This window comes from Lycium barbarum, chromosome 6 (genome assembly GCF_019175385.1).
Source record: "Lycium barbarum isolate Lr01 chromosome 6, ASM1917538v2, whole genome shotgun sequence".
Lineage (NCBI taxonomy): Eukaryota > Viridiplantae > Streptophyta > Magnoliopsida > Solanales > Solanaceae > Lycium > Lycium barbarum.
Genome location: NC_083342.1, coordinates 116,240,657 through 116,312,745, shown reverse-complemented (window position 1 = coordinate 116,312,745; position 72,089 = coordinate 116,240,657). Strand labels below are relative to the sequence as shown.

General features: G+C 34.7%; 2 protein-coding genes, 1 non-coding gene and 1 pseudogene across 3 annotated transcripts; all 4 read right to left on the bottom strand.

The window, feature by feature from the left end:
• Positions 1 to 22,161: 22,161 nt before the first annotated feature.
• On the bottom strand, positions 22,162 to 27,474 carry LOC132645736 (axial regulator YABBY 1). Its single transcript, XM_060362897.1, has 7 exons — positions 27,184 to 27,474; positions 26,579 to 26,725; positions 26,243 to 26,357; positions 24,682 to 24,730; positions 24,474 to 24,549; positions 22,941 to 23,015; positions 22,162 to 22,515 (listed from the first exon to the last, which is right to left on the bottom strand). The coding sequence occupies exons 1-7, from the start codon at positions 27,409 to 27,411 to the stop codon at positions 22,447 to 22,449; spliced, it is 759 nt and encodes a 252-aa protein (XP_060218880.1). The 5' UTR covers positions 27,412 to 27,474; the 3' UTR covers positions 22,162 to 22,446.
• A 5,313-nt stretch (positions 27,475 to 32,787) lies between these two features.
• LOC132644458 (maturase K-like) lies at positions 32,788 to 33,662 on the bottom strand (annotated as a pseudogene).
• Positions 33,663 to 47,458: 13,796 nt separating this feature from the next.
• Positions 47,459 to 56,540, bottom strand: LOC132645735 (Golgi SNAP receptor complex member 1-2). Its single transcript, XM_060362896.1, has 6 exons — positions 56,198 to 56,540; positions 51,199 to 51,395; positions 49,714 to 49,803; positions 49,559 to 49,627; positions 47,774 to 47,903; positions 47,459 to 47,689 (listed from the first exon to the last, which is right to left on the bottom strand). The coding sequence occupies exons 1-6, from the start codon at positions 56,316 to 56,318 to the stop codon at positions 47,592 to 47,594; spliced, it is 705 nt and encodes a 234-aa protein (XP_060218879.1). The 5' UTR covers positions 56,319 to 56,540; the 3' UTR covers positions 47,459 to 47,591.
• On the bottom strand, positions 50,281 to 50,398 carry LOC132601055 (5S ribosomal RNA). Its single transcript, XR_009567501.1, has one exon. It is a non-coding gene; the product is annotated as a 5S ribosomal RNA (ribosomal RNA).
• Positions 56,541 to 72,089: the final 15,549 nt, after the last annotated feature.

Sequence of the window (72,089 nt, the reverse complement as noted above, 5' to 3'; positions counted from 1 at the left end):
TGTAGGGGTTATAGACCTGATACGAGTAATGTTGGGCAGTCATCTCAATTTAGTGGAGCAAGTCATTATTATCAGAACTCTCAGTCCAGTGGAGCGGATTATTACAATCATTCTCAGTTCAGTGGAGCTGATTATTATAATAATTTCCAGTTCGGTGCAGCTGATTATTATCAAAACTCGCCAGTATTACTAACTGTGGATGAAAGGCAGTCCTCTCAGTTTGGTGGAATTGATCATTCTCCACATCATGCTCATAATCAATATGTGTAGGTTCATCTCCCAGATGCTAAATAATTTATATATATATATATATATATATATATATATATATATATATATATATATATATATATATATATATATATATATATATATATATATATATATATATATATATATTTGTAAATTTGGAATTTAACATATGTTTTTTATCGTGTAGGAGGAGGCCTTTCTTAGATGACGTTGATTGTCCAAGTTATATTGATACATCAGAGAGTGATGGCGATGAACCAGCTAATAATGCAGAGGTAACCGATGATGAAGATAGTGAAGGGGATGAAGATACGCATTGTAGTCCCCAAAACCAACTAGAACCAACTCAACAACACGTACCACCTCCGATGGCCGAAAACCCAATTCCTGACAGCTCAATGCAATGGCATTCTGACTATATTCCATATCTTGACAGTCTCCAAGGTCGTGAGGATGCATTTGTCTTCACAAGAGATAATTATCAAAGTCACCAAAAAATGTGGATTGAACCGAAAAATCCCATGACTGATGAATGCGTCATTGCAAAAGGAATGCAGTTCACATAAAACAAGATGTTGCAACGGGCTGTCAGAATGTATTGTGTAAAGGGTATGAGGGAGTTTAAGGTTGATGACTCAAACAGATCGATATGGAGGCTGATTTGTAGGCGACATACTCAAGGCTGTCGGTGGTTGCTTCGGGAAATTGCTAAGCCGGATGGTCTGTGGGAAATCACAAAATTCCACCCGAAGCACACTTGTGATATGGGACAAAGTCGAGCAAATCATTGTAATCTAGATATAAACATGATTACTCATGTGTTACTTAAACACAGTGAGGAAACTCCAAGGTAATTTATTTGACCATTTACATTATATATTTTATAGCAATTAAAATATCATTGTTAAATGTTGTTTGTTTAAACTTATGCAGGATGCCTATCAAAACTTGTATTGGCATGGACCACTCAAAATATGGTAAAACCACAAGCAAGAGAAAGAGATTTCTCGGGCGTCGACGTGCTTTTGAAACGATCTTTGGAACTTGGGAATCCTCTTTTCAGGCGTTGCCGGGGTATATGGCAGTTCTACAACATGCTAATCCTGGAACTGTTGTACAGTGGCGGCTTTTAGAGGGCAGAATTTTCGACTTCGTCTTTTGGGCATTCAAACCAAGTATTGATGATTTTGCTCACTGCAAGAATGTGATATCGATAGATGGGACCCATGTGTATGGCCAATATGACATTAAGCTCCTAATTGCAGTAGGTATAGATGCCAATGGGTCAATATTCCCTCTTGCTTTCGTAATTGCCGCCAACGAGAGCAACGAGACATGGGGGATGTTCTTGACTCATCTACAAACTCATGTTATTAAGGTTCGTCAGGACATATGTGTCCTATCGAATCGTCATAAAGGCATATTGCACAATATGCGTACTCTGGAAGGGTGGCAGCCTCCACATGCTTACCATCGATATTGCTTAAGACACTTAAAGGCTAATTTGCAAACAAAGTTTGGAAATGGCACTATAAATAAATTGATGTGGGGGCTGCGATGCAGCATCAACAAAGAAAATGGGCTGCAAGAATGGAGCTGCTAAGGGAAGTGAGTGAAGAGGCATATGTTTGGTTGATGAAATTAGAAGTTGAAAAATGGACTCTTTATGCTGATGGAGGAAGGAGATGGGGCATGCTCACAAAGAACAGCTCGGAGTCTTTCAATGGACTCCTCAAATCTGCTCGAGGACTACCTGTCACAACAATGGTAAGACTAACTTTCAGGCAGGTCGTGGAGCGATTTGCGGATAGGACAAGGCAGGCCATAGCTATATTAGCCGACGAGGAAACATGGATGCCAAAGCCCTACAAAAAATGGAGCACTGTAGAAGAAAGGCATAGGGTCACCAAATGACCGAGGATGACGTCGTTCAACGAGTGTATGAAGTTAGAACGGGTTATTGCGACGGCAAAGGAGGAAACAAACATATCGGTATTAAGCGTACACAATCATGCACTTATGGTAAGTGGCAAATGTACCACATGCCATGTTCTCATGCAGTTAAGTGCTTTGAGAGAATGGCCAGAAATGTAACTGATTATGTGGCGGAGGAATATAAGGTCGTAAAATAACTTAAAGCATATTCCAGCCAATTCCGTCCCCTTGGTGATCAAGCTTATTGGCTAGTGGCGCCGTTTTCTATGATTGCGAACAAGAACCATATCCGTAAATTGGAAAAAAACAAGCTAACCCGCTATCACAATCAAATGGATATTAGCGAAAAGACTTACTCTCGCAAGTACTCGACATGTAAGCAATTTGGGCATGATAAGCGTTCATGTGGGCAAAACTCTCATGGTGGCAGCACATCTGGAAGTAGAAGAGTGTCTAGAACTTTTTTTTTAGTCTATTGTAATTTAATGATGTATTTCATTGCTAATGGAATGAAATATTTTTCAATTATTATGAACCTCTCGTATTGGATGAATTATTTTTAAATATTATATTTATTTTTGCACATTCAAAAAGTGCGGATTACACAATACAATAACAAAATAAAAAAGACATAAAAGAATCCGCACCCTATAAAATATGGCACTTAAACCTAAATATAACAAGTTTTCAAACGTACTTCGGAGCACTTTACAACCCCTAAAACGACAATTCAAATGTATATTTATGCTTGATGTAATGAGCCGATATTATTGTACACTAAAAAAAAATATTAAGTTCTATATAAAATATTTATATTCCGGTGTTTTGAACGTGACTAATCTTCGGTCAAAGTACGCAAAAAACCTTAATTTTTGAGTTTGAGAAAAGAAAGAATAAAGGTTGGGTCGGGGGTTTTAGGTAAGGGTTTCACGCACAAAATCTGTGCGTGAAAGGGAAAAAATGTAAATGTACACTTTGGCCCTTTCACGCACAGAATCTGTGTGTGAAGCCTAGTTTGGTTTTTTTTTTTTTTTTTATTGGGTTAGTTTGGTTCCAATTTTTTTTTTTGGGTTACAAAAGTGTCGGACTCGTTAATGGAAATTAGGAAGTGACCCTATTTAAATTTTCAAGAAAAGGTCCATATATGCCCGCAGACTATGCGAAATTGCACACATTTGCCCGTCGTTTAAAGGTCAGTCCGCCCATGCCCCTAACGTTACGTTTTGCGTCACCCATGCCCCTGAGTTAACGAAACCTGACAAAAATATTGGAGGGGAAATTTGTGCAGTTCCGCATAGTATAGGGTCATATTTGTCCACTGAAATTCCTAAATATTATGGCACAAAAGAAACAATACGGCACAATATATCACTGCACTCCAAAACATAAAAAACATTTGCAATTACAATCCATGCATTCATCATTACATTCCATTTAAATTATACAACTAAAAGATCAAATGCAATTACAACCATCTTTTAAAGATTGTTTTCACAAACAAGAGCACCATTTTACCTTTTCAAAAGATTTGTTTTACTAATGATAATATCTTCTTCTTTTTTCAATTAGTTGATGACCTGGATAGTTTTTTCTAGATATTTTTTGTCTTCCCAGTCCCAATATCTATACGATAATGCATGCAACAACTGCCGCACAAAACATAAACATAAAAAAAAATTCATTACAGATCTGCCACAAAAAAATCACAAGGAAAAAGAGATAACTTACATTAGACTTATGACACCTGAAAAAACGTCTCCTGCAGTGCTGAAATTTTGATAGCAATAATTGAGAGAATATTACATTTTAGGGATTTATATGGTCTTACATAAAATTTAATGTGGTCTGGCCCTTTCGCGAATTCCACGCAAAACATAAATTTAGTAAAATTATTTGGAGTCCATGATGTGAGATGGAGTGACGAACCCTTCCACAATTATTTGAAGAACTCGAAGCTTCCGACATTTCATAAACAAGTGAAAGAATAAGAGTGCAAAGTGTGGGTTGCACGATAAGTGTGGAGTTTCAAAATGCAGTACCAGAAAATCATTGGCTAGCATAAAGTGCACTACAAAAAAAATCTAAGAACTATTGGTACAAGAAGAAGTTGTTGCATGCATTATCGTGTAGATATTGGGACTGGGAAGACGAAAAATATCTAGAAAGAATTATCCAGGTCATCAATTGACCAAAAAAAAAAAAGATATTATCATTAGTAAAATAAATCTTTTGAAAAGGTAAAATGGTGCTCTTGTTTGTGCAAAATAATCTTTAAAAGATGGTTGTAATTGCATTTGATCTTTTAGTTGTATAATTTAGATGTAATGTAATAGTGGATGCATTAATTGTAATTGCAAATGTTTTATATATTTTGGAATACAGTGATATTTTGTGCCATATTTTTGCTTTTGTGCCATAATTTAGGAATTTCAATGGATCAAATATGACCCTATACTATGCGGAACTGCACAAATTTGCCCTTCAATATTTTTGTCAGGTTTCTGTTAACTCAACAGCATGGGTGACGCAAAACGTAACGTTAGGGGCATGGGCGAACTGACTTTTAAACGACGGGTAAATGCTTGTAATTTCGTATAGTACGCGGGCATACATGAACCTTTGCCGTTAAATTTTTAACTTTGGTGATAAAGCATAATCGTTTTGGGATATGCTCAATTTTGAGCTATGTTTATCAGATAGCCAGACCACTGTTAGGTAGCCTATTATGATCCTATAAAAAATCTACATTACTATTTTGTGACAAATTTTTGAAGAAAATATGGAAAAGAACGAGTGATGGTAGAAATTGGAAGGCATTTGCTAAGCGGAAATTCCCAAGGGAGTCAAGAGAATACTTGAAGTCACACTAGACTTGCACTGTTTTTCAAGATTTAGAAGTAGATATTTCAAAAAGATTTTGTGAATCACTAATAGATATTCTAATGTACATTCTTTTTTATCATTTTACTAATTCTGTTGTTAAAAGGAAAAAAGAAAACCAATAATTGATGATAAAGAAGTCAAAGTAGCTTTCACATTGAGCTTGTGCAATATATATGATGAAGGCAGGGACAGAAAGAAAAAGCCAGCTAACTTTTCCCAATTTTAGCATACTGTAATGGTCGCATGAACTCCAAAGCCAGCCTTGGAACCATGCCCTATTTACTATACTAGTCATTTTTACACACAGCTCATACCTGTGCTGTTGTATCTTACATATACAGACGAATTTAATAAATATGTTGATTGTATTTTTTGACTCAATTGTCATTCGTTGTGTTTGAAGACCTGTAGAGTTGTATATTTCTCCGTTAAAGGAAACAAAAAAGGAGTAGCCTATTGGTTTTTTACCTTTTTATGATCATGGTGTCGAGGTCAGTATAAGCGCATCTCAACCAATTTTATGGGATGTCGATGACTTTTCAATAGTATATGCATCGGGTAACTCTATTTATCAATACTTAGATAGAAGTAGAAATTATCTAGTAGGCGTTTGACCATAGATTCCAAATATATTTATTTGAATTTTATGAAATTTTATGAAATTAGAGTCGAAGATAGAGTTTTGTTTGGTTATACTTTTCTAAAGGAGAGAAGAGTCCATCTTAATTGAAATTTATGAAGATGGAGTCGCAAAACAAGTTAGAATTGAAGTTGTTTTTTAAACTTGGAATCCAACCTCAAGTTGGATTTGGAATTTTCGTGGCTAAACACAATTTTGAAATAAAGTGAAAAATTATCCTTTTCTCCGAAAAAAAGTGAATAATTCTCACACCAAATGGTTTCCAAATATTTTTACCTCCACTGAAATTTGAACTTAATACCTAGTGAAATTCGATTTACTTCACCTACTAAACATCCTCAATCTTAAGTAAAGGATTAGCCTTGTTACTCTCTCACATTTGATGATTCATTCCTAATATTTTCATTGTTACTATATTATTTTTTACACGGGAGATTTATAAAATTTAACGTTGCTAGTCCTCTTAAGGGAGATCTTTACAGAATTATTTTCTTCAGTCAAAATTATAACTGACCATAAAAATTATTTCGTCAAAGCAACAAGTTTCTATCATTTGTCTTCACATTAACGTATTATTTAACCATAGTTAGTTAACATATATTCCAACGCGTGTTTAACACTTGTCGTGATAAATTAACATGAATTAGTATTAAATTCAAATATAAGTAGATATCTTCATTGTCAAAGCCAATAGTCGTGTTTGAATTAGGACTAGTGAGGACGAGCGGATTTCTCTGTAAAAGAAAAAGAAACAGAAGAGGGACTAGCTGATTGTTACTGGATAAAGGTTGGACTAATGGTGTTGGAATAATGTGGGGTGAGATGAATAAATTTGTAGTTTTTACCGTATAGTTAGTTGATCTAAGAATTTAAAAGTTTTATAACTCTTATTCAAAGAGAATTATTGGTTGAGTGACCATACCAGAGATTAACCAAGTCAACCATATATACACATTAATTAAGTTTAATTATATATGATGAGCAAAAAATGCATATAAATTTATTGTTCACTTATGGAAATTATAAGAAGTAAGTAAAATTTTGATAAAATTGACCCTGTCGTTTGAACATTGAAGTTACATACCGTTAATGGACAATGATTGATTTTTACCTTATTCTATTGCCTTATTTGGCAATAAATAGTACTATTTCCGTATTGCAAATACCGAACGTCAATATTTGAAATATTAATAGAATATTTAAAATGATGTTGGATGATTATTTCAAGTGAAGCAAAGGTTTTTCAACCACAAAATAATTTTCTTCTGTAGTAAAATTTTATATCCAAACCCTCAATTACTCTTTTTTTCAACTTCAACCCCAAATATTATTTTCTTTTCTTTTTCTAAAAATAAACTAAACCAGATATTGCTCCAAATGCCTTTTTGGACAGAGAACTATACTGGGCTGGATGTCTACAGTACAAATTGGTCAACGAGTATTGCTTGCTCTGAAGAGGGAAGGCATGGATGGGCTAGGCTTCATATTTGTCTTTATATAACGGTCCATTTGCATCTCATTCCGTGGGCTATATAACGTGTAATTTGCCTTCAGGACGCCATTTAAATTTATTTTGAATTTAAGAAAATTTGTGCAAAAATTACTTCAATGCCACACAACCATAATAAAAATAAAAATAATGTTTTCACGAGTTATGTTGGGGAAGATATAACTTTGGTACAATTCTCATTTTATTTATTTTGTTAAATTTTTCACATGTCTTACCCCATGTTTGGATGGTGGTTTCCCATAGTTCATTAATGTATGGTTTTGTATGAAACCATGTTTGTTTCATTGTTCTTAAAATTATGTGGTATAGTGTTGTAAACCCGTGGTTTATTCCATGGTTATATAACCATGAAAAGTCTCAATTTTTATAACCACGGATTTGGTGGTTTTTCCGTAGTTATGTATTTCATTTTCCCATTATACCCCACCTTCCACCATTCACCCCACCCCATCCCCACCCTACCACTCACCCTCACCCCCACCTTCCACCATCCACCCCACCCCCACCTTACCACTCACCCCTCACCCTACCACTCACCCCCACCCCCACCCTTATCACACAACCACCCACCCCTCCACCACCCACTACCCCTCACCACCACCCAACCCCACCCCCACAACCACTCACCCCAACCCCACCACCCACTACCCCTATCCTTATCTCATAACCACCTACTTCACACTACCCACCCCTCCACCACCCACTACCCCTCACCACCACCCACCCCCACCCTACCAACCACTACGTCTACCCCCATCCCACAACCACCAACCTCACACCACCCACCCCTCCACCACCCCCACTCACTACCTACTTATTTTTTAAAGTTCCTATTTTATTCTTTATTTGAGTTTTATTAATATATATAAACTAATTTTTAATTAAGAGTCAAGGGTATTTTAGTAAACTTACAAGTTATTATACAGTACCATACAATCAAACCAAACAATACAAATGTTATTAAACAACAACAAACGATACAGTCTATCCAAACATTGTTTTCATTAATACAGTACAATACAATACAACACCATATTGTACCATACCATACTGTACATTAATGAACCTCGAGAAACAACCATCCAAACAGAGGGTTAGCGAATTAATAAACGGAAAAGGGCCAAATATACCCCTGTACTGTTGGAAAAGGATTACATGTACCCCTCGTTATACTTTGGGTTCAAATATATTCCTGCAGTTATACTTTCGGCTCAAATATGCCCCTGTCGTTATGCAGTGGCACAAATATACCTCTCATTTTAACGGAAAGACATGTGTCATCATCTTATTAGTCTATTTTAAATTATTCCCCAATTAATTAAAATTTAATCCATAATCCGATATCCAATTAATAAAACCCATACCCGTACCCAGAAAAGTAGAGGCAAGCATGGAACATCTTCTTCAATGGCTACTTCTTCAATCCAGCCACTTCTTTTAGGTGCAGAGGAGAAGAAACAAGACGAAGATGAAGACCAAGATTGCAACAATAGTGAAGAATCTACAGAGGAGATCCAAAAAATCTGTTACTATTGAGATATATACTATTAACCATGTGTTTGGATATAGTGTTTATTAAAGAACAATTGTTTATTCAATTTTTAATAAAGAGTTAAATAGATCATGTACTAATATGCGTGTCCTTTACTTATATAGTAGATGATTTAGTGTATAGAGTTTAGCTTATACACGGAAGATTAAATCATCGGTTCTTATAAGTATAAAGTTTATTTCACAATCTAAGATGAAAATTGGACAAAGCCATCGGTATGATTGTAGCACAAGATTAAATATAAGGCATCTTCATTATGGGACGGTATACTTCCGTCTTCTTGTGCTAATACATTTTGTATGTATTGAGCGGACCAAATAGAAATAAGTGTTTTTGTACTGAATATATAAAACAAATTCTCTAGTTCATTAAATATACTTATACTCTAAATCTTGATATAATTATTACGATCAATGTGATTTGTTCATTATTTTGATTTATTAAAGGTACGACTCAATTGCGGGTCTATGTATTCCTGGTAAATTAGATAATGGCAAAATACATTTGTGAAATAATAATTAGTTGATAGAATACACGTCTCGACTTTGAGATTGACGATACCCCTTTATGAATGCTTATAAGTCTCGTGTGAAAACCTTGTCGATGGATTTTGTATCCGTCACACGATATAAGTTAAGCGGAAATATAAAGGATCTAATTAGTCAATGAATTAAATTGTCAGTACTTTAATTTAATTGATTGGTATTTGCAATCTTAACATCAGGAGTTAAATAAGTGAAAGATTTCGAAATTAAACTACAGAGTGCAATTACAGTTTTTTAATGGAATAAATTGTAATTTAGGATTAATTCATTCATATTCCGAATTAATACCACAATTGGAGCCTCGTTATTAAATTTGTGATCCCTGCTATGCCTAATTATTCTTGGACCTGAAAAATAATATTCTTTGGGGAAAAACAAGTCCACACGTTTTGGACTAAGGTTTGCACCCTAAAATGTGGTCATATATAATACGCAAGGTTTGCACCCTAAAATGTGGTCATATATAATGCGCTTTTTCAGCCCTAAGAGGTAGGCTTTTTCATGAGCCTTAATACTTGCCACACAAGTATTCACAGTCCAAAGACTATTTAGGTTACATAGCAGAAGACTACAGATCGTGGAACTGGAGGATGATCTGCTCGTGATTGAAGGTTCGATTCGCGGTCGTGGTTGCGATCACGCTTCAAGAGATAAATATCGATCTTATGTTTGATTAAAATCTTTGATTATGTGTTATCTATATTACATGTAAGTTCGATCCTGGCTATTTGCTTCCACTGTTTATGCCTGTATTCCATCGGTTACATCGTCTCTAGTTATAAGCTGCTTACCCCATCAGCTTAAGCTTGATATTTCAGTTGATTTCATCAAGTATAACAGCTTATGCTAAAGAGTAAAGGGCTAATCAAGTCTCCAAAAAAACAAAATACTAATAAATGATGACAGTTTCTGGTGTGATAATGAACCATTTTATCCCAGATTTAAATATCTTATGGTTTTGTAGATTTTAACCATTGATTTCTTGGTACATGGAATCGTTAGATTCGGGTGAATTTAAAACACAAAAGCAATAATACGAGGAATTATTTAAATGGGTTAAAAAGTCAATGTAAATTGGTTGTATCCATTAGATTCTCTAGACTCAACTGCACACAAATTGGTAGCCTTAAGAACACAATAGTGTCTCTCCGTCTTTCTGAGGTTGTGCAGACTGAAATTTTATGTGCAGAAGCAGCCGTTGAAGAAGTTTTTTCAAGCTTGCTCCAAATTTTCAAGGTATGATATTTTAATTAAATTTAGGAGTTAAATTTTAATTAATTAGGGATAAGTTTAAAATAGACTAATAAGATAATGACACGTGTCCCTCTGTTAAAATGAGTATATTTGTGTCACTGTATAACGACAGGGGTATATTTGAGCCCAAAGTATAAAGAGGGTATATGTAGCCCTTTTCCAATAGTACAAGGGTGTATTTGGCCCTTTTCCGATTAACAAATCTTTCATTAGTCAAAAATTATGTCGGGTTTAGCCTTCATATAATCTGCATTCCCCTATCTTGTTAAATTTGATCACAAATTTTACCGGATCAGAAAGTCTGCCTTGTTCACAAGTTATGCCGGGCCGGCATAACTTTGATATAATCTTCATTTTACCTATCTTGTTAAATTGTTCACAAGTTTTTCTGGATTGACAAATATTGCTTGTGTTATTAAATTGTTCACAGGTTTTTTTTTTTTTCCTGATGAGCAAGACTTGATACTATCTCCATTCTACCTATCTTTATTGTTCACAAGTTTTTCTCCCTACAAGCATTACTTGATACTATTTACATTATACCTATTTTGTTAAATTGTTCATAAATTTATGTGAATTGACAAAACTTGTATGTGTTAGTCAATTATTCACAAACTTTTTGCCTGACGGGTACAAATAATATTATTTTCATTCTACCTAAGGAGCCGTTTGGACATGAATTGAAATCATGAGATGAAATCATGTTTGGACATGCAATTTGAATTTCTTAAGTTGTATTTTTTCTTATAGAAATAAAACCCCACAAGTTGTGAAAACCGTCAAAACTTTCCCAATTTTTATACAATCTTACCAAATGAGCAAGTCATATTTCATAACAAGATTAATACACTACTAGAAGACCTTTCTAAAAAATACAACATCATTTGATCAAACTTTAGTTCAATAAAATGGAAAATTGAACATGAGTTATAGGGTAACTAATCTTTAATATAATCCTCCCACATGGTTGGTAAGAGTAAATTTGTTATAAATATAGTACCAACTTGTAGATGTTTAATATTTGATATAAATGGTTGGTAAAAATGATTGGTAAATATATCTATCAACTTATGGACTATTTTTACAAAATTATAAACTTATGAGTCAACTTTTACATTTAAAAAATTTGAAATCATGATTTGGAATCCCAAATCATGTCTTTTTGGATGATTTTTTCATCTCATCTCATGAGATGAAAGATGAAATCACATGTCCAAATGCTTATTTCATCTCATGAGATGAAATCGCATGTCCAAACGCTTATGGACCTAGACTTTACCCGTAGGTCACCTGCAGAAAAGGTTTGAGTAACCACTGAACCCACTTTATAGATGCTGTATGTTCCCAATGGTTTTATCACTCTCTATCCAATTCATTCTTTCGCTTTTCTTCAATAAACTAGATGTTTGACGCCTGTGCACATGTGACTTGGAGTATTTTTTACATGTTTGAATCAAAATTACAGAGCTGCACAACAAGAAATCACGAACTTACTGATCTTGAATGGACAAAAAGAAAATTATGAATTTATTGTCTTGAGTGATGTTACAAATAGACATGATCAAGCTAAAAATCTAAATTTGCTGTAGGAGCATTGAAGAGGAACCTAATTAAACAATTATACTCTTAAACGTTTTTGACAACTGCATTAGAAGAAACCAAAATCTGGTAGATATCCCTGTCCACTCAACACGGGGTTTTACTCCAATAGACAATTCCTCCGTTCATACGTCTCTGCATCATTTAGCTTTTACCAATCTGCAACATAAATTTTATACCATTGGGTACATATAGTCATGTAAATGTTTGACGAATATCTTTGGACCAATTTCTAGTGAAAATAAATTGTGAAAATGGCAATGACAATTGCAGGTATACTTCCCCAAGAGCTTCAAAGATCACAGCAACTTACTTATTTAATGTGCAACTTTAATACTCCTACCTGCTAAATGATACAAAAAAAAAAAAAAAAAAAAAAAAACGAAAAGGATTTTTTTTTTTAACTTTCCATGCACTCTAAAATACATGTAGTACATATAGTACATTGATATTAACATGAGACATGGATATATACTTATACATCAATGTAAAATAAGTTTCTGTAATATCAGGTGATGTGAAGGAATTGCATAAGCTCTCTTATAAACCTTAAAAGTGGGGGGAAGAGATTGACTTACACCTATATTATGCTCTTAAAAACTGGGGTATCTTTAGCAGCCTTAGAATTAAGTACACATTTTTAGTCTTGCAATCTCTTACTGAATCTTTCACATGTAAATTCTTACTGCCATCTATTCTGAAATTCTTCAGCAGCATGTCCTGAATATTGAGGTCCAAAAACTATTAATTTCTTTTGTCATTGAGAGCATATACTTGTGACATCAATATTCAGTTATCAAATGTGTATTACCTTCCAAGGAATCAACAAGTTTTTCCAGGTTTATACTAATGAGGTGATGTAGCTCAATACCAACCCATACTGGACAGAGAATCGGGGAATAAACAGATCAGATTCTACAAAAACAAACACTTGCCAACATCCAATCACAAGTATGTGTCCTGTCTTGAAAAATTAGATTTTTTGTCACGTATTTTATGAACACAAATTCATGTTTCTCAAGTAGAAGAAATCTGCCAATGGTAGTAACAAAAACAAAAATCAAGCGTTTATGCAATCATAAAGCATAGTAATTCGATCTTTTTGAAAACCATTTTTGTTAGCATCTAAAGATACATCTATATATTGTCATGAAAAGATTTCTCTTGTACAAACTCTATGGACCAAATTCACTTAATCCAAAAAAGCACTAAATCTACCAATGTTAGTAACTAAAAACCAGTGAAGTGTTTATGCAATCCACCACATTAGACATGCTCGCACTTTGAGGATTAGTAAAGTTGTTGTGACAATATGCTCATTGATTGTTGACGTTTCTCAGTCTTGATCCATATCAACATGCATTTAATTTCTTAGTTGATAAACTTCTAGTATTTCTACTGCAAACCCTATGGGAGAGATGATTTTTGATGTTGAGTTATATAGGTTGTGCTTATGCAAGCCTTTGCGGCATTGTGCATCATTTTTAATTTGTTGATATTGATTTCTAAAGATTCTAAATTTTTTTAACATGTCACTATGCTTATAGATCAACTTATAAATTCAGAGCAGTTAACTCTAAGTAGTACTTAGTTTTTGTTCTAATAAAGTTTGTTGGTTTCTACCTATATATAAAGCAGACAAGAGTCTCTTTAATGAAACCAGAAAGCAGCTACTTGATTTCAATTTACAAAAGAAAATAAAGCAGACAATTGTGCAAATTTGTAGTAAAGCTAATAGTAGATCAATCTTGCATCTACCATACTTGGTACTGGGAGAACCTTACAGCAGAAAATTAAATATAGCTCTAGTGAGCACAAAAGGATAAGGGATAAACAGATAGCAGCAGCCCATTAAGCAGCTTAACAATTTTTTTTTTTTTTTTGAGTATCAAATGGCTGAAGCAAGTAATGCAAAATCGAATAATAGATGTAAGTATCCGATGAGCATCAAGAAGAATATGGTGAGTTGCTAGTTTTCCCCAACAAAATAGGCCTATTCTAGTTTTTCGACGTTTTATTTCTACTAAAACTAAAACTGATCCCAGATACAATCGTTTCGTACTATGATATGTATTGATTCCCGCATAACTAATACTGATATTACTAATACCTGTATAACTCTAACCGGTTACCATACAACCCCTAAGAGAGGAAAAAGAACAAAGTCATAGAAGAAGAGGAAAAAGGAGAAGACGTAGGTAAATTTCAAAGGGACTATACCTCAAATTTTCGATCAGCATTACGTCCTCCTACATTGTCCCCTAGTACAGCATACTTAAGAAAGTGATTTCCAGGGTCAACCTGTTTAACTGCATGCCAGACCACTAAGTGATGAGACCGTGCAAACAAAGGCAACGAGGAGTGCTAGCCGGAACTGGACAATGAGTGGGTGTCCAACAAACATTCCTTTTCACACTTGTCATACCTACCTCAAAAACAAAATAAAAAATTTCAAAGAGGTTATATCTCTAAATTAGAAGAGAATCGGCCTTCGACTTAACAATAAATTAAAATGGGGGAACCAAAAAGACCCGTGCTAAGCTTGGGCCCAAACCTAATATATAAAAGTAGATATTTTAATTAAAGAAATATAATTTATGTTAGTAATATTTAAATCTCATATAAGTATATTTTCAATATATAAAAGCAAAACTTTCATTTCACTCCTTTAATATTTTAACTTTCATTTTGATGAAATTATTTACTTCAAATCAAATGCGGAATCAGAATTTGACGGTCATGAGTTCTGGATCCTAATTTATTTAAAGTTATTTTGTTCATTCATAATCTATACATAGTTAATGAACTTTTAAGACAAATACAAAATTTGTGCAGCGGATGGGGCTGCTCATCCCTTAATTAGGGGTCAAGGGTTTGAGCTTGGTATGAAAAAATCTTTGGAGGGAGCGCTTTCCCCGAATAGGCGCTACAAAATGCGAATTATCTAGATTAATCGGGCTCAAATGCGGATATCGGGCACCGGATAGAAAATCAAAAAACAAGAAAAAATGAGGTAGAAAGTTCAACAGTTTTCGAAAAGTAGACCTTAAGAACAAAAAGTAAATTTTATTTTTAAAATAAGATTAGGACCTAGAAATAATTAATTGAAAAATTTGACATTTTATTGAAAGTTTTTGTGAGGACTACAAAAGCCTCTTAGTTGTCCCTTATTTATAATAGTAATATTTATTTTGAACTAAGTATAAAAGTTAAAAATATTGCTCTATAATACAAAACTGAGGGAGTAAAGAGAAAAAAAAAAAACACAAAAAATTATTACAATATCAATATACAAATTAAAGAGGGAATGAGCTTAAGAAAAATAATTGGTGTTAAGAATTGGGAATAACCAACCAAAATGCAACAATTGGAACACACTTGGTGCAACATAATTGACCAATAAAAAATGTGAGAACTACAAAACTTGCATATTCTCCCTTATATATAAGTATAAAATTCAAGGGGTTATACCTCAGTATATTCGCATTCCACCGTCCGAAAACTCCAAGAATGCTCGTAGGTTGCAGTTTGAGGATTTTATCCCAGAAAACCCTTTGAGAACTAATCTCAAACTCAGAAACCACAAAATCCTAAATTTAAAAAGATTTAACTGGAAGAAAGAGGGAAGAATGTTTCAGAAGATGTTGCTAAAAGGATGAAGAACAGCTAACCTGAAGATTATCAGATCAGTATTACAAACAGTATCTCTGAAGCAAAGAAGATGAAATCCCGTGCGGTGGAATTAAATATATGCGCTATCTATACGATTAGAAGCCACGTTGAATAACCAAAATATTTAATGCGATATCAGCTATTAGGGGATGACAAAAATGGCCGTAGTTTATATTTATTGACATGGAAGCAACTATGTCGATCCTCCTTCAAAACTCACTCTTCTATATAGTTAATAAAAAACATTCTTTAAATTGCTTTTGGCTAGTATCTTGATGGAGTTGGCAGTAGCCTGGTTATGCTCATATTTGTCCATGCTCGTCGTTTTTTCATTATTCAAGTTTGTCTAACTTCCTAAAACCGGAGAATCATTTCTTTTTGACATCGACCTACAAAAGGGGTAAAGCCTAACCGAAAACTATTTTGGGCCAAACTCTCAATGGAGTTAACTTTTATAGACTATACAGCATTAAGATAACAAAAAAATGGACCTTGACTCTAATTCAATTGCAAATATTACTCAAAAGAAGAGTATTATCCAAAGTTTTATAAAGGGACAAAATATCATTAAACCACTGCTGTGCGACTTAACACATTAGCGGAGTTGGGAGATAATATCATAATACATTAATATGAAAGTGGTTATTGAAGATGTAGTTGCACAGTGTATATGAAAAAAAGTTAAATTTGAGTTATATAGTGTAGTACATTAACATAATTTACATGACAAAAGAATTCTTTATATTGCTTTGTGGTTGAGCTAAATTGTCATCATCAAACATAATCCCTGTAAAGACAACTCACTGATAACTAGGCAGTCCCAATTAAGTTGATATCTATCTAATCATCATCAAACATAATCCCTGTTGATATCTATCTGTAATATGGTTATCTTTTGGCTCATTATACCTTTGTAATAGGCATGAGCCTAATTGGAAATCTCTTGGTAGAGATTGTTTCTTGGAGCCAAATTTTGTTTCTTGGAGCCAAAGTTTGGTGATGTGGAGGAGAAAAATTGCCAATTTTTCTCTTTTCTTTTTGCACAACTTGGAGGCCAAGTTTTGCCCCTATATAAGGAGGACACTTCTCCTCCTTTGAAATACACCAATTTGAGAAGAACTTAGTGAGTTTGTGTTGTTATATAGAGAGTATTTGTAAGAGAGTTGTGTTGGGAAACACTTGTGTGAACCCTTCTTTGGAGTGATCTTGTGAGGTTATTCTCTTGGGGGTTTTGGGATATTAGAGTATTTAATTACTCTAATTTTGTACTCTCTTTTGTTGTTTGTACTCTCTTTTGTATCCGTTGGTGTTAGTAAATTTGCTCCTCTTTTGGTTATGGATATTTGACCGAACCATGTTAAATCTTTGTCTCCTATTATCTTTGTTATTGTCTTTATATTGCCAGCTTTATCTAATTCCGCACTATCCCGGACTCCCGATCCTAACACTATCGAATCAGATATCTTCTATAGTTTTACAAGTTTGAATCTAATAATCTTCTTATAAAGTATTGACTCCTAATTGGACCTCTCCAATTTTCAAGGACGAGGACTTTGTTACCATGTGGGCACGTTAAGACAATGGAAGTTTGGGTTGGGTCTAGCCATCTGTAATGGGGCTGTTTTGGGCTTTTCCATCCATAATTGCGCTATTCTAAAGCCTGCATGTATAACCATTAGCCATACTTGAAAGCTTGTATATTTGCAGATTTGTAATCAAACTGGGAAGTCTGTAATTAAAGACCACCTACAACATTGATTTTTTTAATTTTTTTATTTATACCAGGTGTTGCTGTTTCCTAGAAATAGTTTCTCTATTTTGCTAAGTATTTCTTTTCCTTTTCTTGGCTGAAATCTAAGTGACTAATTCGATCAACTAAAAAATAGATTTTAAAAATATATAACTATTCTACATTTTAAAAAGCTAGAAGAATAAACTTCAAATAAAATAAAGAGATAATTACGGCACCGTACTTCTCGGTGATCTAACTTACCAAATTTGGCCTAACTCTTTGATTATTACCCGTGCAATCCATTATCAATTGCTTGCTTGCTATTATTTTTCATTTTCTAATTCTCCTCCAACAAGTAATTTATTTGGGACTCTTGGATTCAAAAAATGCTAGGTTTGTGTGAAATTTTAAAATGCATTATGTACGAAAATGAATATTTGCATATTCCGAGCTAGTTTCACCACATAACACATTCCTTCGATTAAAAATTATTTCTAGACTTTGTAACGTTCTTTTAGGTTGTACAGATCCTAGTTAGGGAATGATAGTTAATTCCGGCGAGCCACTACCAAGAGTTGTACTTGGCGATCTTCTTCGCTGGAGCTCTTCTGATGGGTTTTGCTACCGCCTTGTGTCATAGTTTGTTAGGATTCATATTTGGCGCAGTCGTATATGTAATGTTCATATATAGCTATACAGAATATATACATTATATATACACTGTAATTTGAGTTGATTTCGTATGTTTATACATGATTATGCAAATCATATACATTATATATACGGAGTATATGTAATGTTTATATATAGCTATACAAAATAGATACATTATCTATACACCGAGGATATGGGCTACATACATCAACTGCAAACTAGATGTGTGGGCTGTATAGTTATACGGAGCAAATACATTATCTATACACCTATGATACAATGGACTTCATCGACTGCAAACTAAATGCTTGGGTTGTATATATGAGTTATTTCCCCTAAAATAAATACGGATTTTACCAAAAAATTGAAGACCGCTTTTAAATTTGAGGAAAAAACATAACTGTACAATTTTTTAAAATTATTTACAATTTCTTAGCAGAGTTATTTTATTTACATTTCTATCGTTTTATCTTCGTATGCCCATCACAATTCCCTCCGAAAAATCAGTATTATCTTTTTCAAAACTTTCGTGTAGTTCCTCATTTTATGCTTAACATGAATCTTATCTTTTCTCTTTCTTTCAAAAAATGGTTTTGTCTACTAGCATAAACCATGTTTTTATCGGTAATGGAAATTTTACTATTTTCTCTCTTCGATCAGCCTTCTGTCTTTAATTATACATATTCTTCTTCTTCTTTTTCTTCTTCTTATAATCATAGATTATTGTTACTATTATACTTATAATATTACTAGCATAATTAATAATCAATAATATTAATTATCATAATATATTCATTATCGTACTTATAATATTACTGGTCTAATTAGTAATATATATAATTATGCTCATTATGTATATAATTAATGTTTTATTATACTCATAATATTATTATAATTATAATATATAATAATATTATTAGTATAATTATAATATATAATAATATTATTAGTATAATTATTTAAACTTATAATATTATGAGTATAATTAGTGTACCACTAATTATACTATAATCATTGGTATAATTAATCGTATACATAATTATACTCATAATATTATTAGATATATTTATGAGTATAATAGTAATATATATAATTATGCTCATTATGTATATAGTTATTGTTTAACTATACTCATAATATTTATAAGTATATCACTAATTATAATAATAATATTACCACTACTTATTGGTATAATTATTAGTATACTTTATTAAACTCTAATAATAATATTGATATATCTGTTATATACATTAGGTGTGTTTATGATAAAGTTTATAGGCTCATAGCACACAAAATGGGGAATAATTGATCACGTATAACTAATAATATTATACATATAGTCTTTAAAAATAAATAAGATATATATGTTATTTATTTGCAACTCCAGTGACTTCTTATATGGAAAAAAAGATCAAAATCCTCTAGATCTCATTATACGTTCAGAAATAATTAATTAGAAGTAAATCAAATGATTTTTATAATTCTGTTAAGAAAATTCTGGTTTTGAAAATAACAAAACTACATTTCAAATGTTAGCAGTAGATCAACCTAGACAAAATATGAATTATAAATACATTCAGAATAGAAATAATGTCTTTCATCCTCTTCTATGTATCTCTGAAGCTAGAATAATGAGGGCGAATTGGTTGAACAAGAAGCTAGAAAAAAATAGGGTGAATTGGTTGAAGATTGAAGAGGGTGTAGAAGAAGAAGCCAAAGAATAATGAGAAGAGATTAGTGAGAAAAATAGGGGTGTATCACTTAAAGAAGAGAGAGAAACAATAATAAAGAGCAAGAGAATAAAATTGATCCCCTAATTTAGTGGGATTATTAACTATACCTATTTTATCTTAAAATGCTGAAAAAGTTTAAATAAGTGCTATTTTTGATGTACTTTAAAGATTGTGTTAATTATGTTTATAACTTTATAAGCCTGACCCACGGTGTAAATTTCTCTTTGGCTTTGGATCATCACTATAAAAAAATGGGTAATTTGTGGAGGTTAAAAGTTGCAATTCATGGAGATTTTAGCCTCCTCTAGCAACTAGCAAAGGCTAAAACCTCCGCGAATTACAACTTTTAACCTTCACAAATTACCTATTTTTTTTTTGTAGTGCATCTATTCTAATAAGCTGCCCTTGTAACCAGTATCCCTAAGGCTAAGGCCCAAGAGGGCAATCCAGCATGAAAAATTGGTAAATAGCCATTTTTAACATATGCTATCAAACATATACGAGCTAGTACTCTGCTATTCCAGTTCTATTTAAACTGTTAATTTGGTTATCTTTTTCTACTTCTAAGTTCTAAGTGCATTTATCTGTTTCTCAACATAGATTCTCCTGTCTTTAAATGGGTAAAATGTTAGGAGCAAGGTAATCTCCTTAAAATCATATAAAGAAATATTAAAACAATAATTAGCAGGTAGAGCTAATTGGGTTTAACTTTGTTTAAATTACATCTCATTAGCCCAAATTTGGACTAATTAAGGCATATTTTAGTTATCTTTGTAATTATGCCCAAGTTCATGGCATGTATTGTCCGTCTTGGTCCAACAAATATTACAGATTTGTAGGTTGATTTACACAAATGTCCCGTTTTAGTTCACAATTTAGATTTTGTCCCTATTTTAAAATTTTATGCAAATATTGCCCTTGGAAAATGATCCTTCCAAATAGCGTTAGACTTGAGCTAATGTTTGTTCATATATTGCTTAACCTTAAAGACAAAATTTGCATTACTTACAAAATTTTAGGCAGCGGTCTTACATTTTCTCATAAGATTTTTAGTTTACTCAAAATGAATCTTTAGATAGTGGTCTAAAGATCCATAAGCAAGAGAAATAACGATGGAATTTTACTAATTAAAACCTATACCAAAAAGGGACAGCCGGCGAAATTTTACGGGGTTTGTCTCTTGAGCAATGCCATCATCGTGCCCAAAACTCATGTTATGGTTCATATAAAGCTATTTCACGTTCCTCTTCCATTTCGATATAAGATTTGTCTAAGGTGTCAAGAGTTAGGTCATTGGAACATCAAGTATACGTCATTGGCGACATATTGGAATGCTGGTCTAACAGAGATTTTAGTTTGAAAATATGAAGAACCTAAATTAGATATCTGAAAAAACTCGAGGGAAAAGGACATTTTACCTATTTGTGGCATGTGAAGAAGAATAAAAGATCATAAGTGTACTATTAAGTATATACTACAGGGGAAGCAATGAATAGTTGTTAATTTAGTGCAATCAACTTTCCCGCAATATTAAGATACACGTAACTTTCTAAAGCGAATCTTGCAGAAGATGCAACGCACATGTTCTTCTGCAGCTGGTAGAAGAACAACATATGACTTGTTGATTGAGAAAAGTTGAATTGATCTTAACAGAATGCCGGAAGCGTCGTGCTGTAAATTAGCAAAAACTTCTATAGCATAATCAAAAACTCAGATTCTCAGGACACATTGGTCTAAACACAAATTTTCTAGTTGAATTGTACACAAGAATTTTAACAAAGTCATAATTAAATGTACATAATTGAGGAGAAGAAATTCAACCATCCCCTTTTGTTGAGCCTATGCATTCAATAACGTAACTAGCATGGTTTTTATTTATATCTTGCATGTACTGTGGCTAATTATGCTACTCATGTATCAGAGAGTTTTTGAACAATCGGATATTTATATATAGTAGGTCATTTGGCTGTCAAGTCAATGAATCTTCAGATTCATTTGCTTTGTATAATTATAAGCAAACGAACAAACATAGTAGATTTGACACGTTAACGAAATTGACAGTTCGTGAATGAAGGTACAATATATCGATAGAGACTGTAAGAGAAGATACCAAAGACAAAAAGGAAACGCCCAAAACAGTAAAAACCCAAAAAACTAATTAATGAGACGAAATTCATCATACGATAGTACTCTTTAACACTTATCAACATGTAGCAGTTCCATTGGGGGTTTCAGAGAGCCTAGTTATTAGCAATAATTAACAAACAAACAGTGGTTCAACATCATTTCCTCAGTACTCACTATAAACTAAGCAACCTGAAACAGTTAGAATGTCTTCATCAAAGACACAACAGAGTGTTCTTAAAAGAAAACAGAGATCGAACAAGAACCCTAATATTTAGATAAAACTAATTAACATTAGATAATAAAAAGACAATTAATTCCAACAGAGGAAGAAACACTGGTGACTTCATCACTTCCTTAATTAGTAAGGAGATACACCCACGTTCGCCGGAGCAAGAAACCCTTCCTTCATAAGAACATCCTCCCCTTCCTACACATTTCCCAAAAAAAAAAAAAAAATACACAACAAAAATAAATAAAATGGAAATTAAAGCAAGCTGCCTAACGCGAAACTACTTAATGATATTTAACAATGTAAGAAATAATTATACAATCAGCATAATGCTTCAACATGTTGTACCGGATTACTTGCTTTATTTTATGTCACTAATTAATCTCATATATTATGGACGGATTACCTGTAGTTTCTGATAGTATATAAGTTCTTTTACACAGCCAATTTTTAAAAGTTAAAACTGTATAATAAACCTCCGTAAAATAAAGAAGGTACGATAACACTTTAAAGTAAACTTAGTAAAGTTTATGAAAATTAGGAAAGTGTGCTTTAGTTAATTAAATCAGTCAAAGAAACATATACTGTGTGAAAATCTAGGGTTATGATGAGTTGTAGGATACCTGTTGACAGGCATTGGGTTTCTTCACGGGTTGATCAGGCATAAGTCCGAAATGAATGTGTGGAAAGTGGGCCCACTGAGAACAAGAAAACAAACAAAACCAAAATTCAACGACATGCTATATAGACTTGTTCGAAAAAAGCAACACATGAACGAACCAAACCCTAGTAAAACAAAACCCTAGTTAGAAGGAATTGAAAGTAGCCTATAAGCAGGGGCGGATCCATCCTTTGGGGTGGGGGTGCCATGGCACCCCCTCAATTAATAATTTTTTTATATATTTATGTTGTAATTTGCTTAAATTAGGTTAAAAATTCGATTCTGCCACCCCCAGTCATAAATTAGACAAAGGTGACACGGCTGATAGACATAAGTTTGAATATATCTTTAATATTTTCCGATGCCCGTTTTTCTTTGCGCTTTTTTACTTCCTTTGTACCAGTAATTCCCTTTTCGGCCCTCCCAATTTTCTATTTATCTTTTATTATTTATATTGTCTTTTCTCTTTTCTATTATTTTATCTGTGATCTTTAGCAAGAACACACAAATAGAAACTTCAAAATCCCTTCAATTAAGCATTTCTCTTAATCTCAAATCTGTGAGTATTTAAATCGAAAAACTTGGATTTCAATGGGAATTTTGGATTGAGATCAAAATTCATTTTTTTTTAATAATTTCTTTTGTTTATTACTCTCTCCGTCCATGTTTACTTGTCTATATTTGACTTGGGACACTCTTAATAAGCAATAAATAAAATGAGAAATGAATTGGAGTGCTTACTAATAAGGGTAAAATAGGTATAAAATGGTAAATTATGTATTGGTTTTTCAAACTATATAACTTACAAGTAAAAGTGGACATATAATTTTATTATAATGGACAAAGAAAAATGGACGGAGGGAGTGTATTATAAAAAAATTTGCTATTCTATAATTGTTAAATTCAATTTAAATCACTCTACTACTTAAATTGTGATGAAAACTTCGTAAGCACTGCTTAGAAAAAACATGAAATTTATGATTTATTGTTGAGAACTTGTAGTTTATCTAATTCTACATTTACTTATGGGGTGTATTTACATATTGAAGAGTTTTTCTATTATTTTTCTTATTTTGATTGGTGTAATTCCCTTATTGAAGATGTTATTTTACTTGTGTAAATTCATTTTTTAATATACATAAGAGATGCAAGTTCCTCGGTGAATATGTTGATTTTACTTCTGTTGTTAATGAGTGTTAATGAATGTGATTCCTTGTTTAAGATGCTAATTATGTTCATTTCTTGATTTTTGAGATGTAATTTTCATATTTGCAAATAAAAAAAAACCCTATTAAGTTGACCCGAATAAACTAAAAAGAGATGGACCCGACCCAAATACACGTTTTTAACAAGATGTACATTGAAAAAAATTGTGACACCCGCCACCTTCAAATCCTAGATCCGCCTCTGCCTATAAGAATAGAATCTTTATTTCCTCTACTTGTTGAAAATTATTTCTTGTTCATGAGTAAAATAGTATTTTGGAATATCTTACATTCTTTGCAGCAGCACTGAAGGCCTCCCTGTGACTTATATCGGGATTTCCAGCTTTGATGCGTTGGATCTCGTCCCTGTCATTCATTTTCATTGTTTTATTTGTCAATGGAATTTCATATATGCTTCTTTGACATTCAAATATTTTAAAAAAAAAATATATGTCGATGTCTCTCTAAAATAAAGTTAGAGAAAAGATGTGAACATACTTGATGAATCGATTGTAAGCAGATGGCACTCTCTGTCGTTTCTCCGGAGCTAGAATGAGTACAGAGACATGCAGACAAACAAAAACATGCATTAAAAACACTTGGATGACTTTCTGTAGATTACCGGTAAGTACCCTTTTACCCACCCCACACGGGACCAAAGAGAATACTTTTGGGTCAATCAAATCATTTCATGATCATTATCTAATCATCTACCCTTCTCTCTATCTATTCATCTAGATTCTGTGGCCATCTAACTTTCCGGGCGACATTTCTCTTTTATCTCCGAAGCCATAACATGAAGGAATGAGAGAGAAAAAAGGCACTCCTTGTGTAACATAATTTGATTTTGAACAGAGTTTAAGTAAAGATGTAGTAATTTTTTAAAATTTACGGTTTTAAATATATCTTAACACTTTTGTGGCCGTAAAAACGTCTCCTTAAAGATTAAATGAAAAGTTTATAATTAGATATTTCCAATATAGGAATATGTCATTTAAAAAAAAAAAAATGAAAAAATTCACTCCATCCTCCCCAAATGTAATCCCCTTATGGAATTGCACTGAATATGCTGTTGTTGTAAATTAATGAAGAAATAATGTCATATAAACTGAAAAGAAAAGAGATCATCAAAAATACAAAAGTATAGATTTTTGTTAACCGCTGCATAGTCGCAACACTGCTAAAGTAGCAAAGCCAAGAATTTTAACAGACAAAATTCAAATAGGTTTAACCTATAACCTAAAGCAGTTTTTAAACTATATTTATAAGTATACTAGACGTTTAGTTCAACAATTATATCTACAACCTAAAGCAACTTTTCAGTTTCATATACTGGCATAGTAGAAATTTTCCTCGTGTCAAAGGAACTTGACATTGGAACCCTGCAACCTATATGCACAACATAACTTTTCGATGAAGGAGAAACTTCATTGACCTCCTTTAAAAAAAAAAATCCTCCCTTCTCTCTATTGAAGTTATGTGACCATCTCTTTCATTGAGTAACTTAAACTCTTAAAAGGAGCACTTTGTTTATTTACTTAATTATGTCTTCGACACTTCCCAGCCCGACCCAAGAGAGAAGAAGTCCATATGAATGGTTAAACTTATCCATTCTACTCAGAGCTTGGATTTGACCAGATTTTACTGTTAAGATATTTTAATAACATCATCATGGTGGGCACATTTTATATTTCACTAATGCAGAATCTGTAGATGAACAATGCAAACACGTTTTAGCTGCAATTTCTAAACTTGGCTTTTTTAGGAAATACTTTATATTTGAAAATGGTAGAAGACCCTTCGCCAAAAATGACATTTAATTATGGAAAAGGGAAAAGTTTAGACACGGTTGAAAAGCAAACAGAATATCATGCATATTCTTGCTTCATTTGATAAGAAACCCCTATTCACTGGAAAGGCTAGAGCTGGATAGTTTATTTAAAGGTACAGCACGCCATATGCTGAAATTAAAATTTGGCACTGTTCAGTAACTGCGTTACTAGTAATAAGTACTCTTTCCATTTGTTAAACTTTTAAGTCCATACAATTTTTATCTTACGTCTGTTGGCGACAGGTGGTTTAGGAAGTTCATCAACTCCTCGAACAGGCATGAGTGACTCATTCGGGTTTGGCTGATTCATCAACAAACTTGGTGGATTATTCCGAATCTCATCCTGAAATGTATAAAGGAATAATTAATGTTAAAATTACCAGATATTCAGAAAGAATAACTGTTAAAATAATTGTGCGCAAGGATTGACACACTCAAATTGAGAAAAATAAAACGTGGAGAATGATATATTGATGTTAGAAATAGCTAATTAACATAGACACATATAGAAATGAAAACCCTAGATTAATTCAATGGGAAAAATATAATGTAAAAAATACATACCAGAAGATTCTGAGGAGAAAAGAAAGAATGGGGGAGATGAAGCTGATTAGCTGCAGTGGGAAGAATTATGTTGACAGACAGAAGGTTGGTGCAATGACCACATCTCACTGTCACATTCTTGAAGAAACTCGAGCAAGGAACACTCACCTGTACCATAAATTAAAAAAAAAATGGTCATTTTATAAAAATGCAATCTTTAGCTAAAAGGGTTTAGCCAACAAAACTTAACATATCAAAAAAATGAAATGTTGTTGACTATAGCAAGTAGAAAATGAATAAATTCAAGAAGAAAGCTAAAAATCCAAAAGAGGGAGCATTTGCTTGAGAATAAAGATCACTACTATTAGGGACTAAGTATTATTGAGCAATAACGAAAGACCATACAGAAATTAAGGGGAAAAACCAACAAAGATCATTTCGACCAAAAAAAAAAAAAAGATTTAGTGAAAGTATTTCAACCTACTATATTTTGTATCTATAAAGAGTGTGAGGCAAAACTTAGGAATAAATTCAACGTAACATATAGTGAAAGGGGAGAAGAGAGGAGGAATATTGTTAAAAGAGGGAAGAAAATGATATGGAGTAGAGAGTATAATAGGTAGTACCGCAAGAACAGTGTCACAAAAGTTGCATTGGACATAACAAAGTTGTTCCCCTGAGGGAGGAGAGAGGTGATGGTGGTGAACGTGGTGGTCCGGAGCAAAAGCAGCAGATGAAGCCGACATTTTTATGAGTGATTCCTTCCTCTGCCTGATTTGAGACTTCTCTCTCTTTTTGATTTGATTGATTGATGATTGACTGATCGAGGGTGAGCCTTTTATATTGGATAGCATCCCATCCTTCCTAACTCTGTGCTTTTTCTTTTCTTTAATCTTTTCTTTTGGGGAGTTATCAAGTCACGTGGGTAAGAGAGAATTAGAGGGGAAAAATAGTTTCTCAATAGAAGGTGCTTTACTTCAACACTTCTAAGCGTTCTCATCGATATGAATTATGATGAAATGGTTGGAATCTCTTCATTCTTAATTAGAAGTTTCGAGTTCGACTTCTAGAAATGAAAAAAAAAATTGTTGGGCGAGTCGCTATCAGAAATAGCCCCTACAGTACACGATTCAAATTTTGTCGAATTTTAGTGCAGATATCAAATGGGTGGGAAATCAAAAATGAAAAAAAGAGGGGAGAGAGACAGAAACCGACCTAATGTAACAGATCAGGGGCAGTTGATGGATCAACATATTCTTTTCTTTTCTTTTCTTTATTCACATTATTGCACTTCTAGAATTACCAATAGACGCTTCATATTTCTTAAAAACTGTTATCAATATTACTATAGTACTGCCACAATAGTAAGCATCCTCTTCGCGCGACCGATTTGGATGTTATAATTTCATTTCTTCTTTTCCTTAACTAATCAATTGATCTCAAAATGTAGGACTAGTTTAACTTTATGTTCTGATGGTATAAATTTTTGCACAATTAAATTAGTTACTTAGGTAATTACAAATAAGTTCTAATTTTATGATAAGTACAACTTCGAACATGATAGAAATAAACTAATCTGCTATCAACAATTAAACTACACCGACATGTAAAAACTTTTTATTGCTAATATAATGTATATAATTTAAATTAAATCATTTTTTGTATCATTTTTCATAAATAGACGGCTACCACTATCAGTAGTTCACGCTAACATACATCACAAGTTAAAAAAGGCTGGATACATCGACTGCCCCTTCAACTTGTCAGTATATTTTATTTAGACATTCAAGCTACTGTTTGTTCCGATTTAGCACCTATACAATGATAAAATGATTCTATGAGATATTTTAGGCTCAAATTTGAAATGTTTTTCCCATGTTCTCAATCGCATATGACATAAATAAGCTATATAACCACATAAAAGATCCTTAATCATACACATCAGAGCCTCAATTGGAATGACTGAGGTTTTATGGCTTATTGAGACTAAAATGTATAATTAAGGGAGGTAACATATTTTACGTAGTTAACTTATCTATGTGATGAGTTCTTGAGAACACACACATAAACTTGTCAAGAATTTGGGTCGAAAGTACCTCATAGCAGTAGCGGAGCCAGGATTTGCTATAAGGGGGTTCAAAATATGAAGAAGTAAACACAAAAAAAGCCCAAGGGGGTTCAACATCTACTATCTATACATAAAAAATATTTCAACCATGTATAAACAGTGTAGTTTTCCGCTGAAAGGGGTTCGGATGAACCACCTTAGTTGTATGTGGCTCCGCCCCTGCCTCGTAGAACATTTTATCATGTGTTCAGGTACTCCATCGGAATAGGAGTTCGTGTGTCTATATAAATAAAATTTACCGACAAAAGTTGAAGGGGTTGTTGATGTATTCTGCCTTCAAAAAATAAGTGGTTGTGAAACTGGAACTAGGAAATTAAAAAAAAATAGCAAATGGATATGACAGGTTTAAGTCCTGTAATTGTGAACCTAATTGCAGAGGCAGATTTAGAATTTTTAAAATATGAGTGCACCACTAAATTAATGAGGAAAAAGAAGGTGTTCAATTGGAATTGATCCTTGTTACTCTAGGTATAACTCAGCATTCAACCAAATGCATCCTTTATCCTTTTTATAACATGAATGCCACGTTGATACATCAGATCAATTCTATTTTTTTTATACATAAATTCATAAAATACATAATTTTGCGAAATGGTCATGGATTCACGTGCACCGTTATTTCTACCATAAATATGCCCCTACTTATGCATAAACAAATCTAGAATTTTTAGAATATGAGTGCACCACTGAAAAGAAGAAGGACTTATCCCTAGTCATCTAGGTAATACTTATTGATTGATGCATCATACTTGGTGTGAAAGAAAAAAAAATGTGTGGTTGGAATTCCCAAATCCCAATGGCTGTGCTTGTCTGTGTCTGAAGGCATTGGAGTGGGGTGCGTGGGGTGGGTTTGCGGGGGTGGGGGGTAGGGAGAAGGCAGAGGCGGCAGAGGTGGGGGAAAGGAGTATGAAAGGGACGTTTGCATGGGCGGATTAGCTTTCCCTCATTCACTTGTAGTTTTCATAGTTATGAGAGTCGTGCAAGGTGCTATCCTTTTTCTTTTGGTTCTTTCTTGGTTCCCATATCTTCATTTATTTCCTTTCTTTTTTCGTTTCCCAGTACTTCATTATTTAACTATTATTAGAGACAGGAGGGTTAATAAAAGCCATAAATGGCGGGCACCTATCCTCTCCACCAAATTATTATGACCATTTTGGTATAGTAGTGCCATTTTAGCTTCAATATCATACGTACCTCCAAGCATAAATTATAAGTTAGCACATTTGAACTATCAATATAGTTTTAATTATTTCCCTGGACTTGATATTTGATAGTCTTTAGACTCTGATGCTGCAAAGAGAGTGGCTATACTCTTTTTTAGATGTGTGGGGATGAATAAAGAAAATTAAAAACCTGCTTCCAGATAGGTTATTTTCCAACCATTAATCGACACCTAATTATATACAATGGTTTATTTATCCCAATTGTATATTTATTCTTTAAATGAAATGATATATACACTAGTGATACATGTTTCTTCTATTTCTCCAAGTAAAGCTCTTCGCATCGCAATGTCTATTGTGTCGGTTTGGCCTTTCATAAATGGAGACAGAATAAAGCGTCCAAAATAAATGTGTTTACTGTATATAATTAATTAATTTAATATACTACAAGAAAGTACAGAAATGACAACAATTTTTTTGGCAACAAATATAACATAGTTGGCAAAATTCAATATTTGGCAACGACTTTGTTTTGTTGTTGGCATATATGATGAATCTTTTATAAATGATTTTTTTTTGTTGCCATAGTATTGACTATTGTTGTAAAAAGTGCTTTTGGCAACAAAAAAAAAGTTGTTGCACGTCGTTGCAATAACAGCCGTTGGGAAAGGTTTATGCAACAACAAAACAAATGTTATTGCCAAAAGTACTCTTTGCAATAATAGTCTAACTATTGCAACAAAAATAAATTTGTTGGCAAATGTCTTCTTTCTTGTAGTATATTACTTGTTGCAACTATTTGTTTCAATTGTGAATTTCTTCTATTCTGGGACAATTGTAAAATAAAACTTGGCTCAAACTCCGTCAGTTTTAGCAAACTAAAATTAGTTTTATCCAAAATATATAATGAAGCGCCAACTATATATGTATTTCTTCTTTAGATGCAATGACTATTTATTTTAGTTGTGTATTTTTATTTTCGGGCCAAAATCAATAAAAAAATTTATGAGTTCCATTATTTTTATTTAAATTGAAAAAAAAATTAAGGGCGTCTTTGGCATTATTATTAATTGCTGCCTATTTATGGGTCCTGCTTGGTATAGGCTTGTGCTAGCTGCATGGCTTATATATGTGCTCATGCCTAACTAGGACTTGACCAGAGATATTCATCTTTGAACTACTATTGACCTCCAGCCTATCCAGTGGGCTACTCCTAACTTCCAATTGGATTGCATGGCTATTATATACGTTCATTATATTAAACTGCATGAGTATTCCTAAATAAGTGAAACAATCTAAAGAATAGCCTGCGGGAGATAGCTATGAATTTCCCTTAATTAAATTAACAAAGAGAAATTACAGGAAGAAGCAAAGAGAGAGAAAAACTCATGAATAGAGAAAACTCATGAATGTTCAAGTTTTGCTAAACATAATATATAGCAAACGAGTTAAGAAGAATATCAATGATATTACATGAACTAAGTTCGGAATCATAGTGTATAAATCAAATGATACAAAGGGTATTTTGTCCCTTACAATTCTTCCACTTGCGCTAAGAATTGGATTACACAACTGGACTTTGAAAATGGTCCAACACTAAAAAACAAAGATTAAAATCATTAACAGTATAATATTTGACTTATTGTTGAACAGAAAACAACACTACGAATTGTCATGTATATTGTAGAAATCAAGGTGGGGTAATGCAAATTTGCCTTCATCGGCATTTTCCCTGACGGCCCGACCTCTCCAGAATTTACATTAGTTGACTTTGTCTAAGCATCAACCCTAAATATGAAAAAATAGTACACTTTTTGGGCCAAATATACAACTGAATAGTACCACATGTGAATCCTTGTAATTTTTATGAAACATGTGCTTTTAGAAGCATCAATAAAATCCTACCTACCAAATCTCCTTAATTGAGCCTAACTCGCTCCTCGAATAGGATTAGAACGATGGCCGTTTGGTTGGAAATAAAATGAAAATTGGATTCACATAAATCGTTACAAGAGAACGATTTCCAATTCCTTAGTCGGCAACAAATGTGGTCATAAAAGAAAAAATTAGCGCAAAAATAATTGATATATTGGATAGTTGAGTCGTGGAAACATAGGCTTGTTAATTTAATTCATATTTTGGGCACATGTAGATGCCTCTAATTATTATATGGTTGCAATTTTACTTCAAGATATTGTTTAAACAAAAGAAAGAAAGACAATGACAACAACAAGTATATTCTCACATGATGGGGTCCGGAAAGGGTAAATGTATGCAGACCTTACCCCTACCTTGGGAGATAGAAAGACTGTTTTCGATAGACACTCGGCTCAACACAAAAGAAAGAAAGAAAGGAAAAAAAAAAAAAGAATCAACTTTGTTCGATTGAAGAGAAAAGAATGAACTTCATTTGATTGGCTTTTCGAAACTAAAAAAGGGTCTTTTTCTCTCCTCTGAAGTCTACCACAAACAAAGCGATAAAAAAGTATGATTTCAACATACATAAAAAATAGAAAAGAAAAAAAAAAAAAAAACTTCTACAAAATTAGTTTCTTGTATTTTTTACCATTCAGCCATTCTTCCTCTAGGCCCCCAAAGTGTGTTCTAATTGTAAGACGGAACGACTCTCTGAATCAATCAAAGAGACTTAGGTCTTGTTTATTTTAAACACACACCTAATTTAAGATGTTGTATTAAGATTTAAACGCTGAATAACTAAAATTGTTTATTTATGCTCAACATTTGAAGGTATATAATTATATTTATTTAACTACTAATAATTATAAGAATTAAAATGAATAAATAAACGGAAAAAGGGCTAAAATGCCCTTGAAGTGTAGGATTTGGTACAAAAATGCCCTCCGTTTAGCTGTTCATTCTAAAATACCCTCGCCGTCAACCTATGGGGCCTAAATTGCCCTTATTTTTAATGGCCCCGTTTAAAAATATAGTGCATAATGCATGAAAGGATCCTCGAATAACCATAGGGTAACTTGAAAATCCTTAGCAAAGACTTCTACAAGAAGCTCTACTTTTCCATAAAAATAGATTCGTTCAAGAAGGGATCCAAAAGATGTTGATCGTAAATGAGAAGATTGGTTCCGTAGAAAGATGAAAGTGGATTCGCATTCATATACATAAGAATTATATAAGAAGAAGAAGAATCTCTGATTTTTTATTTTTTTTTTGAAAAAGAGTAACTGGGTTTCTTTGAAGTAATAAGACTATTCAAATTCCAATATTCGTGGAGAAAGAATCATAATAAATGTAAAGAAGAGACATCTTTTGCCCAATAGCGAAGAGTTTGAACCAAGATTTCTAGATGAACGGGGTAGGGTATTAGTATTTCTAATACATAATTTAGATGTGAAAAATTGTCCTCTAAAAAGGAAAATTTTGAATGAAGTGATCGTAAATTATGAGATTTGAAAATCTTTTTGCCTTCGAAAGAAGATATTAATCGTAGAGAAAATGGAATTTCCACAATAAATGCAAATCCCTCTAATATCATTTGAGAATACAAACTCTTGTTGCACCCCAAAAATGGATTTTTGTTAGAATCATTAGTTATAAAAAAAAAATCATTAGTAGTAATAAGAAAATGATTCTATTGATACATTCGAGTAATTAAACGTTTCACAATTGGGAAACTAAATTTATTGTTATAACCTGAATTTTCCAACAAAATCGACCTATTTCTATTTAAACCATGATCATGAGCAAGTGCATAAATATACTCCTGAAAGATAAGTGGATATAGAAAGTTATGTTGTTTCGAGCTATCTGGCTGTAAATATCTTTGGATTTCTTCCATTTGAACCAAAGATGGAAGATTTTGAGGGTTATCAAATGATACATAGTGCGATACAGTTAAAACAAAGTATTATAGTAAGAATAGAATAGATACCTTGGATACAAGTAAACTTCTCACCGGATTTTGTATCATTTTTTTTTTTCATTTAATTGGTCTATATTATATTGTTATAAAATTTATTTATTACGTGACACGATTTATTGGCTAATTTTAAAATAAACAAAATTAATTAATTGAAATTCCATCCCAATACCCGGATCCACCAAAGACCCAGACACCACCCCCCCCCCCCCCCCCGCCCCGCCGCCTAAATGCCCCATTACACTAAAATGAATTGCCAATAATCTTCCCTGTTCTTCATCTTCCTTAGACCGTTCATGTCACGCCCCGAACCATGGTCTGGGCGTAACACGACACTCGGTGCCTGACTGCATGTGACCGAGCGAACCACATGGCTTGCTGAATCATCATGAGGCATACATGAGCGGAATTATAAAGTGAAGTGCATGATGAGCTTTTGTAAAACATAGTAAGTCATAATATTAAAGACAAATACTTGGTTAAGTCATGAATGCGGACAATATCATAAATGAGCCAAACCGGCTAACCAACTCTGAAGTCTAGCATGACACTTGTCTTGTCTATGAAACCTCTAACATGAGTCTGAAACACGTAACATACTTGCTAGGACAAGGCCCCCAGCATACCTTTAGATGTAAAACTAAATAAAGAAAGACAATGCCTAAACCCTGAATGAGATGGGGCTCACCAATAAGATGGTACGTGCAGATCCTACTGAGCAGATGTGGCGTCCTGTAAATCCATACTTGCATCATGAAATGCAGGCCCCCGGGCAATAAAAGGGGATGTCAGCACATTGAATGTACTGGTATGTAAAGCAACTGAATAAAATAACATGGGACATGAAAATAACATAACAGATACTGAGCTGAAACATGATCATGAACATGAGTACATATACATATATAACATGTGTAAAGTATTGTGAGTAGGGAGAGCAGTAAATATAACCGACAACATGGTCTGGTACTTGCGTCCTGCCAGCAGAACACTCATACCTTGCTAGGGACATGAGATTTAATAATATTATGAAAGGATCCAATCATTATGAGAGATCGTCCTAAGCATGGATGGAGCAATCCTCATCCTACAGTGGCTACGTAGTTTCAGGCTATTTGAAGCTTTCTCGGTAATTAATGCAACTCCCAAAAATATGAACATGTAAAAATAAGTGGCACTTGCTGCCCATGGTTTCATGAATCATAGCTTGCTTGTACGTGGATATCATGGATTATAACTTGCTTGCATAAACTTGTAAAACATAGTATTTTCTTGAAAAATATCATAGCATATCATAACTTGCATGTAAGAACCCATGGAATGAGATATATGGGTTTTCATGGATTACGGACTGATTCTCAATAATCATATGGAGTTATTAAGAACACAATGATAGAATAATAGAAATTCATACATAATATAATCATGGACATGGACCTAGGGTTGTTATGAGCATGGTATAGAAACCCTAGTTTTCGTAAAGATATACTTTATGGATTAAGAGGCGTGGGGAAAAACAATGATGTTCCCACACGTAGATAGTAACTCGACATACCTGGTAATGCTCCAAACTTGAATTAAAGACTTTAACTTTGAAGATGATTTCCAAAATCTTGAATCTTGAATCTTGAACCTTGAGATGGGTTTTCTTGAAAACCCTAGGTTAGGAATAATGATTTCTTGTTTAGATTACAAGGATATATATTAGAATTGACTTGGAATGATTAGAATAGGTTTACCTTGGTGTTCTTGATAATGTGAGAGAATAGAAGGTCGTTCTAGGGCTTGGGGTGTGAAGAATGAAGTGAAAAAACCTTGAAACGAAGTTTTAAAATAGCTGTTGGACCCATTTTACGCCCTATTTTACGACCCATAAAAGTTTTCGGACCATATATTCCATCGTAAATCAATTACAGTGATTTGGGCTTTCTGGACCAATTTTACGGCCTAAATCTCCAGCCCGTATAATTTTCATGGCCCGTAGATTCCATCGTAAATCGGCATAACACTATTTTAGTAAAACGGGCATAACTTTTTGTAGAGATGTCTGTTTGACCTCCATAATATACCGTTGGAAAGATATTTCAAAGATCTACAATTTCAAGAAGGAAATTTTCCCAAATTACTTACATATTTAATTGAGACATGGTGCAAACTCACTTGAAAACACGCTCGGTAGGGTAGCTTCTGACTTTCCTTTGCTCAGGGACTCTTCTCATGTCTTGATTGAGTTTCAAACACCATTTATACACTACTCAAATTGGGTTCATTATACCCCCCGTATTATGAGTCCAATCTTAGCTCGAATGCACGAGGTGTTACAGTTCATCATCTTCATCACCATTTGTATTGAATTAATCTGATCAAATCGGAAAATTTCAAGCACCTAAAAAAGCAGAACAAAGAAACCTATAACCAAAAAATTAAAATTGGACTAGTACAACGGTGCCGATTTTCTGAAAACTTCACACCCTATGCATCGCAAATTCATCAGTGCTATAGCAGCAAATCTCTACCCTTTGAATTCTCCATAAAATGACACAAATTTACAAGAAGAAATAAGATAAATAAGAGAAGCGGAGGAACAACAACAAAACCCACGATGAAAATGCTTCAACACAGAACGAAATTTCCACAAAATCCGAAGCAATTCCACAAATTGGCAAATTCGAAGAACCAAAAAGAAAAAGAAAAAGCAAAAATGAAAAAACTCATAATCAAAAACTCGATTTGAAGCAATGACACATGTAATGCCCCCTATTTTTCAACCCCCAAAATGCACAACCACAGTCGGATTCCACAAAATCCAAGCAATTTTGCATTTTATTTGTGTTGAAATTTAGTTGAATACTGAAAAAAAAAATTGTTTAAACTCATGAAACCTCCGAAAATTTGGACATTCATTGATGAACATTGACCTCAATTTGAAAATTTAATTTTGATATTTGTTGGCGATTTGAACTTGGTATGTTGGAATTTGGTTCTTAAGCTCAAACATGATTGAGTATATTTGTAAAAAAAACTTCACTGAAGAAGTGAACCAAAGCCACCATTGAAGGAACTTTTCGAAGCTTGCTTTAAATTTCTAAATCTGTAAATTTTGGGTGTTTAAATTAATTGGGTGATACTATTTTTAAAGTTGGTAGCATGAATAACTATTGGATTAGGGCTTAGAACCTGAAGAAAGATGCAGAAAACTCCATGGAAGTCATTAATGAAGCTTGAAGCTTCAAGTTAGAACATCACATGGTGGTGGTATTTTTCACACGGGCTGGGTCGGGTCATTGGTGATTAATCTGGAAAGGGTTTAAATTTGGGTCAATCAGATTTGGTCACGTAATAAATAAATATTTAATTATTTTTAATGGGACCGTTAAAAATAAGGGCAAAGTAGACCCAATAGGTTAACGTCGGGGGTATTTTGGAACGGAAAAGTGGATGAAGGGCATTTTTACCAAATCCAATAGTTCAGGGGAATTTTAGGCCCTTTTCCGATAAATAAATAATAAATCTTATATCCAGACAATATTAAAAATAGACTACTTTAGTCTACATGGTGTTGAATAAATTATTTTTTAATAACTTATTCTCTAAAAGCTAGTAGCAGTTGAAACTGATGGTGTTAATGGCGAAAACGAGAATGGTTGCAAGGTGATGGCTAGTGGTGGAGGCCAAAGATGATGGATGTGTAGTTTTGGCCAGTGGAAGTTGTATGGTTATGGTGGCCAAAGGTGGTGGATGTGCGGCTGAGGCCGGTGGTTGGTGGTAGCTAGTGGTAATTTTTAAATGAATTCATTTTAAGATTATGTAAGATTTGAATGATTCAAACCTTTTAAAAACTAGTAAGCGATTCGAAAAGAAAATACAAATGAGCCTAATTATTTAGATATAAATAAATGGGAAACTTAAGTAAATATACCCTTTGGTCAATTACTTTATCAAGTATGGCCGAAGTATACACTATCTATACACTCCGGCTATATATTGAGTATATGTAGGTATATTATATGTATAGGTAAATAAATTATATGTATAGGGCAGTCCGGTGCACTAAGCTCCCGATATGCGCGGGGTCGGGGAAAGGCTGAACCATAAGGGTCTACCGTACACAGTCTTGCCCTGCATTTTTGCAAGAGGCTATTTCCAAGGCTCGAACTCGTGACCTCCTGGTCACATGACAAGAATTTTGCCTATACACTGTGTACATATTTTATAAACTAGATAGCCGAATGATATTTTGGCTGCATCTTTCCCTAGATAAATTTAGATTTCAAATTTCTATTAAGCTGAAATAAATGAGGCCATCAATTAATTGCCGACACTTTTCTTCTAAACCCTGACAAAACAATTGCATATAACATTAAGCAGTGCAAAATGGCACCTATCTGCTACAAGTATGGTGCTTGAGAAAGGAGAAAAAAGCATGTCACTGATTAATAAGTAGGAGATTAAAGCAAGGTAATTAGAGTAAGCAAAAAAAGTTTAAGGGGCAGAATGATTTGACAGTTCAGGCTGTTTCTCGCACACTCACACACGCAGAAACACAGAGATACGTAGCTGTGAGGGAAGCAGAAAGATATCTTTGATCTTATTAATTTATGCAGCTGTTTGTCCTTACGCTAATTTCTGCAACTTTATTACAGCCAGCAATTTCCAGTTAACCTTATAGACCTAGCTTTTTAATCTTTCCTAGGTGAAAAGAAAATAAAAAGGTCCTTTAAATTTTCTTGCATTATTATTGGAAGAAGCTAAGTGAGTGATGTTTTAAAAGCACAAAACAAAATTCAAAAAGTATGGTTGCTGAAAAAGATTGATGTCAACTTCTTTTTCCCTAACATAATTGAGAACTATCACATCTTGATCATATTTTCATCATGACATTGTAGCAGCAAACATGTATAGTAAAGAGAAATTAAGTTGGTCTTGTCATACCAAAGATTTCCCTTTAAGGTAAAGCTGTTCAGAGACTCCGTTACATATATTTGTGGTCCACTCCTAACTGAATGTTCCTTATCAACGTTACACTTCATGTGGTTTTCCTTAGATCCACAGAACGGCAGCTTCCCATGGACTGATCAATAGTTTGCTTGGAAGGAGAATCTATATATGCCTTCTTTAGTCACTCCAAAATTTTGATGTACTCCTATATAGAATAAGCACACTAGAAATGAACTCCTAGAAATAGATGAATCGTAGCTACATCAATTTAAGCTATCAAAAAGAAATTACAACACTGCAATTTTGGACAATTTTCGGCATTTGTTTAGCATATAGAGAAATTTTACTAGTTGGGTATTGGGTCGTCGGATAGGAAGTTGTTGGTTAAATTGAGTTTAGTGTTTTCTATTTTCTGGCTTAGAATTAAGTGTCGTTTCATTAAAAAGTGATAGGATATATCGTTTTCAGGCTTGAGTAAATTCACTGACAAAAAAAGAAAAAAAGACTTTATTCGCCGATATCCAATAATCTATGACCCTTTAAGTAATGAACTCTGAAAGTTGGACAAATTAGGAAGTTCTAAATTCCACTATTTAATCCTTCACGAATTACAGATTATAATATAGGATTCCAACTATTGTTCTTATGCCACTTTGTTTGTTCTCACATTTTAATAACCTTCAATTTTGAAACAAGTAATTCTTTTATCTAGGAAAGTCATCTAATTACAATAAGTTAATTAGTATTTACATGAACCTTCATCCCTATTTAAGAAGGAAAGAGGTGACAAGACATCTTCGATAGGATTAATATTTAAGCTGTACTAAAAGATTGTGTCGTGTCAAACACTATAATATACTTAAACAGCGTTACTTTTAGAGGATGTCAATGACTAGGTATGTATAGAAGTATGTTAGTACAAAAAAGATAGCTCCCACAAGCTACTAGTTCTGCTGATTTTTTTTTAATTATGTGAATGCATAATACATGTTAGTAGTATTTATTACTGGATGGCCACACATTTCAACGAAGAGAACAAAACACTCTTCTTGAACTGATATTGAAATAATATTACTGACATACTCCATGTAATAGTGTAGTGTAATCCTCGATCAATATCTCATGATTCTCATCACCCAATTAGATGTGAAAGGAAGTACAAATGAAATAATATAGACTACTGTACTGGAATTTCGAATTAACATCCCATCACTAGAATTACCCTACTGTGGAATCAGTGCAGGAAGTTTTTTATTGTTGAAGATCTACTGTTGGCTCTAAATTTTGTTCGCTTATTTGTAAATAAGAACAACTGTATCATGTACTGCCAATTATATAAATACAAACTTTTCAGCTACATTGAAATAAATCACTTCTGATCAGTTCAATCATTTAAAAATCAATTGAATTTGTCCATGACAATAGAGTATATTGCTAGCAAAATATATAGTAGACGACCATAGAGTCATTGGCACTTCAACTAAGTCTCATTTACTAACATTATTATGTTCGTTGTATCCCAATGAAAATAACTTCTCATTTTCTTTCCACTCCAGAAATTTTTTACCTTTCTAAATTGACAAATTAACTTTTCTCCAATTTGCATTTAAATTATATTTTTTCTAAAATGTTTTACACAAACTTCGATGTATTAATTTATTCAAATATTATTCTTAAACTATGCCAAATCAATTGGGCCTGCTTGTTGGAGCTGGGAGTAAAGAGCAACTCTAAGAGTAGGATAGGGTTGAATAAAATGGATTCTATTTTAATTGAAATGGTTACAATGGCTGATCACTTTCTCCTATATGCAAGTTGAAAGTTAATCAACTTATATTCTAATTTTAGTCCTAGACTAGAGCTTATGAGTAGAAAGCTAATGGAAGTGCCAACTGATGTCCCACAGAAAGTTGATTAAGCATACAGTACGTACTTTTTGTGGTTCTTCTACTTATTTTCATTTTGAGTTCAGCACTAATCGTGCAAAACAATTTTTAAACGATCACGTTATAGAAAAAATAATTACAAGTATCCATCCAATAAAAGTGAAATTAATAACGTAAAAATAAGATATCTTATATGCTATAGCACGTTATACATTAGTGGATTTACATTATCTATTGAAATGTGTGAACATCTCATCTAATACTTTAAGCTATTAAAGAAACTACACTTTTATTTACTTAATTATATCTTCAACACTCGTTTCACGTGTGGGCCTAATTCTTGATGGTGTGTAGCGACGAGACTCGAGCATATTAGTTCAGAACTTCTGTCTAACTTTATTTACTTTAGTGATATAATTTCAACGTTTCGTTTTAATTTTTTGTTTCTTCGTGGGGATACGCACATTCTGCATTTAAGCAAAGCCAACAAGGTACATTTATAGAGCAGTCTACAATCTATGGAAAAAAAAAAAAAGAAGTCTACCAATTTTTTTGGGCATCTCTTTCTCCCTACAACAGATGTTAGAAACTGTACATGGTAGCAGAGCCCTCCAAGTGTGTGAAAACAAACATGGTGGAAACCAATAAAGTTACTAAGCTTATTTAATAAACCTGCCAAGACTGCTTAAATGTTTTGGAATCTAACACCCATTTCTTTAGCATCTTCTTTTAACATCAAAAAGAGTACGTAAGGAAAAAAAATTGAGTAGCTGTAAGGCTATATAGATGCCACTCTCTTGTGGCAGAAAAAAAGCATAGAGTACTGTGAAGGGCTATTGATTAGGAAGGCCAAGACAACATTGTATTGTATGGAATGGTATAGCTTGTTTCCATGCAGATGTACATGTACAGTGTTTACTAAAGTACGGGCCAAATAAGTTTTTACATGTTAATGTTTTGGCAAAGACTATTGGCCATACTTTGATGTTTTGCTAAATTTGTAGTACGAAAAACGTCTGTGTACTTTGTAGAGATAAGGACTGAGAACAGGGGCGGAGCCAGCCCTTCGGTTGTGGGTTCGGCAAAACCCAGTAGCTTTTGTCCGAATCATATATTTTTATTAAAAATTTTGTCAAATATGTACAAATTATTAATTAAGAACCCAGTAACTTTAAAGAATTAGAATCCCGAACCGACAAGCTTCGAATCCTGACTCCGCCTCTTACTGAGAAGTGTGCAGCGATTTGGCTTTCTATGTGCTATAATTGTCTGTTTCCTCTTTTCACTGCATGTGAGTAGGCAACCCCTCGTATATTTAATGAACCACTGTTTACCCCACACGAGTACTAAATTCTTACACAGAAAAACTGTTTGAACTTATTTTCAATCGTGCTTGTTCTATCTTTGATGTTAGATGGTCATCTACTTGTAAATTTAGGCGATTTTATGAATTTGTAGTAATTGAGACCCGATTAGGATAACTTAATATCTGTTTATGATTCTCCTCTATCACCATCAGACAAATGCACATGAAACGTATAAATACAATAAGTAAAAGTAGTAAAATTTTATGGTTCAATATAACCATCCAGAAATCCAGTTGTCTAACTAATTCCGATTTGTGGTGGATAAGCCTATTAATTAAAGGGGTTGAAATGTAAAACACGAGATTCTCCATATTTGGAGTTCTTAAAAAAGAAAAAAGAAAAAAAAAACTCTAATTAATGATGAAGAGATTTCTAATGTTACACCTGTCATTCCAGTTCTAGCTTCAAATAGTTTACACCTCGCTCTGATATATATACTAGTGAATGTGCCCACGATTTGTGTGGTCTAAAAATCCGCATTGAGTTTACGAACTAATTTTTTTAATACCCAATATTAAAAAATAGTATCACTTCAAACATAAAGGTAACAAAATATAAAACCTCATTAAATTTTATAGGAAAATTGCTATTTATTTAGAAGTGAAGCGAAGACTAAGCGATCATAAACATAAACACAATACATATTTTAATAACATCAAAAGTTAGAATAATCTATACTTGAAAGCAAAGTTGCACAACCTTAAATAAGACAATGCTCGATGAAAATTTGAAATAACTGGTAGAAAAGAATGAACTTACTACAACTAAGTTATTTCTAAGAACATTTTGCATTTTCCTTTTTGACCGGATAGTACCATTTGGTCAATCTTTCTAGTATAGCCATAGGCATATCCCCAACGACCCCCTGCATGCATGTATATGTCACGCCCCAAAACCCACCCTAGACGTGACCGGCATCCGACGTCATGAACATCGGAAGAACCTAAACAATACAACAATAACACTTGAACCCGCCAGGTTCAACATTCGCCTCCAACAGTTTATAAAGTAAATGTAACAAATCATGAATATATAAATTAAATCAACGGAAGTCTTTATTCACCAAATCCTTAGTCAAGCGTAATAACGTGCCCGAGAGTTAATCAATAACTCAATAACTACCCACAAGAACGTATACTATGGAGCTTCTAAGATAATGAGCAATGTCTAAATCATCGGGACGCAACCCGAAACTAAAAGACGAAAAGTAAAGATAGAATGGTGCCCCACGAACAATCATGTGGGCTTACCGAATAGTCTCGAAAGCAGCAAGTTCTCTTAAGTCGTAGGCGTATCACGAACCTGCTCCTCAATGATACCTAACATACCATCAAAAACAATAATGGTATGCCTGAGTATTGGGTACTCAGTGAGTGTCTAAGGGGCAATAGTTAACAAAACAAGATATAGTGAATAAAATCAATAAAATGATATCAATGAAAATAACAGTTCAAACCCAGGAATAAAGTGAGTCAGCAACATTAAAGAGTCATCAAAGAACCCAACAATGATAGACACATTAACTTAACTCCTTACCATTTACCAAGCCAAGTATTTCACTGACGAATTCAAATCACCATAAGCCACTCACAGGCAACAAGATATGAAACAAGCCACTCACAGGTAGATCAATCAATCGATACTCCGGGTTAGGAAACTGCGGAGGCTAATCGTCCTCTGGACTAGCACAGCAATAGATACTCCAGCCTTGGAAGCAACAGAGGCTAATCGTCCTCTGGACTAGCACAGCCATAGATACTCCGGTCTAGGAAGATACAGAGGCTAATCGTCCTCTGGACTAGCACATCAATAGATACTCCGCGCTAGGAAGCAACGGAGGCTAATCGTCCTCTGGACTAGCACAGCCATAGATACTCCGGTCTAGGAAGTAACGGAGGCTAATCGTCCTCTGGACTAGCACAGCCATAGATACTCCGGTCTAGGAAGTAACGGAGGTCAATCGTCCTCTGGACTGACACAACAATACTCGTATCGATACGTTAGGATCCATAACGGCTAATCGTCCTCTGGATTAGCACAGCTTGCCCATACAGGCCCAAACACCAACAAAATACAAATCATGGCATATTACTGAATCATCAATCATGGCTTAGAGCCGAATCTCACTTCTCAAGTCATCATCTCAAAATGGAGGCATTTCAAGTCATAACCGATATAGAATCTTATTCAAATCTCTTATTCAATTTCAAGTTCAAGAAACTCATTCAACAACAAAACAAGTTTAAGGTCCAACCTTTAGAAAAATAAGTTTAATCATCCAATAATGGCAAAAACGAGTTTCACAAAGTAGTATAGTTTGTATAAGGTTCGATGCGAGCTTGACCCTACACACGCATGACCTTGTCTAAAAGAAATCATCTTTAATCCCAGAATAAATTCCACCAAACAAGAGTTATAACTTATACAAACAATCAAGGAAGGATTCTCAAATACAATTCATGCTTTCACAATATAAGCGTACTTCACGAGTAGACATAGTTGAAAAGATGATTTTTAGAATATAGACATACAAATCACCTTCATAATCAAAAAGGATTTTTAAAAGAGACATACAAATTACCTTTATATTAAAAAAAAAAAGAATTTTAAAAGAGCCATACACTAGGGTTTTGTATGAGAAGTTCACCCTTTTTATTCAATAAAGAACTTTCGAGAAAAAGACATATATCCATAATAAGGTTTTTAAAAGAGAGACATACAAATCACCTTCATAGTCAAAAAGGATTTTCAAAAGAGACATATAAATTACCTTTATATTCAAAAAGGATTTTATTTTTAAAGAGACATACAAATCACAACCAAAGAGTTCGTAAAAACCGATAGAAAGAGTATGTTCAAAAGAGACATACCTTAAATCCCGTTAAAATATCCCAAACGTAAGCTCCATGCTTCAAAGAATCATTCTATATCTAATTGAGGTTTGTATGACCAATAAACTATAGATATTCACCAAAATCGCAGCTACTGTTCATAGCTGGAAACGCACAGCTACAGACCTTGAAATCCGATCTCACCGTTCACATTTAAGACCTATATGTTGGGACCACTCAGTAAAAATTTGGGCTCGATCCAACGGTTAGATAAGCGGAAAACGTCAATTTAATATGGCTGGTCGGAGGAAATTCTACAACAAAAATACTAGGATTTTGTTTGTAATAAAGTGCATCTAAATCAATCCTATTTCATGATTCTACCAACTATTCCATGTCTAAAACATAATAATAATTCCATATACCCATAAAAGTGTGAGGGTGTTACCTTTTTGAAGAAATCCCAAAGCTTCATCCCATATTTGACCTTGAATGAAGTTTTCACAATCTAACGATTTCATGTAATGATTTGGTGTTAATCTAGTGATTTGTTAAGGTAATTAACTCAGGGATTTGAGTAAAAACTCACCTTAGAGAGATGATATATGGCTCTGGTGGAAAAATCCTCTCCTTGGACGTTTTTGGGTTGTATTTATAGGTTATTATAAAGGCTTGGGCTTTAAAACCTAATCCTACAAGAATCGGGATTTCCATTTTATACAGCTTCAGTAAATCGGTCATAACTTTTCGTACAGACCTTTGTTTGACCTCCATAATATATGATTGGAAAGGTATTTCGAATACCTACAATTTTCATGTTTTGAGTTTTCCCAAATTCCCAACAAACATACTCGAAAACTGGGAATAACTGAAACTGTCTCAGACGTAGACGAATTTCAGGATTTCTAAGGAACTTCCTTATCTCATTTGACCCCGAAAAGATTATTTAACACCATTATCCATTCCAAGAGATCCAAAAGGTTAAAAGGACATCTAAACCCCAATTATTTCACATTGACACCTAACTCGGATTTACGGGATGTTACAGTATAAAATTGGTTAAAATCGTAACATATTATGTTGCAAAAAATCTATAATAATTGGAATCATCATGAAAATGAACTTTGAACCCAAACAAAAAAATCATGAAAATGAACCAACAAATCTTGAAAGCCTGCCGTCCAACGTGAATGGTATGAATTATCTTTTTTCATTGGTTTCTTTTGCTCTTGTGTCGTAATAAAGAATTACAGAAAGACAATTTTAAGTCTCAAGAAAAGAGTAGATCAACAAAAACTTCAATATATCACTATGCAAATAAGAACATAGCAAGTATAATTAGCAGAACTATATAATAAAACATGAATTGTATAAATTACCTTTTTCCATCGGTTTCTTTGCCCTTGTGTAAAAATAAAAAATTAAAAAAAGACAATTTTAAGCCATGAGGAACATCAACAAAAACTCCAGTATAACACATTTAAAAAAGAAAATGGCAGAACTATAACGTACAAAATAGTTGCATACAGCTGAATGTTGACAGCTACATGGAAAATCAGCAGAATTTATAGTAATTGAATTTACTGTGCCCATCATCTTCAATCGGCTGTTATGATTTTGTTGTTTTCTATCAATGCTTGTAAATTGAAATACATAACTGACTAATTCATATAGCACATTTAACATAATTAAGAGAGTTAAATGAGTGTCTTAGATTTTTTTAATATAGGAAAAAATGGAAAAAATGGAAAAAAAAAAAAAAAAAAAAAAAAGAGCAAAGATAATTGTGTTTCTAGGCCATAGAGAGGTGCCACATCACCTTGTCTATGCCTAGCTTTATATTATATATATAGATTGTTGCACATCTAAGTGGGAATTTGGTCAAACGAGAGATAGCATAAAATTAAATCATGTGTTAGTCGAATAACTCATGTACAAAATATGAGCTTAGAAGAATGTGGTAGCCTAACGCGATAAGCAGGTGTATGAGGCACTCCACGACCTGCACCCAGTGTCTTACATGTACGTTTTATCATTTAACCAAGATTAAATGATATGATATACATTCTCAATTTAATTTGTGACTCTTAAGGTTAATCTGCTTGACTTGGTATAAACACCAGATGTCATTAAGCATTTCATCCCTATCCATTGCCCCTTGATGCTCCATCAGTTTCAGTTAGGATCCATCCATTTTCTGGTAAGTACCAAATCATCATGAAAAATTTGAGTTTTGGTCAGCGCCACTCGATGCATATATCAGTCATCTCCAATGCAGTGGCATACGGGAAGTAGAGGACATAGATCCAGCAGTACGTAACGGATACAGTTAGAAATCTAACAGATCACTTCGGACACCAAAATTCAACCACCATAGTTAAAATTCAACCTAAGGTTAAATAGTCCTATACAATAATCCCCTTAATTACCATGTGACTTGGTGTTATTCTTACTACAAGCTTCAAAGATTTGCTACAAAAGTAAGCAGGATTCGTATCGTAGCCTTGGTAGAGCAGCAAGAAGCCTTATAATCTTCTATCCTTGTCAGTTGGTGGACGTTCTTTATGTCTTTTTAAGTTCACCAGTTCATTTGTTTCCTCTAATAAGTTGCTGAAGAGCAGCAGAGCTAGTAGTTACCAACTGAATGTGGATTTGTCCATCGAACATAAATAATATTGCCTTAAAGCAAGTCAGAAGTAAACAGAAAGATTTTATAGTAATGAACTCAAGATTATCACTTTTTTCAGGGAATGGCAGCGACTACAAGTGCAAAATTCCTTTGAAAACATTATCTTCTGGATTTTCTTGTATCAACAAATATACCTATTACTTCGAGAGCCAATAGATAATAAGAAACAAAGTGCAAGCTGCGATGACTGCAGCTAGAATGAGTGTATCCCTTGATTTCTTCCTTCTGATTGAACCTGCATTGATCAGCAATGACGTCAGCAAGAGATACTTTAAACTAAGACATTTTGGTAGCTGAAATGGTCCCAAAATAGTAGTACCAATTAGCCCACGGATGATAGGAAACTTGTCGCCCAATTGTTTCACTTTTCCTTGAACATCACCAAATAAAGCCCTTTGAGAACCCAAGGCAGCCCTAGTTGTTTGTGCTTGGTTAATCACGTCATCAATCTGCAAGGAAGGATCAACATGATTAGAGGAAGTGTTAAGACTTTTCTGGCTAAATGTGTCCTAGCTTCTCATGAAAAAAGATGTCCTAGCTTTTGTTTCATATTCAGTCAGTCATGAATCATGACTGTCGTTAATCAGTATGATCGAACAGTTTTATGAGGGTTGGCATGGGTCTAGATTCAGGGAAAAGCTCTTAAGCATCATGGAAGAGCAGATTCAAAAGACAAGGAGCAACTGTCGAGGGGGAACGATTCAGCATTCCTAAACAAGGAACCTAGATCGTATATGGGGCAGAATGGCTGTCACACTCCCATAGCCAGATAATCTTATGATGTAACCATAGTTTAGTTACTAGCCCATCTATAATCCAGTAAATGCTATGTGACTGGCATATCCAGTCATTATAGATTCTAATAAAAAGATAAGCGGCAAAGTTTGCTAAAACACGTATCTTGATTTAGACCCTACCAGCAGCCGTGCTACATTCTATAAAATGCAGCACAAAAGGTGACAAGCACATAGTTTTTGGCACCTAATTCTGCCCAGTATACATAGTATCGGAAAAGTAAAGAGAGAAAGGGTATTGCACCAGGTCAATGTTAGTGTCAACTGGGCCTTACATTCCCCCAAATAAATTAATCTATTAGCGGTAAATTCTGGATTCGGTAGTTATGCTGAAAGAGCATATAGGCGACCCCTAGAAGCTCTGAGGAAACCCATATTAAACCACCAATGACCAGCTCTCATCATGTGTTTAGATTGATGAGCTCCATATAATTTAGATCCCATATATTTAACTCCAAGACACAAGACTCTCCCCTGGCTCTCAAGTGACAACTCCTACCACGTAAAACCGACAAGGCTTTCATTCCACTATGAATGAATCTTTCTTTATGGTGGTGGTGATCAGGTCTTCGCCACTTCTAGGCACTTCACCTAATGCACCAGGCAGCCCACTGAGGCCCAGAAGCACAGTATTGCTAGATAAACCTACCCAACAAGACTGGAACAGCTAGGCTCACACTGATTGTTGTAGCTGCGATTTGAACCAGGAATTTCCAAATTGTCGCTCCTATGTCTCGACCACTCAGTCATCTCCTCGGGGATCCATGATCAGTGAATATCAACACTATCTTTGACCACATTATAAAACAACATAAGCCAAAAGTGAAAATCAGCAATACATTTTAACTAGTGGCCGAAGACAACAATGCTTCCAGATAGGTTGTGCGCTTCACCTCACTTAACCGGCGCTTCAATGCAGGCACCAAAGCGTTAAGACGTGTGCCTAATCGTCCATGTGAAATGTCTCGAAGAGAGCAACGCCAAGCAATAATATTTCATCTGATTATAATCTTTCCAATCTTTTTGACTATATAATGGTTGTTATGGTCAATAGTTAATTCTTGAATTACATACATATTTTCATCCTTCCTTCAATTGCGAATTTCTTCACTAAAGCACACCCTTTTTTTTCGCTTCTTCAGGGATTGTTTTTGCATTTCACCTTAAATAACATTGTTTGCAAGGATGTCTTTAAGGTTTAGTTGTCACTACAATACTCCATACCAAGACCATCATAGAGGACAAAAGGGAGCAAACTCTGTACAAAGAAAATGATGTCTGTGAAAGTTAAAAAGAGCACTTAATCTTACATGAGATATGCTTCCATGTATAGCAGCTCTCTCCCTCAGTATTTGCATTTTGGGGGAACTCCCTGATGCCTAAATAGATACAAAAAAAAAAAAGCTTAAGAGGCAATTGAAACTATAACATTTAGAAAAGAATTTCAACAATGAGGTTTTCTTACCTTATACTCACTGATATCATCTCTCACAGAACTGAGAAGTTCAGCATGTTCCCTCATTGAGCTTATATTTCCTTTAATACGCCTAAATTCCTGAAGAAAGGACTATGCGTCAGTCATAAAAACAGTAACAAGCAATTCAAACTACCCCAAGATAGTATGCACTCCGAATTATGGTAGTACAACATTCTCGTATAACCAAAACTTTGATAGTTCAATTTTGAGGATATCTGACCTCCCTAGGGCTCTACTCAAGTATTCTTACTCTTTATATTTTAAATCACAATAATAGAAGTTGTCTGATTAAAGAGTTCAGCCACAATTAGTTCCAATTATTCCCACAAAGAAATTGATACATGATAGATTAACAAACGCTCACCAATTTACCCTTTTAAGAAGTACGGAACTGATAGCTAATCTGATAATCATCAGAAGACTTTGCTTTCTAAACACATCAGTATTTTTTTTTTGACTAGCACCGGGTGTCCGAGTCTCTTTGAGCCCCGACTAAACACATCAGTATTTCCAAGAGCTTAAGTGAATTAACTCAGTTTTGATCAAGTTAAAGGAGGGATGCAACACGAGGACTTCCTGGGGGTCACCCATCCTAGTACTACTCTCGCCCAAGCACGCTTAACTTCGGAGTTCTGATGAGATCCAGTGCGTTAGTGCTGGTATGATTGCATCCAATTAACTCAGTTAACATGGGCACCAGCAGTTAAATCTGCAGCCAGACCAGGGAAATGGGTAAAATATATTGATTCTAGTTTGTGTTTTATTTCAAAAAGGGACTCATTGAGGAGGTGTGAGAGGTTGGCCCTGGTGGATCTAAGGACAGGGAGAGGTAGGCCTAGAAGTCCTAGGGAGAGGTGATTAGGCAGATTATGGCGCAGCGTCAACTTAACGAGGACATGACCCTTGATGGGAGAGTGTGAAGATCGAGTATCAGGATAGAGGGTTAGTAGGTTGCCGCACGGATTTCTTTTCCATACTAGGAGTATTAGTATCTTTGTTACATTTGCTTATTCTTAGATCCCTAGTACTATCTGATTGTTTCTTTCACTCCGTTATTTTATTATCTTGCTGCTATTACTGCTGCTTTTTCATCTCTCCTTGAGCCCGGGGGTCTATTGGAAACAGCCTCTCTACCAGTCAAAAAGTAGGGTTAAGTCTGCATATACTCTACCCTCCCAGATCCCACATGGGATTATACGGGGCATGTTGTTGTTGTTGTTGATTGCGGTCGCAGGATTAGCATAAGCAACATGAGCAGTGCAGTTACTTTTAGAAACTGCACATGAGTAGTCGGACATACAGAATTCATATCAGTTGGATATCAACAAGGCAGGAGAAGATGTCACCATTGTCACCGGAGCTGCTGATTATATACTTTATTTCCCCCCTTCAGAAAGTTGAAAATGTTACAATGCCAAATCATTCATGGTGTATCAGTGACAATATTTAACATACTATAACATGGTTAGTAACCTGGGTAAATTCATGAAGTATGTCTCTGTGCCTTGCCAGTTTCTGTGTAACGGAAGTTGTAGCTGATGCAGATGCCGCACATCTACTCATAGAATCATTTACATCCAGTAACTTCTCAAGTAATGACTGAATCTCCATTTCTGTGGACTTCCAGGACCTGCTGGATCCTAAAGTTGGTGAACCAGCTTCTACATAACCTGAACTCAATAAAAACTAGAATCAGAAACCGCACTACAAGCCAAGTTGTTCAACAACAAGCTCCAAAATCAGAAACAAGCCGTATTTGCTTCACTCTTCAAGCAAACTTGTCAAATGTACAAGTTTATTCAGATCATGAAAGAAATAGAGAATTAACTTTCTGAATTGGTTCTTTTTTTCAGAAACTGGTAACTCTAAATTGGTTCTTTTTTCTTTGATCGTGAAATGGAAAAGAGCATTAAGTCTTAGTCACGATTCTATGCTTAGATTAGGTCATGTGTTGCTAGGGGCCCATTTAATCTGTTTAGAGATTTGAAAGTCAGTAGGAAATGTAGAAAATTTCTAGTCTTAGTGACCTCAAATTATTTTTAAAAAAATGGAATTAAACGGTTCCAAACAGAGCGATAAAGTTAGTGAGAATTCATGTGCGGCTAGCTCGGGAGGGAGGTGTAGTTGTTGGCTTTTATCTTTTTCCTTGATAAGTAAAATTTTATTCTTGTTCAGTTCTTGATAAATACATTTACTCTTGTTTGTCAAGCGAAGCTCAAAACCAAAACAAACCCAATATGGCCTATCTAAGATTAGTGGGTAATCAGTAGTGTCGACCCTTTTAGGTCTCCATGGACAGAGACAAGCACCTAACATATATCTACAGAAGTTTACTCCTGGTCTGTAACATAATTAGACTAATGATGTGTTTTGATCAGTAATTAGAGTCAATAGATTTGGTTGTATCGTACTGTTAACTCAACTATGTGGTAGAACTCTTCTTTTCTTTTAGCAGCTTCAAGGATAAGTAATTGTGATCATCTTTTGAATATGCATTAGAAACAAAGGAGATGACGAATGAAAATGTGGAATATGACCAGATCAGAAAATGGAAAAACAAACCTATAACGGAAAGACATCTCCACATCGAAGCATGCATTAAATTGTAAAAATTCTTGGATTATGAGAAACAAGGTGATAGCATCCATGGTGGCATACCTCCATTAAAGGTTGACGAGCTTCAGTGAAAAATCAAGAAGTTGTTTATCGTAGAAGAAGAGCCCAAGAATAATGACAAAGAGTGTACTAAGTGCTACACATATTTCATGATCCAAGTCCAAACCTAAAAGGAGGAAATTGGGCCCACATGGAGCCCCAAAAGGAGGCCCAACGAGCTTAAAATTCTGCCCAAAGTGGGCTGCTTCTCACGCCCAAATAATGGGCTGAAAAGTGATGCCTTGGCCACTTTGTTCTAGCCGTGGGATTTGGTGCCAGGATTTGGCACTTCTTTCCTTACTTTGGTTAGGCAATTCTTGGAAAGGTTTTACTTTGGTTAGGCAATTCTTGGAAAGGTTTTACTTATTGTCCTAGTTTAATCCTAGTTAGGTTTTAGTATTTAATTATTTCCATAAAAGTAGATTTTAATCCCATTCTATTTGGGATAAGTTTCCCCTATATATAGGGGTGGATTTTGTTATTTTCATCAGAAAAATATTATTATTATTGAGAGCTTCTCTATTTTACACCTTTGTGTGGCTACACGATTCTTTTTAAGAGGTAAGATTAATTCGTACTTGATATCTTTGGTTCTTATTCATAAATTAAATAAGGTAATTAGTCTTATACTAATTATTGTCTCTAATTTCTTTGAAATAGGGGTCTAGATCACCTTTTAATATAAGTTCTTGAATTGACTCTATTAGTATCTTAATTAGTCTTAATCCGCTAATTTTGAATATTAAGACCAATTAGGGTTCTTATCACTTAATCTTGAAATTTGGGGATTTTATTCTTGAATTTCGCCTATCTTTATATTCTTGTCTTTAATCTTCATATTTTCGCTTCCGCATTATAATCTTGTTTTGTTCAAGTAACCCGATTCTTATCACAAGGTGTTAAACATCCTTTTCTAGGTCATATACCAGATACTACCTCTGTCTAGACGTAATTTGACATGAACAGTGTTTTTTCTAAAGATAATGTGTAAAATTAAATAGGATTGACATGATCTCAGACTAAAATGTTTAAATAGATTGAGTTCTGGAAACTTTTTCATTTACGAAGGAAGTCAAATTATCAGAAGAATCAAAATAGAAGAAAAAACAAGTTTTATTGAGGGAGGAAAGATAATGCGTATTGGTGCTGACAAAAACTTAGTTCACCTCTGCAAAAGGATTAGTAAGGCAATTAAAAACAGAGTTTATTCATAATAGAAGTGTCAACAATGATGACAGTATAAGGAAAGAATATGCAGAGGTACAGCTGTGCATTGTATAATAAATATGCAGCGACTAGTGAAATACTTTAAAACCAACCCATAAAGTTCTTCAGGTTAGCTATTTGAAAATATCTTTTAGTATATCTCCTTTACAAAAGAAATAATGGAAAAATTAGGAGTTTGCAACATTTGTATCTCTATATACATAATTTCATTTTGATAGATTGAGATAAAACTAATGTGACAAGTCATTACAAATTTACAACATAAACTTTACCTTATAAGAAAAACAAGTCATGACATCATGGCAGCAGTTCTTTTATAGCACAGAAATTTTGACTGGTGTAGTAAGTATTCACATGCTTAGAAATTTTTACTGAGTGCAGTCTAGTGACAAACTGGTGAGGTCAGGAGTAATTTAAGGTTCTTTTATCAATAGCTGGTTTTATTCTGATGTGAACCACATACTTGGATTGCCAGTCTAATATCAACAAAGTATACATATGGCTCTCACAATTTATTCTTTAGATAAACAAATGAGTGGAGTGTCCTGGACAAATGTGACAAAAAGCTAGTCCAATGGAAGAAACAATAATCCCTTTGTCCCAATTTATGTGGCACTTTTCGCTTTTCGAGATTCAAACTATAAAAAAAATTGACCAACATTTTAAAATGTATTTTTTCATCGTCTTGACATGAGAAGAATTGCAATTTATAGTACTTTTCATATAGTTTTTGAATATCTAAATTTTAGTTAAATTTAGAGTTGATCTAATCCAATTTAGCTTCAAAGATTAGTCAAATTGACTCTCAGAAAGCCAAAAATGCCACATAAACTGGGACGGAGGGAGTATCCTTTTTTGGGTGGAATGTTGACGCTCAAACAGTATACTGGATGGAATTTATATACATGAGGTCCCTTTATTCCAATCTTAGTAGAGGTTGTGAAGCAGCTGGACAACAGAGGTGCAATTTTTTGTAAAGAAAGTAATGCTGATAGAAAATAAGCATCTGATTAAAAGGTCGACTGTGATAAAACTAAAATGAATGGGTATCTGGTAACGAACTTAAAGGTTTCACAACAAAAGCCTTGTGTTGAAACGAATTATGGAAAAAGTCAAAAAGGTAACTTGGCAAAATGCAAAACGGACAGTCAATGGTGCACCAAAGATGTAACAACGCCCTATGGGTTATCAGTTTAGAAGCAGAGAAGAAAGGCAGATGCATTGGAAGGACCCATAAAAGCCCAAGTAGGAATTGGGAGGAAAACAAGGATGTGGCAGGACAAATGGCTGGAAAACCGACATCTTAAGGAACTTATCCAGATTTCTACGATCTGGTCAACGCCAACTAATCAGCATAGCTGACTGCTTCAACGGCAGTAACTGGGATCTTCACTTTAGAAGGAACTTACTAGTCTAGGAACTGGAAGGTGTGAGCATACCTATTACCTATGACCTGACCAGTTGGAATGGACAGAAGATGGAGAAAAGCATCTGTGGATAAACATTCTGCTTGGTATATTTTTGGACAGATGGATAGAAAAGAAATCGTGGATGTCTTGAGGAAAGTTTTTTTTTTTTTTTTAATCTTCATCACTTCTAAAGTTTAATTGCTTAAAATACTTATAATTTAGGTGTAACAGAAACACTGTATAGATAGATTAGTTGCTATACAGGACTTTCATGGATTTCTTACATGCATGAAGGACTGAATTCCACAGGAACCTTAATTCTAACATGACAGTACATTCTCCGTACTACATTCATTAACTAGTGTCACTTTGTATTTCAAAAACTATTTAAGGTGGCTATTCACTTCCCTCAATTAGTCAAAGTTGCAGTAGCGACTTGTTGCAAAAAATCACTCATTACCATAATTTAAACTTCAACAAATGAAATTGAAGAAGAAAAAAAGGACGATCCCCAAAAATGATGCACACCAGAAATTCAATTCATAGACAACATAGAGTAAGAAACAAAGTATGATACAACGAATAAAGATAGAAACAAAGTATACTCTTCCTCAAATACATAAATACACAAACAAGAAAGAGCAATGGTATTGATACATTGAATCAAGACAGAAGCTTTACACTTGGTGAACCAAAACCCACTTACAATTTTGATACAATGAATTAAAGATACAAAACTTTACAGTCTCTCAACCAAAACCAATAAACATATTGACACAAAGAATCAAGATAGAAACTTGACCAATTTCTCAACCAAAACCCAGTAAGAAACTCATTACAAAATTAGCCATCAAAATAACAAGGTAGCACCTTCCGGACCAAAACCACAAACACTTTGATACAAAGAATCAAGACATAATCTCCCCACTCTCTAAACCAAAACCCCATTAACAGATTTAAAAATTTGAACTTTCTAAACCAAAAACCATCAAGATAGAAACTTGACCAATTTCTCAACGAAAACCCACTAAGAATTTCGTTTGCAAAAATTAGCCATCAAAATAATAACATAGCACCTTCTGGACCCAAACCATAAGCAGTTTGATATAATGAATCAAGACATAATGTTCACAGTTTGTAAACCAAAACCCATTAAAAATGCAATTGGGTTTGGAGATTACCTCCTTGGGTGAGGCGAGCACCAAGCTTAGCATAAGAGGAGAGCTTAACATCAAGATCACCTTCGATCTTCCGAGCTTCTTTTCTCAATTCTTCCCACCCACTTTCTTGCAGTATCTCCATACTCCGATCCGATCCGACCCGACCCGATCAATCTTCTTTTCTACCAAATGGGGCTTTCTGATCTGACAGTTATTTCAGTTGACGGGTTTATGGTTTTCGATTCACCTTTCTCCTTTAGTTTACAGTTTACACACACTCTCTCCTCTCTTCTTTCATCTGCTTACTTCTCAAGGCCCAGGCAGGGACAAAATTGTCTAAGTATAGCTACTAGATAAAAATAAGGTGTAATCTATAACAATATAACTTATAAGGAGAAAATGATCAAAATAGTCCTTAATGTATGGACTTAGGATTGCTTTGGTCCCTGATATATACAACTTATGGAAATGATCCTTTAAGTATATTAAAAACATATCACTTTAGTCTTTGGCCCTACATACCTAACAACACCAAATAAAAATCTGTCAAACTTAACAGAAGCCTATGTACTTTTCAGCTTCTTCCATCAGCCAAAGGTCAAAAGTTCTCTTTCCAACCAAACCAGAAAGATTATAACAGTACTAACATAAAGAAAAATGTGTGCCATTTTCATTTGTCTAGTTCCCAGTTCTATCCTGCACTCCCGGGGACACACCTTACACTAGCCAATAAATCTTTTTGAATGATCTCTACATATCAATTTACGTTCCTTACATAAGAGAATGTGACTGATAAAAATAACTTTTAACATATGACTTCACCATTTAAATCCAAAAGGCAGCATATACACGACTTTTAGTTGGTGCCTAAGATATTCTAAACAACACCAGAAAGAGAATTGCACATCAGAAAGGGAATTGCACATGGTTTGATTAATTTAACTAAAACTACTCTTCTACGACACTAGCTTCCTTTCTTCTGTCCTTCAAAAAGATATTGTGATACCAACTTTAATCCTTCATATAGCAAAAATCTTCACTGCGAGGAAAAAAAGGAGCAACAAATTCAGCAAAACATCAAGATACCAGCAGCAACTGACTTGAAAAGCAACAACATAATATTACCACCATAAGAACCATTTTTGCAGCAGCAGCACCATCTGTCCTTTTCACAAAAAAAACAAAAGGCAGTTGCACTATGGTCATTGAACAAAAAATAGCAGCACCACCATATGTCCTCAAAACAAGCAATACTTTCTGTCCTTCACAAAAAATAAAAAGGTGCTCACCATGTTTAGCCCAACAAAAAATAATTGCAACACCACACTAAATATCAAAATAATCTTGGGTTGGTCCAGGATTTGCTCTTCTAACCTGCAAGTGTACCATAAGTTATTTTTGTATTATAAAACTATATAATAGAGAGCCAAATCAAATATTACGGCAAGAAATTTACCGGTAATTTTTCGGGAACTGATGAAGTAGGAGGCATCCAAAAAGCTGTCTCATATACACCCACTTCAGACTGTACATAGTTTTTTAATTTACATGTTCCTATGTTATGGCCAGGCTTGTGACAGAAGCTACAATTAACAGATATTTGCTTTTTCTTCATTCTTGTTCTACTTGATCCCGCTTCATCTTGAATACAATTTTTTTGTATTTATGTTGTTTGAATACCACTGATTTTTAAATACAATAAAGTGAATACAATGTAAAAGTAGCTATAGATGAATACAACTGAGTTAAATACATCTGACATGAATACAGCTGAGTTGAATACATATGACTTGAATACAGTGAAAAGAATTTTTGAAATTTTTTTATTCACTGTATTCATGAATACAGCTAGGCCGTTTTATGAATACAGCGAGTCATTTTTTGAATACAGCGAGGAAACTGTAGCTACGCAATGTAAATATTGAAACTGTAGCTATGACAAATTTTAAACTCCCAAAGTGTAGTCATTTATGTAAAATTCCCTTGTATTATCACATTTCTTGGTGTTACAAATGAGAAGGCAAAACTCTTTATTTATAGAACAACTTTGCCTCTCAACCTGCAATATACAACTTGTGCAAGTTGATGGATACAACTTGGTACAACCAAGAAACAACTAAGATACAAGTTGCAAGCTGTATTTATCACTTTAAGTCAAGTGATACAATTTACACTTCAAGTTGTATAATCATTAATAATACATCCAAAATACAACTTGACAAATAGTTTATAACACTCCCCCTTGGATGTTTATTAATAGATAATGTGCCTCGTTAAAACGTTATTAGGGAAAAATTCTAGTGAAGGAAAAAGAGGACACATATCTGGTAATACGCATTTCCGGTTGTCTCATTAAAAACCTTACCAGGAAAACCCAATTGGACAAAGACTTGGTAAGGAAAAAAACAGTGCAGAGCGTATTTTACTCCCCCTGATTAAAGCATTGCTTGATCCTTAACGATGATGTACTGCGATCTTGAATATCAATTTATTGTATGTTGATGTTGGAAGTACCTTTATGATCAAATCTCTCAAATCATCATTTGAACGAACTGGTTGATCACCTATGCCACCATCTCTTGATAGAGTTGCATTGTTGTCATTAATATTGGTGGAACCACATCAGGACCACTCCTGACTTGCTTTATAAACTGTTGTTACCTTGTCATGTGGAACATGGTATGAAAGTAACCCCGCATGGGCATAAATAACATGTTTAGATCAAACATTTACGTCAATCATATGAATAACCAGTATATTCAAAAGCTTGACAATATGTGTTAGGATAAACACATTCATGCTGGGGCTTTCATTTGCAAGATGCAATTGATCTTACTTCAATATTTTTATGTAGGAGTAAAAAATTATATCATGTCCATATTTATAGCAAAATATTTAAATGCATTATTGCACAAAAATATGATACTTCAGGACCAATTTAATTTTCTAGTTCTTTTAGCAGTTAATCTACTGCTTTTAGAAACTCTTCAAGAGTTCAATAATATTCAAGTCATCAACTTGCAGAACAATATGAAAGATTTTGATTATTATAAAGAGACAAGGGTATACAGAGTCATCTTTGTACCCTTCATCAATGAATATTCATTAAGGTGATTCCAATATATCAACTTTGATTCATTTAATTCATATTAAGGCTTATAAACAAATTTTTCAAAAACTTGTATATGCTTCAGGCATTTTGAATCCTAAATTTTTCATATAAATTTTGTCAAGTAAGCCATATAGGTTGTGACAACTTTTATTTAGTGTTTAAATGACGTGACATCTTCTGTTGCCTGGACTGCGGGTCCAATAAACTTTATGCTTACCAAGATACATCATTTCACTTGGTAATTATTTCTATATCAGCATGCTTTAATAGACGTAGAACTTAGATCCTCGCAATCTTTTATAACATTGCGTTGTATTGTTTTAATGATACCGTCGACGAGATACCATTTATATCGTTTCACAACTCGACATAACTTACTGAGATATCATCAATTCATTATTTTCAGGTACCTGAAAACCTCATGAGGTTTCATGAAGTATTATGTCATAGGCTCTTCAAGAGCACATTACCTTTTTATTATGATCCTGTAGATCATTTGCTCCTCCCCTTTTTCAATGTTATTATAGTTGGAACCGATTCGTCTACCATGCTTCATGCATGTTGTAGACTTCTCCTTCACGGACACCCAATAGGAGCATTTGCAGCGGAAATATGAGATTAACTTTGGGTCAGCAAATGCTTCAGACATTTGACTTGAATTATCTTTTGTATGAGGATCATACTGATGATAATTCACAACATATTTCTTAGCTGCTTATACATCTCCCCTTCATGTTGAAAAAACTAACATATATCCCCACGTTATTCGGAGAACCATTTGTGTGGATCGCGGTAGATTCATTAATCACATACCACACATCAAAACTTATTAGATGGACAATCACGGTTCCAGACCCTGAACCAATTGAGAGAGGGTAATTAATCATAATTTATTGATATGTTGTATATAAGTGTTGTTGTATGCAATATATCATTTCTCAAACCAACACATGAAATTTTATTCTCATAAGTAATGATTTAGCCTTTTATCAAAGGCATTCAACACCAAACCAGCTTTGATATATACCAGCATTATCAAGATGAATTGTCTTGATTACATAATCTGGAAATTGTGCTCTTAACTCAATTATTTTGAGCAAGCAACTTTGTAAATGTCAAACTGTCGGTTGACGATAAACGCACATGTGACTGTCTCATAGATGCATCTATTTAATACATCACATTGCAGGTGAACGGGCCCATATTCACCTTTTATATTTTTCAAAATTTAGGGACTTCAGTTTCAACATTAGCTGGTGTAATCAACTTATCATAAGAACAAGCAATCACAAAAGAAATCTTGAATTATCTTCTAGTTCTTCAATATATTCACTGAATACTCAATTAGCACATCAAATTCAAATCAGTACCGCCATGTCATGTCAACTGATAAAATTAGATGTACTCCAAGTTTACTATGACGTGTGCTATTTATTTTAGTAAACTTCTGATTTACTATTGCATGAGATTTTATATCAATAAACTTCTGATTTATTGCGGTATGTGATCTTATCATGCTCGGGTAATGTTTCACATTCGTATTTCTTATCCGGAGTAACTTGAAGATATTCAATCTTCCAATCATTTGTCGTCTCAATACGATAACTATTTTTATTGCAAGTAAACTTCATGTTCACTTTAATTTATGTTTTGATCATACCAATTATGGTCTAGGATAATGGTGCTATCATATATAACCTCTTCAAGAGACTTTAATTTACTTACCATAATCAGATATTATTTGGACACTACTGGTGTCATGATTCTTGTAAACAAACAACTAGCTCTTCTAGAGCCTTTGAGAATTAGTATTGTATTACCAAATATTGCTTAGATACTGCTTGTATCATAAAATAAAATTTGGTTAGACACTACTGGTGTCATGAAAGAAAATAGTAATCAAATGAAAATTTAAAGACAATTTTAATTTAAAAATTACGAAAAGTAAACGTTAACTTCTAAACGTCAGTATTTAAAATATCTCCTGCAAAGAGATTAACCATTAACATCTGAATATTTTGTATCAAATCAAAAATCACATAGTAATCACATCCTTCACGAAAATATACCTTAATTATTATTTCCTTCGAGGAAATCAATAACAACTAACCATAATGTATCAACGTGCTCATAGTAGAAACATTCTACTCTACTTTCTTTTGCCTTAGAATGATACTTAATAAAATTATTCATGATATTCTACGTACGACAGGTACGTGTTGCAATGACTTTTATACCACATGTATTTCCTATCGTTATTTTATCTCTACAGGAAGTCGATTGTGATATATCTTTATTAGCTTCGGGAAATGAAACTAAATTATTCGAATGTGCTTGATAAATGATGTTCATCTATAACTCATTATTTTGCTCTATCACAAGAAGTCATTGCTTCAGAATATTTCTCAAATATTTTATCAATTTTTTCTGCCTCAGGAGTAAAGTTTAAAGTTTTACCACTTTAGGAATAAAGTTTAAAGGATTACTACGTCGAGAGAAAATCTCAAGGTCTTACTACTTCAAGAGTAAATTTTAAAGTTCTACTACTTCGGGAGTAGTTTTGAGAGCTTAACTCTTTCGGGAGTGTATTTCAGAGTTTAACTCTTTCGGGAGTAGATTTCAAAATAGTTACTACTTCGGGAGCATATCTCAGAGTTTTACTACTTCAGGAGTAGATCTCATAGTTTTACTACTTCGGGGGTAGAATTTAGAGTCTTACTACTTTGGGAGCAGTGATAAAAGTTTACTACGTAGAGCTCAAAGTTCGACTACTTTTGGAGTAGAGTTCAAAGCTTGCTACTTTGGGAGCAACTTTCTGAGTTTGCTACTTCAGGAGCAGATTTTGGAGTTACTACTTCGGGAGTAAAGCATAAAATATTTAGATTATTTTTTTCTCAATTATTCTATCTGTTCCCTAGGTGAGTCGTGAGTCGTGACATCTTCACAATCAATAGCACGTCCATATCTATAAGCTTTACTACATATTGTCATATTCACTTCAGAGAATGGAGCTGCATTTGTAATATTTATCAAAAGTTCTCGTTCTTCAGGAATGGAACATATTTGAACGTGCCTTAAGCATATCAAAATATGATAGCTTAGAACCTCTTTTGAGATATTGCTACTTTAGGAGCAAATTGAGGCATACATACAATGTAGAGAATTTTTCTCTAACATATCTTCAGTTGTAATCACAATAAGCCGATGAAATTCTAGTGATCATAGGTGTAACTTTAAGTCTTAAGCGGACTATGACTATATCACCGCTTCGGGTGGTTGTAAACGTAAATCTTAGTCATAATGAGCCTCCAAAATAAATTGAACACAAAAGATAGATAGTAATTTAATAAATTGCTAAAAGGATATATCAAATGAGAATAGTGTGATAGTAATCGTTTGCCACATCAGTACTTGATCATAGCGTCGGCAATAGAATTGTGGTTATATCACTCGATAATCATATAGTAATTACTACAATAACTATGCTTATAATGATTTAATATCCTTGCATGTATAATATTCTGCATGTCTGTATACGGTAAAAACCGGACGCGAGGTAAACCGGTGGAGCGAGGGGGCCGACTGATCTGTCTTCTTCGTCATTGGAACGACCAAGCCCGGTGACCCGAGCATTCGTGGCCGTTGGTCTGGGCATTCGTGGCCGTTGGTCCGTGTGGCCGTTGGTCCGAGTAGCCGTTGGTCCGAGTAGCCGTTGGTCCGGGTGGCCGTTGCACGCGGGTCACGCGCCAGTAACGTCCTGTCCTGGTCAACTACCCACCATGCGTGTGTCAGACGGCGCCGTCAGTCTAATCCCACCAAATCCGTGCAGAGCTGTCCTTGTTGATATTATTTTATTAGCTCACATCATATGAGACCCATGGAGGTCACACTATAAATAGAGCACATCCCTCTCCTTTGTAGGGGCTGGCTCCCCGGGATCAACAACATTTTTGTACTAGAAGATACATACAAATCTCTCTCTCAATATTAGATTTTGGTCCAGAATCATTGTGTTCATCTCTATTACTTGTTCAAACAAATAATACTTATATGTTAGTAGATGTATAAATCCACAGTGGTCCTCTAAGCATCATCGTTTTCTTCACATCTTAACCATACGAATCTTGTATCCATCAAATATATCGAGATTCAAACACATATCCTATACCCGCGTACAAATTCAATTGATTTACCAAATTCGGGGTAAATAGTTTGGCGCCCACCGTGGGGCTAGGATAATAGTGGTCTTTGATCTTGATCTCTATCTTACCCTTCAAAATCGGAAACATCTGCTGTCCGTCTCGAAAGAAACGGATCAAATGGCTAACAGTGGGCAATCTGGTCACGTCAACAACAACGAGATCGTGGCCGAAAATGAAAGCAGCGGGCCGCGAGGATTGCCAAACCCCACTGACCCTTTAAATACTAACAATTCGATTACTTTGTCCGGGACACAAGTCCGGAAAGAACCGGATACCCCGAATGATAATATTGACTTGCGTTTAATTTTTGAAATGTTGCAGGAACAGAGAGCGGCGATTGCTGAACAGGGAATCGCAATAGCCCGGTTGCAAAACGGAGGAGATGAAGCAACCCCGGGGAAGACGAAGGGTGTTGTCGAAATCGGAAGAAACGAGCCACGGATGGTCGAGAGTAACGGTTCCGGAGCCGGTTCCTCCACCGAGGTTCTAAAGATGCTCGAAACTTTGGCAAAACGGGTAGACTCGACCGAAAAGAAGGTCGAGACGTATAACTCCCGGGTGGATCAAATACCGAGGGCTCCACCTTTGCTAAAAGGGCCAAACTCGAAAAGGTGCATTCAAAGGCCTTTTCCTCCGAGTGCGGCCCCGAAATTGATCCCGAAGAGGTTCAAAATGCCGGAAATCCAAAAATATGACGGCACAATGGACCCTTGCGAACACGTGACCTCATACACCTGTGCTATAAAAGGCAATGATATGGAAGAGGATGAAATCGAATCCGTGTTGCTGAAAAAATTCGGGGAAACTCTGGCAAAAGGAGCATTGACTTGGTACGATCATCTACCCAAGCATTCAATCACTTCTTTCGAAACGCTCGCCGATGCCTTCATAAAAGCACACGCCGAAGCCAAAAAGGTGCAGGCTCGGAAGGCGGATATTTTCCGTATTGCCCAAAGAAACGATGAGTTACTGCGTGAATTTGTCAGTCGGTTCCAAAGGGAACGAATGGAGCTTCCCCCGGTTCCGGAGGAATGGGCTGCACAAGCTTTCACAAAGGGGCTCAATGTTCGGAGCTCGACGGCTTCGTTCAAATTAAAGGAAAGCTTGGTGGAATACGAGGCCGTGACATGGGCAGATGTCCATAACCGGTACGAGTCGAAGATTCGGGTGGAGGATGACCAACTCGAGCTTCCCCCGGGGCCCGTAAATATGAACAAAAGTCTGGAGAGACCAAGGAAGAATTACGAACCGGAGGCCAGATCGTCGAGGGAGAGGTACCGGCCATATTCTCATCCGGAGAAACCAAGCTTCAGGTCGGACTAAGGTATGGACTCCTCGTGTTTTTCTATTGAACTCTTTCTTTTTTTGTAGGAAGTCAAGTACCGGATAAAGTTAGAATCTAGGTCTGAAAACACGTGTTGCACTCTTTTCCTTAGTACGGTTTTGTCCCAAAATGGGTTTTCCGCCGTGGTTTTTAATGAGGCAACGAGTACAACATGTTACTCAACAAAGATAAGGGACCAGCACCCGGAAACTCGAGGTCACACCCTCCGAAGTGGGGGCTTGATAGCACTCACCCGACCTCGCAGCTCGGATAAATACTAGGGGACTTATACCCACATCGAGGTTTACCCCGGTTAGTGGAAAACGGAGGGGCTCAACAAGTCAAGACCGGACCAAATGATCATAACGAATCGTGTCCCATTCAGCATTTACTACGGCAAAACAAAGGCCCGGCCACCGGCCATAGCCTTCGACGTAAGGACCAAACGATCATAACGAATCGTGTCCCATTCAACATTTGCTACGGCAAAACTAAGGCCCGGCCACAGCCTCCGATGTAAGGACCAAACGATCATAATGAATCGTGTCCCATTCAACATTTGCTACGGCAAAACTAAGGCCCGGCCACCGGCCACAGCCTCCGATGTAAGGACCAAACAATCATAATGAATCGTGTCCCATTCAACATTTGCTACGGCAAAACTAAGGCCCGGCCACAGCCTCCGATGTAAGGACCAAACGATCATAATGAATCGTGTCCCATTTTTTCATTTACTACAACAAGGCAGAAGGAATTAAAATTCTCATATGTACAAACATTTTGCAAACGCAAAAGCTGGTATAACAAAATCTTGGGTGTCTTTCTGTTAAAAGGACTTCGCCCCGATGGTAACCGCCGTATTTCGGCACTGCCCCGCTCACATACTCTATATCGAGGATTGTGCCCGAAATTCGACAAAGGCGACAAGGTCACAATGACCCAAGCCAAATCTCGGCAAATTCCCCCAAAACGAGGACTGCTACATCAAAAACTTTGCCAAGGTTGAAAAAATACCGACCCTGAAGAAAATGCCTATCGTAATTCGGAGGCATCTGAACTTATGAAGCATCGGATAAGTCGCACGGGCACGGTGAATTAACGACTATAAGTCGACCTGTCCTAAAACGGACCAACGATCATGACCAAAATAATGGCAAACATTCAAAACAAAGAAATAAGAAGGTAACGACGAGCTGACAGGGCCACCGGTTTCGGAAGTTATCCACTCCCCGATACTCCGATAGATCGGAGATCCGGGAAGTGTGGGGCTATCTGTATACGGTAAAAACCGGACGCGAGGTAAACCGGTGGAGCGAGGGGGCCGACTGATCTGCCTTCTTCGTCATTGGAACGACCAAGCCCGGTGACCCGAGCATTCGTGGCCGTTGGTCCGGGCATTCGTGGCCGTTGGTCCGTGTGGCCGTTGGTCCGAGTAGCCGTTGGTCCGGGTGGCCGTTGGTCCGAGTAGCCGTTGGTCCGGGTGGCCGTTGCACGCGGGTCACGCGCCAGTAACGTCCTGTCCTGGTCAACTACCCACCATGCGTGTGTCAGACGGCGCCGTCAGTCTAATCCCACCAAATCCGTGCAGAGCTGTCCTTGTTGATATTATTTTATTAGCTCACATCATATGAGACCCATGGAGGTCACACTATAAATAGAGCACATCCCTCTCCTTTGTAGGGGCTGGCTCCCCGGGATCAACAACATTTTTGTACTAGAAGATACATACAAATCTCTCTCTCAATATTAGATTTTGGTCCGGAATCATTGTGGTCATCTCTATTACTTGTTCAAACAAATAATACTTATATGTTAGTAGATGTATAAATCCACAGTGGTCCTCTAAGCATCATCGTTTTCTTCACATCTTAACCATACGAATCTTGTATCCATCAAATATATCGAGATTCAAACACATATCCTATACCCGCGTACAAATTCAATTGATTTACCAAATTCGGGGTAAACAATGTCCATGTTCTGGAAAAACATGTATGTTTCAATATTTTAGTATTAATATGTATTCAAAAAGATATCAAAGTGGTGCAACACACATAACTTAATCGAGAAGATCATTTGCCTTGGTATCATATTTAGATTTGAAATATATCAATAAGCATGCTACTTTGATAACCAAACCTGGAAAACTTAAGTAACAGAGAAGTTCTGTACCCGATGCGAAGCTCCATTTTTGGAGGGTATTAGTTCTTTTGGCTAGAGGCTCGTGCTGATAATGTGTTATAAAATTATATAATTGCAAATAAATAATAGAAGAAAACTAATAACTTTGTACAGAGGAGGGAGAGATTGTATTATCACATTTCTTAGTGTTACAAATGAGAAGGCAAAACTCTTTATTTATAGAAGAACTTTGCCTCTCAACCTACAGTATACAACTTGTGCAAGTTGATGGATACAACTTGGTACAACTAAGAAACAACTAAGATACAAGTTGCAAGTTGTAGTTATCACTTTAAGTCAAGTGATACAATTTACACTTCAAGTTGTATAATTATTAATAATACATCCAAAATACAACTTGACAAATAGTTTATAATATATATATATATATATATCCTTCTAAAAATGCACTTTCAGTTTAGATAGTACATTGTAGAGAGAAGGGATATATTGTATTATCACATTTCTTAGTGTTACAAATGAGAAGGCAAAGCTCTTTATTTATAAAAGAACTTTGCCTGTCAACCTTCAGTATACAACTTGTGCAAGTTGATGGATACAACTTGGTACAACTAAGAAACAACTAAGATACAAGTTGCAAGTTGTATTTATCACTTTAAGTCAAGTGATACAATTTACACTTCAAGTTGTATAATTATTAATAATACATCCAAAATACAACTTGACAAATAGTTTATAATATATATCTATATATATATCCTTCTAAAGATGCCCTTTCAGTTTAGATAGTACATGGAGCACTTTTGTTCCTTAAGTAAGACTAGTTAGTTTTCGTTGTTTTTCCTTTTATGTAATAGTATAGTAGCTTTTTTAAAAAAAACTCGTTCAAGGTAGATTAGTTTATGTAAATTTTAATTAAATCTATCAAGCATCGAGTAGCATGCTTAAAAGTGTTGAGTAATCTATTTTTTTTTAAAGCGTTGAGTAATCTTATCCACTATAATTACACAAATATCTCACTTTAAGTTTCATAATTGACATTTCAAAGCCTACACTCCTATCATCCTATGCAAGTCAGGACTTCTGACGAGGAGATTCACCCGCAACACTGGGCTAAACATTATGCCCTTCAGCCATTATACTGGAGCTCATACTGTGTTAAGGGGATTCAAAACTTAATATTTATAAATATATAAATAATTGACCTTATATATACAGTGTAATTTTCCGACGAAAGGGGGTTCAATTGACCCCTGATAACGTCCAAATCCACCCTATTAATTAGAATGGGCACGGTCGTATGCAAATATAATTTACCCAACTATGAGTCGGGGTCGAATCCCACAGAGAACAATATATAGGCGATTAGGAAAAGTAGGAATTTTCACCAACTACGCTAAAGCCAAACGATGGATAATGTTTTGGTTTTGTTTGAGAGAATTATAACTAATGCAAAAATGTAAACTAACCTAGAAAGCAAGTAAAATGATCAATGGCCACAAGCATGGATACAAGGGAAACTACGCTCAAGTAACGATCCAATGTACTTCATGATTTACAAATAATGGTGAGTTTATATTACTTAGCCTCGGATAATGACTCTAAATTAGCTTCTTCCGAAGACTAACTAGACTACCTAATTGAATATCCCTAAAGCAATTAGGAGCATTAAGAACACCCGAATATGGCTACAAGTGGTGTCGCCTATTCCTAGGTCGATTTCCATTAGACGAGGGTTAACGCCCCAAATTCTTGTTAATTAATCTTTCCCAATCCCGAGTTTGCCTCTTCCAAGTTTAAACCGAAATAAATGGGCAAGTCTTAGGGTTAGCTACTCCCTTAAGAATCATTCAAAATGAGATTAATTAAAGAAACAATAACTCACTTCATTAGGAATAAAATCATTCAACACATAAGCAAAACAAGAGATTCAATCCAAACTTAAACAAGGTATATTTCCATAAACGAAATTCAAGTATTGAAATGAAATACTACACACATAAATATTCAATACATAGCAAGAGTAGAAGAAATGGGTAAAGAATTTCTCATTGGTGTCTCCAAATCTTCTCTTCCAAGGTGTTGGTGATGAACCCTAGCCTCCAAGAACTTGTGTGTTGTGCCAAAGATGAAAATGTTTTCTTGCCCTAAGCCTCTCTTTATGCCCAGATTTTTCCAAGTCAAAACAATGACAAAATATGCCCCAACTTTCAGTTTTTGCAGTTCTGCTCGTTTTTTGCAGTTCTGTCCCGTTTTTGCAAAACTGTCCAGTTTGGACAGTTTTGCAAAACTGTCCCATTTGGCCTCTTTTTGACTAAATTTTCACTTGGTTTCTTCTGATCACTTCTAAATCACATAAAACCTGTAAAGTAGATGTAAATGATATTAAATACACTATTTTCTCAAGCAAATATAGCAAAAATATAAGATTAAAGAAGAGATAAGTTGGTAAAATACCAACTTATCAAACCCCCAAACTTAAACTATTGCTTGTCCTCAAGCAATTCAAAACATAAAATCTCTTTCTAAGGAATTTACTCAATAGTGCACCAACATCATACCAAGTTAAGAAGTCTACTTTAAGCACAAAAACATGACTTTGATTGGTACCAACAATTAATTCAAAACATATGAATCACCAACTTCTTCTTAAAAACTTCATTTTCTTTTCAAGTGCTCAAACACCAAGTTAATCAAAGTAGCAATCAAGTCATGACAATAAAGCTTCAAAATTTGCCTCCTTATCACAAAACAATTTTCTTTTGTTCATTCCTCTCAATTGGAAAATGGAACAAGTTCACAACTTAAATTCTCATGTGCCCTCACACTCAAGAGAGAATCCCACACTTAGAAAATGTAATTCAAAACACAAATGGGATATTTAAATAGAAAGAATTAACTCTCTTCTCTCACAAAGATGTTCAATTGCACAAGTAGTACCATAAGCTTGCCCTTCATGTATTTCTCCACTAATATAGACACACTTGGTTCAAAATCAATTAGGACTTAAAGGGTTGTAATGTAGGCTTTTGGTTAAGGTAGGAACATAATTTGGAAATAGTGACTCAAAAACCTCCCTAAGCACTACAATTTTCAACAATCAAAGCATACTTCCTTTGAAATTTTTTTTTCACCCCTTTCTTCATTTTTCCTTTCACCACTTAGTCTTCCCATTATTCACACACTAGTTTTTTTTTTTTTTTTTTCATTGCACCGTAACACCGTCGACGGACCGTCGATCGTGTTACGGGCCGTATCTCCAACCGTAACTCAAGTTATTCATTTATAGCACAGGAACCGTAACTCATTCGACGGACCGTCACACGTGTTACGGTCCGTAACACCTCACCGTAACACCACCCAAATTTCCAGAAAGTTTTACATGGAAATCAATGGTGTTACGATGGGTGTTACGGTCCGTAACACCTCACCGTAACGTCATCCAAATTTCCAGAGAGTTTACTTGGAAATTTAATGATGTTACGATGGGTGTTACGGTCCGTAACACACGTTACGGTCCGTAACACTGAACGACGGAACCATTTAACAGTTCAATTTTTTTTTTTTTCGCCTTTAAAGTAACTCCCACATAACAACTTTTTCCAACCATCACCCCCAAACTTAGGCTTTTCGCCTATGTTTGCACTTTCAACGCACTTAAGGAGGTAGGGTACCAAAAGATGGATCAATGAAGAACAAAAGGTTAAAGCTTGTAACATGGTTGCCAAAGAAAAGGTTAAAGGCTCAAAAGGGGTTGACTAGGGAAAATATGCAAAGGTAGGATATTTAAGGCACAAAAGCGGTTCAAGGAAGGCCTAACATCATTTTTCAAACCAAGTGTAGTCTAGGATTTCGCCTTGAAACTCATTCCGGGCAAGTTCTAGACCACAAATAATGCAAAAGAACTCACAAATAAACCTCATCACACATGGCACATGAAAACTCAAGTAGAATATGTATCCAAGAACCAATTGAAACAAATGAACTCAAAAAGTCACTCATAGCCTAAAGAGACTAATTAGTGAAAGTAAGAGCCAAAAATTAAATCTAAAAGTCACAACAAGAAACCTTACTTCAATCATTTTTCTTTTTCAACAATCAAGAGTTCATATGTTAAGGTTTAAATAAGTTGGTACCAAGCAAGCCAAAAATTAGTCAAGGGGTAAAAAATCACATCCCAACACCATTTTTACTCCTAAACTACCTAACTAAGAACAAAAATAAAATAACAAAAGTGACTAATTCACAACATGCAAAACGAACGAAATTTTCAAGCATTTGAGCAAGTTCCATTTGTAATGTTTATCCACAGCCACACCAACAGTCACAAAATAAGCCCGACAAGGGCACACAATCAAGCATAACCAAAATATAGCGTGCTATCACATGCCACCCCCAACTAAAAACATTGCAGTGTCCTCACTGCACAAGCAAAAACTGGACAGTTTTGCAAAAACTGGACAGTTTTTCAGAACTGGACAGTTTTGCAAAAACTGTCCAGTTTCTGCAATTTTCAGCAGCTACTGGTTTGGGGCTGTCCGAAAATTCAACCTGCTCAAAACAACTCTAAAAATTCTGAAACTTTGCAGATTAGTCAAAACCCATAAACAAAACTATTCTAAAAACTCAAATTTCAAAAATAATTTAAAATTTTTAAAACGATGGGTTGCCTCCCACCAAGCGCTTAAGTTAACGTCGCGGCACGACGGTTACCTTTTACCACTTTTCCCTCCATTTGGAAGATATGAATTTGCGCCCCAACTTTGAATCAAGATTCCGGTGATGCTCATGAGGCGGTGGTAGGAAAGCAAAGAGGCCAACTTTTGGGTATCGCATTTTGCACTTCTTGGCCCGTGAGTGAGGCATGCCATTTTCTCTTCTTGGCATAGCAAACTTCAAAATGAAAACGCTTTCTTCTTCATCTCCAAAAATCTCCATTGGCTTGATTGGTTCAACTTCCATATCATCCACCAAGCACAACGTTGAAAAATGGCTAGAATGAGGTCCAACGCGCTCAAATTCTAAATTTGCATGAATTTTTGCATCCTCACCCAAAAATGAACTAGAGTCTTCAAAAATTATTTTATGAACTTTTTTATGCAACTCTAGTATCATTTCTTCAATCTCGACATC

Excerpts from the sequence above, each read along its gene's own strand:
- LOC132645736 (XM_060362897.1), bottom strand. The coding sequence starts at position 27,411 with ATGCTATCCAATATAAAAGGCTCACCCTCGATCAGTCAATCATCAATC. Across the intron at positions 26,358-26,578 it reads TTTCTCCTCAGAATCTTCTG|GATGAGATTCGGAATAATCC; the intron begins GTATGTATTTTT and ends TATACATTTCAG. Across the intron at positions 23,016-24,473 it reads TCAGTGCTGCTGCAAAGAAT|TGGGCCCACTTTCCACACAT; the intron begins GTAAGATATTCC and ends TCTTGTTCTCAG.
- LOC132645735 (XM_060362896.1), bottom strand. The coding sequence starts at position 56,318 with ATGGAGATACTGCAAGAAAGTGGGTGGGAAGAATTGAGAAAAGAAGCT. Across the intron at positions 51,396-56,197 it reads TGCTCGCCTCACCCAAGGAG|GTTATGTAGAAGCTGGTTCA; the intron begins GTAATCTCCAAA and ends TATTGAGTTCAG. Across the intron at positions 47,904-49,558 it reads TACATGGAAGCATATCTCAT|ATTGATGACGTGATTAACCA; the intron begins GTAAGATTAAGT and ends CCTTCCTTGCAG.